The sequence below is a fragment of the Coenobita brevimanus genome, chromosome 7 (genome assembly GCF_032717465.1).
Source record: "Coenobita brevimanus isolate Jiangsu-jjx chromosome 7, ASM3271746v2, whole genome shotgun sequence".
Classification (NCBI taxonomy): domain Eukaryota; kingdom Metazoa; phylum Arthropoda; class Malacostraca; order Decapoda; family Coenobitidae; genus Coenobita; species Coenobita brevimanus.
This window is the reverse complement of record NC_136960.1, coordinates 819,817-891,905: the sequence shown is the minus strand read 5'-3', so window position 1 is coordinate 891,905 and position 72,089 is coordinate 819,817.

The following is a 72,089-nucleotide window of genomic DNA, read 5'->3' as shown; positions in this document are numbered from 1 at the left end:
ACACACACACACACACACACACACACACACACACACACACACACACACACACACACACACACACACACACACACACACACACACACACACACACTTTTTTTTTTATGTGACCGACTCTAGGCATAGGCTTCACAGCCTGTTCCCAAGGCCCAGTAGTCCTCCTGCATATCATACACCTCTACATGTCATCACTTCGGCGCTAACACCCACCGTCCATATGGAACACATACTAGGGCTGTCTCATACAGGACTGGTGTACTGGTATTGGCGGGGATATTTTTATGACATGTCGGCGGGTTCTGTGGTAGGTCAGTAAAGTCTGATTAAATGAAATTCAAATCCTTAAACTGTTCCCTGCCCCAGCGAGGATTTGAATCTGGGTCCGGTAGGACTGCAGGCCATGTATCCCAAAAAGCCAGAAAAAAAGAAAAAAGAAAAAAAAGATGATACTATGATATAGCATTTATTTTCAAGATACTTTAAGTGAATCTTGCGACTGTCGTACGTGAATCGCGGCATCGGCTGTTAATCAATAATGCTGTGAGAACCATTAATACTGGATGTAATTTTGGTATATTAATAATGTATGTAATCGGGGTCGGTGGTGAGAATGAGAGAGACACCGAAAACTAGATGAAGAGATGAAAAAGATGAGTTTTGCCCTGTCATGGTGGGAACAGTTCATATATTCTATTTCATATGAGAGTACGACACAGGAGTCAGAGAGTTTTAATACTATTTACCATTAACCAGCACTTGGTGGAAACAACTGCTGAATTAGCCAGGCGGTTTTACTGTATTTAGCTGGGAGTGAAGTATACGATCCTGAAAGCGTTAATACTAGGCTACCACAAATAACCCTCACTTGGTCGGAACAATTGTAGTTCTCTTTTCAGGCTACAACTAGATTGCTTTTTTATACGTGCGCTCGCAAGCCGAGAGCGGACATTGTATTTTAATCGAAGTGAGTGTGTGTGTGTGTGTGTGTGTGTGTGTGTGTGTGTGTGTGTGTGTGTGTGTGTGTGTGTGTGTGTGTGTGTGTGTGAACTAAAAAAAAAAGTATTTCATCAGACTTTCACAAGACCTGATGGACAAGTTGACGAGATTTTTTTGTTTTTTAATAAGGGATCAAAGGTCAAGGTCACAAGGTTTGCCTAAAGTCTCACCTAGCAAAGTCAATTTAAACACTTTTTATCCATGATACACCAAAGTTGGTGGAATGGTTGAGGGTAAGGCAAGAACAAGAGGATTAGATGTCCAGAACAACCAGTCAAAAATCAGGGTCACAGGACAACGTCAGAGTTTGATCGATGTGTGTGTGTGTGTGTGTGTGTGTGTGTGTGTGTGTGTGTGTGTGTGTGTGTGAGTAAAACTACTGAAATAAGGATCACTCAGGGATGCCAACACCAGTGCATGCCAGTGGGTCAAAGGGTCAAATATGTGACATTGCCCTGTGACCTTGACGTTCGACTGATTGCTCTCAAACTCTAGCCACTTCATTCTCACATAGCCCTTAGTCCTTCCACCAAGTTTGGTTCAGATCAGATGAAAACTGAACTGATTTTGTAGGGAAACCTTAACCTTTGACCTTTTTCTATGATCTTAACCTCCGAATTATTCATCAGTGCTTTAACCTGAACCTTTCCACAAAACTTTAGTCTAAATAAGAAAAAAACTAAGTTGATCTTGCCATATGACCTTGACCTTTGGACCACTGTTCTAAAAATGAATAGGTCAGTTCTTTTTTTACTTGAACTCATCCATCAAGTTTGATCGAAATCAGATAAAATCTGTTTTGGTTATCTTGCTCACACACAGAAACACGGGTCGAACTTTGACATTTCACTGTGACCTTGACCTTTGCCTGATTGTTCTCATAACTGAACCCCTTCTTAATCCGTCCACTTTGAATCAAATAACATCTCAGATGCTTAAGTCGGTCTACCCCTGTGACTCTAGCATTCAACCTCTCCCTGCGACCTTTGCCTTTGACTGATAGTTCTCAAAAACTATTCCATTGACTCTTGCTTTGTCCTCAGACCTTTCACAAAGAATGGTTTAAACAGAGTAAAAACTGTTTAAGTTCGCCTTGCCCTGTGACCTTGACCTTTGACCGATTGTTCTAATACCGATTGATTTACTCCTTGACTGGCCGCCAGCTCTTACATCAAGTTTAGTTAAAATCAGAACACGGGTCGATATATGATCTTGAATGTAACCTTGAAATTTGACTGAACGTTATCAGAACTGAGTCACATCACACGGTCTTTACCGTCAACGGTCAACCCTTTCGCAAAGTTGATTTCAATTTGGATAAAAACTGTAAGTTGATTGTGCTAGGTCAGACTTTAAGATCGACCTATGACCTTTAACCTATTACAGTATTCTTAAAAAAAAAAAAAAAAAAAAAAAGTATACTCATTGGTTGTCCGTCAACCCTTGAGTCAACTTAGGTTGTAATCAGATAAAAACTGTTTGAGGTATTGTTAGTACGCGCGCGCGCGCACGTCGAACAAAACATAGTACCGACTAGTGCCTCGCGAGAGAAGTTGTAACAATTCTTATCTGATCTAGACCAAACTTTGTGGAACTGTTGAGGATCAGGCAAGAAGTTAACCTTTTTTTTTTTTTTTTTTTTTTTTTTTTTTTTTTAAACAACAAGTCAAAGGTCAGGGTTACATAGCAAGGTTAACCAAAACAGTTTTTATCAGTTAGACCAAACTTGGAAAGGGTCTGTGTAAGGCAAGGAAAAGGAGTTATGATTTTGAAAACAATCAAGGTCACAGGAAAAGGTTAAGTATCAAGGGGACCGGACAGTTTTCATCCGATTTGGACCAGACTTGGTGGAAGTGTCATGTATTAGGCAAAAACGAAGTAATCTGATTTTTAGAGCAATCTAATGAATGCTTAGATCACAGGGAATGAAGTCAAATGTCCCTCAGACCAGTTGATGGGATGGGGTATCACCTTCATCATCATCATCATCATCATCATTTTCTTCTCCTTCTTCTTCTTCTTCGTCTTCTTCTTTTGCTAGAGTAAGTCTTACTTATTTCAGTGGTAAATGGCGTCAGAGGATAGGTCTTTACTAAATATGGACAGAAATGCTTGTAGGTCCTTTTATCGAGGCCTCACCCTCACAGGATGCGATGTCGGACAGTAGATATATAGATATACAGATAGGTTGGCTGCTGGATAGTTAGGTATACAGGTATAATTTCAGTGCATGAATTCTGATTATGGTTTTGGTACCGATTCATGAATATTAAACTGATATTAACCAAGATACTACAACAGTAATTAACACTTAATTTATTTAGGTATACAGGTATAATTTCAGTGCATGAATTCTGATTATGGTTTTGGTACCGATTCATGAATATTAAACTGATATTAACCAAGATACTACAACAGTAATTAACACTTAATTTATTTAGGTATACAGGTATAATTTCAGTGCATGAATTCTGATTCTTGTTTTGGTACCGATTCAGAAATATTAAACTGATTTTAACCAAGATACTACAACAGTAATTAACACTGAACTCACTTGAAGGTTTTCACATCATTTAAGTATATTTGGTACCGTGTACAATCCGTAAATATAATACTGTTATCTGTGATTGTACTAAAAGTAAGTAGTCTTGTATGTTCCAACATTTTGAAGAACTTAAAATAATGACAAGGGTAAAAGAACAGATGCAGTTTTGCCTCGTTAAGTGTATCATTTTAATTCATGATGCTTATATAACACAAGCTAATGTGGACATTGAACATTTTAAATAGAAAAAAAAGAAAAATAAAAAAACTAATTTTGAAAAAACTTAAGTGGAATACAAAAATTAATAATAGACGTAATTTTGACGCTTAAAGTATAATAATTTGCCCCGCGTTGGTACTAAAAACATGTTATATTGTACACATTGCAGCTCACCCAAAATATATCTCCCCCTAAACACGTACCATTAATCCCGTGCCGTGCTAAAATTACCAGGCAACATAAGTGTCGTGTGGGAGGTGTCGGGGTGCGGGTGGGGGTGAGGTGAAAAGGATGGGGTGAGGGGGGGATGTGTGTTTGGTGTGGGATTGGGGTGGCATGGAGTTGGGTAGTGGGAATGTGTGGGATGGAGTACTGTGGTGTGATGTAATAGTGTCTGTGGTGTGAGATGATGGTGTGTGTGGGGTGACATGGCAGTGTGTAGTGCAACGCTGTGCAGTGTGATATGGTGTGGAGTGGGATATGGTGGGACAGGGTTTGGTAAGGTGTTGGGTGGTGTAGTGTGGTGTAGAATATGATGATGCGTGGTGTGGTGGGGTATGGTACAAAACGGAGCAGAGTAGAAGAGATAGTGTAGATGAGTGAAGTGTGAGGTGAGGTAGAGTGAGGTCGCATTCTGTGGTGTAATGTATGGTGGCATGGTGTGGAGTTGAGTGACAGGGCGTAAGGTAGTGTGATGTGGGGTTTTGTGGGTTAATATGGCGTGGTGTTGTATGGTGTGGTGTGGTGTGGAGTAATACAATATTGTGCGGTGTAAGATGGTGTGGTGTTGTGTGGGATAATGTGACGTGGTGTAGGGTTATGTGGTGTGAGGTAAGGTTGGGGGAGGGATGGGTGGATTTTGTGTTGTCTCACTCACCACCATCATAACCTCCCAGTCAGGCGATTTTTTAACCATGAGGCCCTGAGTACATTATAATCAATTTCTCTCTCTCTCTCTCTCTCTCTCTCTCTCTCTCTCTCTCTCTCTCTCTCTCTTTCCGTCACTAGCGATACTAATTAACCTTTCGAGGGATAGGTAGAAACACATATTTTATTCGAGCTGCAACAGTAATATTCCACACCGATATTTCACTCCATCTGATTATGGTTTACCAGGATATGGTGTAGTGTGGTGTGATGTGGTGTGGTGTGGTTAGGTATGGTGTGATGTAGGGCGGTGTGATGTAGGGCGGTGTGGTGTAGGGCGGTGTAGTGTGATGTTTTGTGACGGTGTGAGGAAACTGTCGGCTACAGTCCAAATATTTCAAACAAACTTCATTCAGTTACTTCAGGGGTAGGTGTGGTGGAGATTGTGTGGTGGAGAAAAAGGTGTGGCGGAGAGAGTGTTGTAGTGGAGGAGCCTGTGTGGTGGAGGGGCATGTGTGGTGAAGACAGAATGGGAAAGTGATGTGGTGCAGTAATGGTGTAATGCAGAATGGCGTGGTAGAGGAAGAAGTATGGTGAAGGCCAGTTGGTGTGGTGGAGAGATGGTGTGTGAAGAGGTGGTTATGTGAAAATAGGCATTGTGTAAGGAGGCTGGGGTTTGTGGAGGTGGTGTGATGGTGTTGTGGTAAAGAGTCAGGGTAATTTATGGAAGGTAGTATGGTAAAGCGAAGGTTTGAGAGGTACTGTGGTGGAGGCAGGTTGATGTGGAGAAAGTAATGGTGAAGCAGTATTGTGATGGAGAGGTGGTGTCGTGTGGAAGTGGTGTTGTGGAGAAAGGAGATGGTGTGAGGAAGGTTGTGGAGGAGCAGATGTGATGTACTGGAAGGCAGGTGTGGTGCAGTGGAGGGACAGGTATGGTGTGGTGAAAGGATAGTTAGGGTGATGCTGTAGTGACGTGACGTTGCGTCGGAGAAGCAGGTGTGGTGATCATGTCATGTCGTGATGTGGTGGTGGAGGGACAGGTGTGGTGTAAGGCACGTGACGATATACGCAATATTAACTTTTACCAGTAACTTCGGCCACAGGTATATTACTTCCACCACAACTACCCAAGAAGCAGACGAAGTATTTTATGGAATCATCTTCACATCATCAGACCATCATTCTGCCTATGTTTCCGAGTTTACGTATATTTCGTGACGACTCTTCCTCGGCTATTGAGATTGCATAATACCCTTTAGTAATCCTGCTATATGCTCGTCATGCTAATTAACTCGATATTATAAAAGATTTCGTATACGTAAAGGAAAATAAACTAAGGTGTACGGCGGTTTGCATTTAAGTCGCTAAGTCGAAAGTGCTACAAAGGCTTCATTGCCAAAGAGAATACGGTTCGTTCACTAGGGATGAGATGGAGGGACTGAATGGAGAGTTATATGAAAGAGGGGGTGTGTGAGCTGGAAGGGAGGACAGTGAAATGGCGGGCGACAGGGCGACATGGAGGCGATTTGTTTGTGACCACCCCTTACGGGATTAAGGCGTCTGGCAGTAGATAGAGAGACAGATTGGGGACTACAGTGAGGAGGCTTATGTTTCTTATGAGCTCAGTCCCATCAGTGCAATGATGTATTTTCCTTATTCCTGCTGTCTCAAAATAATTATATTCAGTTTGGGAGAGCTCTTCCGTGGTCAAAGTGATAACAGAAGCATACCTTACTCCTCCATTTCGAAAAGTTTCACTAATCTGAATGAAACTGTCCGTAGAGAGCAATAAAATGGAATAAAATGAGCCAACATAGTGCAGGAGTTAGAGGCTTTCATGCACCACGTCGTTGCCCATGTATTTTTAAAGGAGATTTAAACTTAATGGTGATACTTCTGTGCTTTATCTAGTGCTATGACTATTGATGTAAACTTCATATCTTTTCTGTATTCATTTCTTTGGCATTCAACTCTCAACCCATTCCGACTATTTACAATTGCGCCGGCGCGAGCCCGGAGGATGTAATGTTTTACTGTGTGTGTGTGTGTGTGTGTGTGTGTGTGTGTGTGTGTGTGTGTGTGTGTGTGTTTATTTATTTACCAAAGCTCGGTGAAAGGGCTCAGAGTTAGCCTGTTGTACTTGGCAACACTAGATTAAAGATCAGCATCACAGGGGAAGGTAAACTTAAAAAGCTTTGTTCAGTTTCTATGCCAAACTTGGTGGAAGGGTTGAAAGTAAGCTCTTAAGAATGCAGGGGTTCGATTTTCAAAACAGTCAGTCAACGGTCACGATCAAATTTCGGTACAAGTTCATCTGCGAGTGAACAATATAAGAAAAAATGTGTTTATTCTGTATGATGTGGACTAAACTTGACGGGGGGGGTTTAGGGTTAATCAGGGGATAGATTTAATGTTTTTGAGAATAAAAAGTCAAAGATCAAAGTCATTTGGCAAGGTAAAATTAAACTATTTTCGTTCAATTTAGACCAGTCATTGTGGAAGGGTTTAAGGCAGAGCAAGGGTGAAGGGATCCGATTTTGATATGATTCATCCGGCCCCTTTACTCAAATACCCAACTCGGACGAACTTGGTGGCAGGGCTTAAGGCTAATCAAGAATGATACTATTCTATTCTAAGAATAACAGAGACCACAGGTCAAGCTCACAGGACGGGGTCAAATTACACACTTATGATCCATGTTATTAGCAAACTTGGTGGAAGAGTTGAGAGTCAGACAAGAATGAAGTACTTCGTGTTTAAAAACACTCAGTCAGAGGTAAAGTTCACGGGGAAGGATCAGAGGTTAGGCTTTAGACAGACTGTAGGGTGCGCGTGTTGCTCTCTTTGAATGCTCCTTCTGTTTAGATGTCATGTGATTCTGAAGATCAATGTTGTTAGTTTGTTTAATACAAAGTCCCATGCAGTCTGAATCACTTCCATCCGCTCACGTACTGTTCACTTTATTCTTCTTCTCTCTAGACGATCTTAATCACCGTATGACAGATTACTGATGTTGAAGAGGATAGATAAAAACATCTTTTTGTCTCTTTACTGTGAGTTTCGCTTAAAGCTGAATTAAATCGCCTGGGGGTAGTAAAAGCAAACCTGTAAAATTCGTCACCGGAATGGGGGGGTTAATAGGATCAGTGGTAAGACAGTCAGCTGCCTCACCCCCACTTCATTTCTTTCATAGCTTTCCTTACTTCATTTAATACATGCTGGGAATGACGGTGTCCATGATGTTGCTATTGTACTGTAATACTTTGCATAACATTCATCTGTGATTTTGCTTACATCATTTTCGCTGCTTGCTAATAATCTCCGTTTGAGGTTTTCAGAGACAATATTCGCCTCAGAGACAGATCACTACTCAGATAAGCAGTTCAGTACCCACACAGACATACCGCATTCAAAACAAAACGCAACACAGTTTCATAACCTTTACAATCAAGGCTACCATAACAGCCTTGACGTCCGATTGACCGAAGTAGTACGGTAACACAAAGCTCTCCTCCCCCACTCCTCTCCTTCCCCCCATCCCCTTTCCCTCCCTGTCCCTCATCCCCCCCCAGCACCCCCACCTTCACCATCCTGCGTCGTCGCGTTCCTCTTCCCCCGTGAATTGATTTCCCGTCGGAGTTAATTGCTTCTTCTCCCACCTCGTAAAACCCGGTGCGAGGGGCGGCCCTGGTTCTTGATGGCTCCTACTCGCAATTTAGTTACCTACATTGTACGCAAGAGTGGCGGCTGCTGATGTGACCTTTTGAGAGTGAATCTGAAATCGAAATTATGTGTCATGGTACAGCATCTGCATTGTCATTGTGCTGCCTAAAAGAATGCGAGATGAAGGAGTCAAGGAAAACCTTACATTGAGATAGCACAGTGTAAGGCTGTAGCAGTAGAAGAAAAGGAAGGAGAAGAATCATAGGTCATAAACATGAAGAGACAAACAGACAGACAGACAGACGGACGGACGGGACGGACAGACAAAAGCAGAGAACGCACATTTTCTATCAGTAAACCTTGGCCATGTCTGTGGATCCGCATTATTGACGCTAGATTTCAGCAATCCAGCGTGCTTTAATACGAGTGATTAGTCTGGCAAGATCCCATTAGGCATTGACACGGTTTTCAGACGGTATAAAAGAACCACTGACCATTAATGGAGCGAGACTGCTAGCCCTCCAAAACCGAATGAATATTGGTGGATTGTTTATCAAGATCTCCCTTAGGCTTCGGCACAGTGGGAAAATTATTGACCCCAACTATGCACTGATATATGCGTTGCTTCCAGGCTTGGTTGGGTACACGTATTATGAATTTGTTCTCCGAAACTGGTGTGCCGTTTTCCTAGAAGCCAGAGAGAGAGAGAGAGAGAGAGAGGGACGAACAGGAAAAACGGACAAAGAAAATGTAACTTATTAATGAGCTAAAAGAACGAAAAAAAAAATCCCCCTTAATCCGTTCGTTCGTTCGTTCAAAGATTTCCTGCAACTTTATTGCAGGCCGGGCCATACATTAGCCCGGTCAGTGGGGTATGGGCTGATTAAAAAATAGTAAGTGGGGAGAACAGGACCTAGGGATTGCCTAGCACACACGTCCTGTCTCCTGGCGGGCTTTGTGGTGTGTGTGTGCCCCTTAATCCATTTTAGGTAGCTTTTTTAACCTCAGTACTCTTGTGTAGATACCGGTAATGCTAGGGGATTACATCAGACTGCAAAAATCATATCCCTTAACCCTCTTAGTACAGTGACGTTTTTATTTATCTCCATTCAGTCGTTTAAACTTATTGCTACCACAAGACAGTTTTATTTAGCCTAGGGAAGAACACTCGTTATAAAGAGAATACAAGCCTTCGTTACAGGATATAGAAACAGGGAAATACTGGTGTTGATAATTAACCTCCTCACCATCATGACCTCATTGTTATTACACCACCAGCCTCTTTTATGCCGCTAAGAGAACACTCAGCTGGTGGAGGGGTTAGCGAATCCCATCAGTTCGAAGTTATGAGCTGAATTAAATCGTTTGGTAGTAGCGGGAATACAATGAAAATTACACCCTCTGGCTGAAAGACTTTGAAAATAACTAACAGAGGTAATAAACATATCTCTTCGTGTTGGAAAACAATCAGATATAATGCACAATAGAACACAGGGAGAAAAAAATGCCAATAAAGCTTTCACTCAAGGCAGGCTCATCACTACTATACTATACTCCGTTTTTTTTTATTGAGATGCACTTGACAGGTTGATGACGATTGGGTGAATGCAACATGTCCAAAAAATATTTACTAACCCATATTTCCCCCTCAGATATTTGTTGTCATTTAATAATGCTAGATTATGAAGCAATGTTGAATTCAGCCAATAATCACCAACCTGTCAAGTGCATCTTCGCCTCGATTAAAAAAAAAAAAAAAAAAAAAAAAACTGAGTATAGTAAGTTCTTTGGGCAAGTCCTTTTGTGTATTGAAACTTTATTATATGAAAGTAAGGCAGTTTTAGTTAATACAAAACAATCAACCATCATCATCATAGCTACCACCATCACCACCACCGCAGCTGCTGCCACCACCACCATCACAACTACCATCACCACCACCACCACCACCACCATAATTAAGAAGAATTTTCTGATAAATAAAATTGTTCATAGCAGTTTGAAGTAAGAATCATCGTACTGTAAAATGCAACTCTGTGTGTGTGTGTGTGTGTGTGTGTGTGTGTGTGTGTGTGTGTGTGTGTGTGTGTGTGTGTGTGTGTGTGTGTGTGTGTACAGATATGAAAGTCCACGGAAATGCCACGCCGCATTTCCCGCGTATTATAAGATATGGAATATTATTGAAAAATAACGAATTTTAAGGTATGCAAGAGTTGCACGAAAAAATTAATACCTCCACAATTAGCTGCGAATATATACAGTATTTAACATTCGAGGCAGTTTTCAAAGTGCTTAGCCTTAACACTAAAGAGAAGAATCCTACGATATCAGCCACCCAAGAGTGCAGAGTATAATATGAACAGAAACATGTTTAACTCTTCAGTTTGATTATTTATTATTTATTGTATTCGTATCACCTTCAGGAGCTTTCATTCATAAGCGGGAAGATTCTTCAAACTGTGTACCGGTAAGTTAAATATTATCATGTTTAATCTCTTTAATGCAGGAGGCCTTTCAAAAGTACAGATTTATATACATTTCATGCTTGCTTCCTCCAGAGGAGTATTTTCAGCTGAAGAGAGAATTTTCAAGGTGGGGGGCCTGCTAGCCTTCATTAGCCCCTTCCTTCTGGTGTATTATCCTGACGAATGAAATCATCTGACAGTGGCATGAATAAAATAGCAAGCACGTCCTCAGGCTGAAGACACTGAAACAGTACAGTCTCAAAACTTTAAGCAGTAATGTCATCTTTTAAGCATAAATGACGCAATCTTTAAAAAATCGCCTGAGCGTCAACTGGGATAACACATTACAGCTGTACCGACCTTGAGAGGGTTAAAGTTTTCCTCGTGTGGGAAAAGATTCAGGCAGCACGCAGCCTGGAACATAGAAAAAACAAAAAAGACAAAAAAACATCTTGATATTCCGTGTAAGTTTAACCCACGCAGGAAAACAAGCTCCGGCCTCACCACCTGCACTCTCTGTTTTTAACCACTTCTGTCCACCGGCGCCATTTTTAGCTTATTGTTCTATTTCTGTGTTGTTTTTCTCGTCAGTTAGGAAGGCTTTCTGTCACCTCTTCCTTATTAGTTTATTTTTATATATAACACGTCAGTATTGTTTTCTCTTATATTAATGCAAACTTTTTCGATGATAAATTATATAACTAACATAGAGGAGAATATGAATGCTCGATGTGAGGAATAAATCACTTAGGAAAATATGCTATGAACGGTCCTAACTCCACAAGAATAGTACCCTTGAAAAACTGTACTGAACTCCGAAAAACTCCTTCATACTGAAAATGTTATTGAAAGTTAATTTTCAGTTTTCCAGTTGGAAAGGCTCTCCTGAGCCGAATAACACACTACTCCACTTTGATCGGTAATATCAGTTACAAATATTCACAGTACTTCATATGTCCATCGTTTCTAATTGTTCTTATAATTATCAGTAAATATCCCCTGGTCGTCTGTATGTTATGTATTGCAATTTATAGTAAGGATGCTTTCATCTGAGGGAAATGGAACACCTCCACAACTTGAATACTGAGCTGTGGTTGTATGAAATTTCGACGTGCCTTAGTTATGAGGTAGGAATGAGTCTCCTTGATTCGTAGTCAAATTGGCCCTCTGATCTGATTACATTTAGCCATCACCTGGGCTGAAAGGGAGTAAGGGTCTCTGTCAAATTAAATACGTTGTAATCGTCTTGATGTTATCCAGAGTTATTTGCCAGTTGTGTTAATGTGCCCTAGTTCTCACATTCCCGAGTATTACCCTTGTTATTCCCTGGTATGATCCTCTTGTCCTCACATTCTCTGGTATTATCCCTGTTATTCCCTGGTATGATCCTCTTGCCCTCACATTCTCTGGTATTACCCTTATTATTTCCTGGTATGATCCTCCTGTCCTTACATTCTCTGGTATTACCCTTATTATTTCCTGGTATGATCCTCTTGTCCTTACATTCTCTGGTATTACCCCTGTTATTCCCTGGTATGATCTTCCTGTCGTGGATAAATACCTGGTCGCCTTATATCGTGCCAGACACAAGATGGACGACCAGGCACAAAGGGGAGGCAAATTCTTCACCAGGTTGATTAGTGGATGGCTGGAGGTGGTGGCGGGGGGACGAGTGATGGGATGGGATGTGACCGGGACGATGTTATTAGCAGAGAGAGAGAGAGAGAGAATAATGGAGATATTATCGATTCTTGTGACGACGTGTTTAGCGAGGGATTATTTTTATGACTGTACCCATGCTGTGACACTCAGCTAAATAATATCGTCTGGCGTTGGCTGATATAAGATACTAGAATTGTTTTGCTCATTGAAGGTAAAGGAAGAATTGATTTATGATCATACAAGTGACGAATTAATGATGACAGTGACGAGATTATTATTACTCTCACCCATTACAAGGCTACTAAAGAGGTTGGCATTTGGCTGCATTGGCATTGACTGATTGCTTGAGCGGATCATAGTAATTTAGTGTTTGTACGAGATTGGTAAGGATTTGGATAATTGGTAGCTACATAGTTGTTGTTAGATAAGGATCATTTACTTAAGATAGTTAGCAGAGACTTAAAGAAAAAAATAATAATAATGGTGTGGGGATGGATGAGTTATGGATAACAAAAGTACTACATACTTATAGACCTGTACTTACTTACTTACCTACTTACTTAGCCCTTGTGCACCCCAACGATGCATAAGCTTCAAGAATTCCCTCCACGTTTCTCGATTCATTGTCATGTCCTTTAGCCCCCTTCAGAGCTCCTCGACACAGCCTCCCTCTTCGTCAGCCTCCATGTCCCTCTTGGTCTTCCCCGTCCTCTCTGTCCAGTGGCTCCCCAATACAGCATAATTTGGACAACACGGTCCTATCTGCTTAGAATATGCCCCGTCCATCTCCATCATGTTAGCTTCACATATTGGTCCTCGGAGACTACTTATGCGTCTCTCACTTCAGAATTAGTTATAACTGTGCCGATGTTATTTAATCCCCAAGATCCTTCGTTGTACATCTTTTCAAATGTTCTAGTTTCTGAATCACTGGAAACAGTACTTTACCAAGACTGATGACTGAATATTAATCTGTTCTTAGTTCTCACGAGGGAGTTTTAAATACGCAGTTTCGTATGTATTTCCATTTAATATAAATGCCATGCTGACTTCAGCATGTCCATTGCTAGTTGAGCTTTCTATAGATATTCTCGAAATTCAAAGTACAATACACCCTTTTTTAATTGTTCCGAAGTACAGTATTTAAATGGATTTATTACTTCTGATAGTCTTCCCTTCGATACACCATTTATTATGCTACATTTCATCATCCCCGTCAGCGAAGATGGAAGAGGTTAAGTATTCACCTATGTTTGTCTGTCTGTCTGTCTGTTTGTCCAGACGATATCTCCAAAAGTTCTAAATGAATTTTAATGAAATTTTGTGGACGATTGGGTCATGGGCCAGGAAAGAATTGATTAAATTTGTGGGGGGATCCCGATCCTGATCCTATCTTCACGGATCCTGATCCATTTTAATGGCAAATGGCATTGCTCTCTCTCTCTCTCTCTCTCTCTCTCTCTCTCTCTCTCTCTCTCTCTCTCTCTCTCTCTCTGAGTGCCTTCTAATTACTTCTAGTTTCTATTTGTTGATATTTAAGTCTATTTTTCTTCCTTCTATGCCCATTCTGTCTAAAGCATCAGTTGTAAACAATGGGATTCAGCTGAGAGCATTTCGTGTAGAAGAGAAGCCGGTACAGAGAATTAGAAAGGAAGAGAATCTGAAAGTTCTATAGATAAAAAAAAGAGAGCTTCACTGTTGGGTAAATGTATATGTGACCTTAATTACATGAGGATAATGGGAAGCAGAGCAAACTACAGACGGTGGAATTTTGATCATGTAAGAGTGTTCTGGGACTACATTGATCGTGCGTGACATGTGGTTATTGGAGGTTAGTTGAGAGAGAGAGAGAGAGAGAGAGCGTGCACAGCTGTCACTCCTTTAGTCGCCCCACCACCCCTACTCCTGCTTCCCTCTCTCCAGCGCAATTTATTACGTAACTTTTATGCCTGTGTCTTCATTTCTTGACGTGGTGGCCTTCGAGGCGACGGGAAAGATGTAAGGGGAAGAGTAAGGGCTGATGGAGGGGGAAGGGGAAGGGCAAGGGGAGGTGGAGCAGTAGGAGAGGAGAGATGTAAGGGGCGGTGAGAAGAGCGGAGATCAAAAAAAGAAAGGAATTTGAAGGAAGGGGGAATGAGAGTAAGGACGATATGTAGGAGATGAGGAAGGTGGAAGGTGAAGGGCAGGGGCGTGGGACAGGGGAGAGTGACGGAATAGGGGGAAGTATGATGTAAGTTAAGAAAATGAGAGGAGAAATCTAGGAGTGTGTGTAAGGGATGGGGGAGAAGAGAGGAGAAACGGTAGGGGGGAAGTGAATAGTTAGGGTTTGGGAAGAGGGTGGGGAGAGACTGAGGGGAGTAAGAATGAAGCAGGAGGAGGAGGGGCTCAGAGAGGAGCTGAAGTGTTTGTGAGTGTGAGGGATGGAGAATTCAAACGGGAGGGGAGGAGTAGGAGAACGTGATGGTATAGGAAGTATGTAAGGAATGGGAGGGGTTGGAGGGCAATGGTGCAGAGGGTGGAGGGAGAGAGAGGGGAAGGCATAGGGGGAGTTGGGAATGGAGGGTGAAGCTGAAGGGGTACCTCATACTAAAAGAGCTGTTGGAGGCTGACCACTTTATTGAGGAGGGGTTTCTCAATACGAGGACAAAAATGAAGCTGAATATTTGTCATTGGCCTGAGACTATTACTATGCTCCTCTGATTACGAAGGGTTTTTCCTAAACTGCATGAAGTAGTTTGACCGTAGAGGGAATAAACTAAAAATCATCATCGTCTTGAAGGTGTTTGGGAGACTTTCTTCATTTCCTTTAACTAGAATAGGTCTCTTCTAAACTAAATAAAGTCTACCGTTAACAGGAATAAAGGCATCACTGTTTGTTAGAGGTATTTGTAATGTTGCTATGAAAAGATAAACGATGACTTTATGTGAGGTGGGTGGGAGGGGAGGGAGAGCGAGAACATGACTGATAGATAACAGATTGATAGATAGATAGATAGAAAGATACACTGGCTGATTGACTGAGAGATAGGTGGATATAGCCTACTTTTCCTTTTGAAGCGTGGCAACACAGCATAGTGCTAAAAAGAAAAATAATGCGTTGCTGACAAGTACTAAAGCGTGTTAGACATTAGAATAGCTAACTGCTAAAAACAGCAGTACCGGGTTTTGCAAAAAGTACTGAAGTGTTCTATAGACACAAGTAACGAGTTGCGCTAAAAATATAACAGTACCCAGTTATGATAAATAAATGCTGTATTGTGCTAAAGGCATGAGAGTAGAGAATTGTGCTTAAAAATGAAAACTAGCCAGTTGTGGTGAAAGTAGTGAGTTGGCTTAAAAAAAAAAAAAATGCTGATTTTCTTTTTAAGTCGCTTCATTACCTCCGCCAAGGAGGTTATGTTTTACCCCACGTCAGTTTGTTTGTTTGTGTGTCTGTCTGTCTGTTAGCAGGATTTCTCAAAAAGTTATGAACGGATTTTGATGAAATTTTGGGGAAAGGTGGGCCATGGGCTGAGGAAGAAATTATTAAATTTTGGGCTGGATCCGGAGTATCCAGCACAATGTCTCCAAACGTTCCCAATAAATTTCAGTGAAATTTTGTGGAAAGGTGGGCCGAGGACTAAATAAGAATTGATTAAATTTGGTGGCTGATCTGGATCCTTTGTAATGGGAATGGCGTTGGGGGAGGTATGCGTTCTCTGAGTGCTTTCTGGTTAGATCCGTACGTAACCGTGAGCTGATTAAACGTTCATCACGTTCAGATGCTGTCGGTTTCAGAACTGTATTTTTAACTTCCTATGAAAAAGGTAAATGTATTTTCATTCTGGTAGCAGCCTTGAATATTTATGAATGAATTAATGAATTCATATGAAATGGTTGAGAGCTGTTAGGGCATTTCATTTTTTTAATAGCGCGCTCATCTGCAAATGTTTTTTTTCACGTTTTCATTATTTTCTAACAAGGTTTGACAACCGCAGAAATAAATAAATGTATATATCCAAGTAGGCCATCATCATCATCATCATCATCATCATCATCATCATCATCATCATCATCATCATCATCATCAGCCAGAGTCATTTCACTCCGGGACAAAAGCCTCTTCCATCTTTCTCCACTCATAGTTGTTGGTTGTCAGCCTGTTGCATCCAATCCTAGCAAATCTTCGAATCTCACACTATCGTCTATACACGTGTACAGTATGCTAAGCTGATCGTAGGATTTTTTAACTAGATGGGTTACAGGTGCCTTCATTGACCCCTTACACACAAGAGACCTTTGCTAAGTTGACTCAAATCGTCTGAACACAGCAACGATAATATTTGAAAGCTATGACTGTACTGAAAGTGATAAATACCTTAATCTTCCGCATAATCTCGTGTATTAACCCATACATTCTCAAGTATTACCTCCATGTTATCCTTATAAATCATCATGTATTAGCTTTATGCTCAAGTACGACTGTTGTTCGTTTATTTCAAGTATTTTCTCAAGCGGTCCTTATATTCTCAAGTAGGCCTATGTATCCGAAGCGTCCTTATATTCTTAAGTATAATTCCAAGTCATCCTTGCATTCTTAAGCATTACTCCTTACATTCCCAATTATTAAACCATCACCTATTCCCGAGAGAGAGAGAGAGAGAGAGAGAGAGAGAGAGAGAGAGAGAGAATAGTTGTTGTTTAGTAACTCCGGCCTGTCTAGCCGAGCAGACCCATCAACCACAGGAACGCAACCGACCCTGAAAGGCCGTTCCATGAAGTGAACCAGTGTTTCCTTGCGGCAGACAGCGCCCCACCACAGCGAGGAGCGGAGAAGAGTGTGGAGGTCTGGTTCCTGATGGACGCCGCATTTGCACCTCTCCACCCAGTTCAGAGGGGTATAATAGTATACTCCACATCATCACGCCACCCGGTTACACGGTTACCACCCAGCGTTGTAAATGGTTTCCTGGGTTACAGGAAACCATTAGGCTTGTTCCTCACTGCCGTGCTACCTGCAGTGGAAAGAAGAATATAAGCAACAGGAAGGATTGAAGAATACAAAGAGAGGAAAGCTGACGCAGAAAAGAATAATAAAAGTAGGCAATAATGTATCAAGTGAATAGGTGAGGTCGCCACCACCTACCACCAGAGCCCATAGTAGAGACGAGGGATCACTCATCACCTGTAAACCTTCAGCTTCCACACCCATCAGCCATTCTTTCAACATCACTCTTCCATTATGAGACGAGGAGAGAAGAGAAGGGTAGGGAAGGGGAAGGGAAGGAAAAGAAAGGAAGGTATGAGAAGGAAAGAAAAATAAAGGATGACTAGAAGAGAAGTGGAGGAGAGAGAGAGAGAGACCCCACAGTTTCACCTGTAAACCTTCAGCCACCACGCCCCACCCCCATACATAAAACTTCACTCCTTAATTACCAGCCCAATATTCCCTGTGGGATTGCATCGAGGGGAGCTCTGGAGTAGGTGCCAGTTTTTTGTGTGGCTGAGGGGGAAAAATAATGGGCGAGGGGGCCATACGAGGAAGCTGTAGTTCGTCCACCCAAACTTGGCGGAGATTTTCGTCATTTTACAACTTACCTCCTTCAGTTCATTGCCAGAATATGACATTACTATGATTTTGCATCCTTTATATTCGTCAGCTTCAGTATGGCTGGGTTTCACCTTTTTGCAGCTTATTTCCATTGTCTCAGTGGCAGAAATACGACGATATTACTGTTCTGTAAGCTTTAGTTCGTCCACTTTGGCTTGGCAGAGAATTCCGTTTTTTCGCATCGTATTGCCTGGATCTCAGTGGCTGGAAATGGAAGTGCCTTGATTCTACAGCATTTAGTCCACCTTTACTTGAGATTTTCATCTTTTTGTGGCTCATTTCCCGAAACTCGGTTGAAAATAAAAAAAAGATACTGTTCTATATAATTTCCATAGCACTCCTTCCTGAGTAACGTCAGCTTAGAGGAGATCTTAATTACTTCGTAGCTTACTTTCCATACCTCAGTAGCAGAATGAGATTACTACGGCTCGATATCCAGTCCGTGCAACACCTTCGTGACTAGCAGTAGCAAATAAGACAACCCTCCACTCTCCCCATAAAACTTTCACAAATAGCACCATAAATCAAATGAATCTCTCTCGGTGCATCTCAGTATTCGAAAATAATGGGACTGCAGTTTAGGTCCAAGTTAAAGTGGTTAGAGTATACCCAGAATTGTGGCGCTGAAGATCTATAGAAAAGATATGTAGATAAATGACAGCTGGGAGGGGAAGCTTAGGAGTAGGTGTTGTGTTTTGCGTGTCGCTGAGGGAAAAATGGCAAGGGAGGGGAGCGAAACCATAGGAGGGAGAAAAAAAGTGCGTTGAAGATTAAGTGAATAATTTAAAGAAAAGTGACAGGTGGAAGGAGGTGACGCTGACTTATGGTAATGTCTGGTATTTCCTACTGTGAAAATGAACTGAACAGTCGAGTTGGTGACAAAAGTTCGCCTAATACTTCACCTCTTCTACTTGTCCCTTCCTGTGCTGGCTATTATTGCTATTATATGACAGATCTGGTGTGTTCCTCTGCCCCTGGATGATTCTCTTGTTATGATACGTTGGGAAGGTTGGTGACGGACATTCCCTAAGTGTGAAGCAGAGACAGTGTAGATGGCGAACTTTTGTCCCTGACTGTACTATATCCTTTTTTACCTTTTTTTTTGGCCCAGATTTTAGTCCTTTTGCAAATTATTTTATGTGGATCAGTGACAGAAAAAGACAATATTATCACTACATCCTTGGCATTGGCATCATATTCTATGGTTAATCTATTGTTACAACTCAGCATTCAAGACGGAGCGATGGCAAATCTAGGCCAAGTTTGAGTAAACAGAGTATAGTTACAAAATAGATTTTACTTTTACATGTCATGATATATTAGTAAATAACTAAACATCTGAGCCCTATTACCACAATGAACTGTGGTAACGGGAATTAAGCGAATAGTCCCTTGGTTAACTGGGGTAGCAAGATTATAACAGTAGTTTATATTAACTGAACCCAAAACTGCATCTATATATTTCATTGGTTTAGTGGTACTTAAAATTGTACATTAAAAACTCAACAAGTATATTAATTCTTTCAGTACGACTACTCTTTCATTTTAGTCCGGCTACTACCATACAGTTCTTAGTCAACCTGGGTAAGTGTCCAGTGTTAAAAGGTAAAGATGTCTGTCGTGCTGAAAGAGTTGATGGGGACTGTTTTGTGGCAGACGGACAGCCACGCCGAACATGAAAAAAAGAGTAAAGTCTTCTATCGTCGGGAAAAGTTAAGCAGGAGTTTTGTCGTTAAGGCAACCAGCATCTCGATAAACTATTGTGTGAATATAGGGAATGCACACCAAACATTACATAACGGTGAGGAAGGATGAAATCATTACAAATCTAATGTCACCGTGCTCCCAGACCAGACGTTGTACTTATTTTGTGTCCGAGTCGGGGCATATGGCTGATAATCTGCTCTCTAAAACCCAGCAGCTCCCCTATGTGACACACGCCTTTACGTCACCGCTTCGGCAGTAATACCTACCGACCATACTGAATATATGCTAGGGCTTTCTCACTCAAGACTTATGGTATTACAGGGAGTGGTTTTATGACACGTCGGTAGGCGTTGTGGACGATGATTAGTTGAGTTTGTTTTCACGAACTGCAAATCATCGGACTGTACCCTACCCAAACCTAGGACCGAATTCTTGTCCTTTCGAAAACAGATCACTCTTCTAGCTACCTGACTCGAACCTACCTCACCTTGCCAAGCTTTGCAGTGCACCCTAACAACTCCATTACCAGAGGTGGCCCATGGTCCCGAAAGCAACATTTTCTTTTTCGTCAATAACGAATATAAAGATAAAGGTATTTTTTCGCTATTTTTCCTTCCTGGCTTTACATAATTAGATTAAATTATTGTTCGTACCGACCCCACTTATTATTGGGTAAAGGGATTAGGGAAACCGTAATGAGTCACTGGATACTGCCTTTGTCTTCCGATCTATCGTGCCCTGAGTTGGGTTCGAACTGACTCGTGGCTGACATTTAGCCCCTTCAGTTCGGTGACGTAGTCACATAAAAGAACAGACCCCTTAGGCGAGGCTCAAGGTAACTCGCAGCAAATTAATTCTGGCAATACTGGTTTTGCGTTAATGATCTCTGATTGGTCGCCCTGACCCATGACGTCACCTAGGCACCACCCACCATGACATTAGCGTGTTTTTAGCAGTCCAGTGTGACGCATAGCCCACTTAATACATTTCATGAGATTGAGTATTCTGGGATGACATCTAATTGACATTACCTGAAGCGCTTTCGCATGCCTAATGATAAAATCATCAGACTAATGTGGATACATCTGTGTGGACGGAGGAACAAGGTTTCTTCCCATGGCAGTGTCTGTGGAAGGCATTTTAGCTCGGAATAGTATGTAAGAGATTAACAAAGCCATCTATTAAAGACTCTGTCACCAATCCCCAGGAAGAAGGGTGTTGAAGCCTGGAGCAGTCCCGGATCAAGATCTTCCGGCAGGACAAGGTGTACATTGTGAATGAACAGTGTTAGAGTGAGATATAATCGATCAAAATACGGGTAAATAAAAACGAGAGTGACGCAGCGATGCTAGCTGTTTTCGTTTACACCCACGTTCTCAAAGAAAATAATTTTACAACTGGATAAATTTCAGGTGATATGCATTTGACTTTCGTTCAAAAAATGTTGGAGATCATATAAAATATACCTACTTTACGATATTACAAAATGCCACCTAAATGCCCCCGATAGCGTATTTACTGCCAATCCCGCAGACTGGACGTGACGTTAGCACACCAAACTCAAAAAACCGTAAATAGCAGTGGAAGCTTAACTGGAGTCGTTGGAACCTAACTGGGGGACGAAGCCCCTCAAACCCCCCCGTGATTATAACCTACCTCAGCGTGCAAAGTAAAATGTGCATCAGGTGAAACTTGTACACCAAAACAGTATCGTGCGTTAAGAGCGTTCCTTAATCATGGCGTATTCGGCAATTACCACACGACCATGCAATGGCAAAGGTAGGTGCGATCATAAAATAAATCTTTATATACATCACAGAGGAGACATGCGTTAAAATATGATACAGGTTAGCAAAATAGCAATCGGTTATTAAATTAAAATGCATCATACTCCATATCTCCTGCAGGTACTTGGTTGTATTCGCCATGATCTCTTCTTCTTTCACGTGAACAAGAAGCTCTGCGGGTGAACGCTGCACAAGACGTGTTGGAGTGTGCAAATCGCGATCCAGACTCACTGAATACTGTTATCACTGGAGTTGAGACTTGGGTGTACGGGTACGACCCAGAAACCAAAGCAATCATCCCAGTGGAAGTATGCAGGGTCGCCTCGGCCGAAAAAAAGCACGACATCTCCGCAGTAAGGTGAAATGCATGTTGACAGATTATTTCGACTATCGTGGTTTTGTGCATCTTGAATATTCACCAGAAGGTCAGACTCTCAACAACCATTGCTACCTCGACTTATCCGTCGTCTTCGTGACACAGTTCGGCGGATGAGACCAGACCTCTAGGAAGCGGCATGTTGGAAGATGCACCAGGAAGACGCCCCTGTCCATTATTCTCACCTGATTCAGAATTTTGGGCCATGCACAACATCCCGCATATCGGCAGGCTCTTTACTCATCCAGACATGCCTCCGTACGAATTTTGGTTATTCCCCAAGCTCAAAACTCCGCTGAAGGGTTCCCAATTTGAGACGAGAGAGGAGACCATGACGAATGCGACGAAGCACCGACTTTGAAAAATATTTCAGGCAGTGGAAATAATGCTGGGCTGTGTGTGTCAAGTACTTTGAGCTAGATTAATGTCCTAGCTCGACAGGTTAACTATTTATTATTTAGAACCAAGGTCGGATACTTTCTGAACAGACCTCTTATATTACCTTATAATGGAATATCTATACTGCTGAATTACAATATGCATCCCCTCATTGTTTGACCTAAAGCACTCAAACCTGATACAAGATGTGCAATGACCCAGCTGCATCATCCATTCCAGTTTTCCTCTACCTCTTACTGGTGGAAACAGTGTCTTATCAAACCTGTGTTGGGGAATAGGGTTTTATGACTGATAGCTTTATTGCGAATTTGGAGTGGGCACATATCTCATGCATGTGGTTGATCGCCTCAAGGGATCAGAGACGGGAAGATAAAAAAAAAATAAATGGTGTAGAACATTCACCGCATGAATATTGTGGGAGTGGGAATATGTGGTCGTAGGTGAATGATTTTGAAGGTATATTACATATTTCAAATACAGTTGTGATTCCTTCGAAATAATGACGTGAAGCAGTGTTTCGTGCAGTTCAGCTTCCCCCAACCCCCCAAGTCTCCACTCCTCACCCCATCCCTGACGTCAGGGGCACTGTTACCAAACCTGAAATGCCGCGACTTACAAGGTCTCTCGCACGGGAAGGGGGGGGGGGTTCTTTAATGATTGACTCGTACATGGGAGTGACTAGCCTCCCGCCAAGGCCGCCTAACCCCAAAACCACAACCTCACCCCTCTGACGTCATGTACAGTATTACCAGCACTGATTCGCCGTGGGGTCTCGCCTGGCGGGTCTTTTTTTGAATGAGTGACGTTCTTTAATTTGATTATTACCGCCACTAGACTATTTTACTCTGGTTGGGGAAGACATCTTTCAATAAAAAGGGTAACTGAACCCTCCAAGCAGAAAAATCCATCAAGAGGTGAACAAAACCGTCTGGAAATACGTATTCGTTAAGTACAGTATAACTATGAAAAAAAAAAAACCCTCCCTACTTTTCAGGCCTACAGTTATGAAACACACAATATTCTGAAAAGTTTGTGAGGCTCCAGAGATGGCATCAGTAGGTTTTAAGTCACTGGTCACAGCCTTGTTGTTTATCGTAATGAAGTTAATATATTATTTTCTCTTACTGGTACCGAATGTTTGGACCAGAATTTTTCGCACAGGATTTTCCTTTATAGTTGATGGAATGAGTGTAGGTGATACGTGAAGCGCATAAAGAATATTACCAAAACTACTGTATATGTGCTTCAATAACGGGAAGAGTGTCTGGCCCATATCACTGACCATCCTATTGGTAGTTCCCTCACTTTTATACGTGTTCCTTCCTTGTCTCCTGGATCCTGCCTCACCCCCATCACTTGGTTCTAGAATAAATAAATAAATAAATAGAAAAGCCATGATGATGATGATGATGATGACTGTATGACTGGAATCTTTTTCCCCTAATCTCATGCCAAACATGTTATTGAAACTTTTTTTTTTTTTCGTATTTTATTCCTTTGCTCTGTCTCCACTCTTTATCAGTACCGAATATAGGGATTAGAGGTTTTGCCACTTTACCTCTCTCTTCTGTCTCAATCATCTGTGTAAATTGGCGAGGGAAGCAATAAGGGGAAGGTGATTGGAGCGACGGTGTGGTGTGGGAAGGAGGAAGAAGACAGAGGGAGATGAACGATGGTTTGATTTATTGTCATATCCAAAGTTGAATACAGTCATTTACAGGCAGCAAGATTTAAATAAGGAAGTTATCCTTGGAGCAAAGTGGTTAACGATGAAAATGACAACGAGCTTAATAAGACCGGCAGATAAAGGAAATGGAATAGGAAAGGCATTATCATCGTATCTATATTTTTGAAAGTTTGTCTCCCTGTCTGTGTGTTTGTCCAACGAGGAAAACAAAGGGGAACTATCTAGAGGGCTCCGAAGATATCGAACAGAGGTGACTTTTTGTACGAGAAAGCTACTGCTGTGGTTTGAAGTTGCACAACTGGCGCCCCTGATGACCAGAATTAGAAATGATCAAGTCAACATGGTGGAAACGTGGTAGTCAACTACCGCATTTTCTTTTTTACCTTCTACACCCATATCAGTATTAACTACAATGGATTTTTATTTATTTATTTGTGGCCTCTTTTAAGAGGGCTAGTTTATTGGACACCCTCCCTCATCCTGTGAGGGACGCAGCGTTATAAATTGCTACAGTTATTCAAAAGGAGAACACCACCTAGTGATGTACACCTGCCATGACGTACATAAGTTACAAGATAATGTTATATACATAATATTGGATCCTGGTAGTGGGATACATACTAGCATAGCTGATACACATTGTACAGTGTGGAAACTTAAGGTTATTGCAGTTGCCAAACTTATCTCAGTACCTTACATTATTGGTGAAGTAAGTGCATAAATACTGTAATCTTATAATAAGCCAAATTATAAATATAACACCCAGTTGGCTGAATAATAGTAGGCTAATAGTATATACCAGGACATGCACACGCATATACATACACATACACAAGCATACATGTATCTGTAGAAACTTATGCACACATACATGTAGACACACACATACTCATATATGTACAAATACACACATACTCATGCATGTACACGAGTCTTTCCACATAGTTACATTGGGGAGGCGAAACCTTTATGTTTTCTTAGTATTTCTTTAACAATACCATTCTCCAGAAAATAAGTAGCCTGGTCCACAATTGTACTCAAGTTAGGGTTCCTGAAGTTCACAAGATTCGGACACACTAGAATGTAATGATGTAGTGTATGCCCACCCGCAGTACCACATACCTTACACCTTCTTCTGTGTTCATTAACTGCTGCCCCGTGCTGCCAAGGGTGGTCGTATCCTAACCTCACTCTGGCATGAACAACTTCCTGCCACCTACTTGTGCCTGCCTTTCCATATGTGTAGGATGTTCTTAGGCCAACATTGTTATAGTAATATATTGACCTGCTTGTGTGATATTCATTCTGTCGTTTTGATATCATTATGCTTTTTTGTCTGTTTTTAATTCTTGATCTAAGCTGACGAAGGGAAAGTCCAAGATCGCAGTCTGTTTGAGTCTTTTAGAGGCCTCCTTTGCTAGTTGGTCAGCCCTTTCATTCCCCGGCACCCCAATATGTGAAGGTACCCAAACGAACTGTACAGAGATACCTCTTCTGATTATCTGACTGACATAATTCCTAATATCGTATACAAGATCTTGATAAGTTGAGCAGTTATTCTTAAGGGCTTGTAGGGCTGATAAACTGTCTGAAAAAATAACTGCATTGCTTCCCGTCCTTCTAATGTGCCTTAGCCCCAGCTTGATAGCCACAAGCTCAGCTTGTGTCGAGGAGGCCCAGTCATGGAGCTTAACTTTGGTGTCGCATTCTTGACAGAACTGTCCACCTCGTACCACCGTCATGGCTGCTCCAGCTTCTCCAGTTTCTCTGTCCAGAGATCCGTCACAGTAAATTAAGTCAGTCTCATCGTTTTGTGTCAAAGAATTGCTCAGTTCTGAGAAAAGAGATCTTAGTACGTATGTTGGCATGTCTGCTTTCCGATAGGGAAGGCTTAGTATTTTGCAGTCTATGTCTGTTTCTTCCCAGGGTGGAGTAAGCTCACCCAAGGAAACGTCAGTCTGGATGTAGTCCACGACATCATTGGCTATTATATCTCTGGCTGTTAGTGATGCCCAGTTATTACCTCTGATTTCTTCAAGGCCTAAATGATTAATTAATTCCATCTTTGGTTTTATCTCTCTCTCGTCTCTGAGTGCTTTGATTCCTATAATGGTATTAATTTCGAATACCCGATCCACTATAGAGGGCAAACCAAGTTCAAGTCTCATATTGGCAACCTTAGCAGTACGTGGGCACCCTAGAATGATACGCAGTGCTTCATTCTGTATGGTCTCGAGCTTGGTGAGCCTATGTTTACCCATGCAGGCGAGCACCGGGGCAGCATAGTCAATGAGGGACCTTATATATGCTATGTACATTGTTCGAAGAACTGCAACAGAAGCACCAAGTCCTCCCCAGGCCATTGCTTTCAGGGCTCGTAATCTAGACTTGCAAGTAGTTAGCAGTGTCTGGAGTTCTTTTTCTTTTACCACGGTTTCCACCTATATGTACTCCCAGGTATTTATGTGTCCTAACATACTCCAATGGCCTCCCTTGCATTATGATACTTTCTTGTGGTGAAATACCAGAATACATGGCTTTGGTTTTCTGAGTGGATATGACAAAGCCCAGACTATTACATACTCCTACTATGATGTTTAATGCATTTTGCATTTGCCTGTGCGTGCTTGCTTGAATGAGCACATCATCAGCATATACTATAGTTGTTACCCCTTTTGGCAGTTTTATCATGGCAATAACATTCATTACTATATTAAAGAGGGTTGGACTTAGTACACCTCCTTGGGGAGTACCTAATTCCAGGGTCCTACAGGCAGATTTCCCACCCTGAAAGTAAACATATGCCTCCCTGTTGGTTAGATAGTCTTTCGCCCATGCTAACAGTTTTCCCTTAACATCCATCTTGACTAGTTCATACAGGATAATATGCCTATTAGCTTTATCAAATGCACTTTTTAAGGTCCAGGAATACTGAGAATTTTGCTGTGGTATTTGCTAAGTATGACATAATACAGGTTGTGGTATTCCTGCCCTTCAGAAACCCATTGACATTAGGATGGAATTTATCACCAATTTTGTACAGCATTCTGTTAAGTACTATTCTTTCTAGCATTTTGCAGATGCAGGAAGTGAGTGATATAGGTCTATAAGTGTTCTGCTCACCAGGTTTTGGGATGGGCACAATAATGGCTTTTTTCCACTGTTGAGCTAGACGGCCAGTTCGGTAGCTCAGGTTAAAAAGCTTGAGCAGTAAGTTGCCTCTAACTTTAGTAAGTGCATTTAGAATATCATATGTTATGCCATCCTCCCCGGGGGCAGTTGACTTCCCTTTCTTTATAGAGTTAAGAATTTCCCATTCAGTAATATCCACACAGGTATCATCCTGAAGGGATATGGCAGACATTATAGCGGATTCTCGTACATTATGCTCTTTATTAAGGTTGTCCTTGATGTGGTTCGGTGAACTATTATAACTTGCAGCTGTGGACCATTCATCCATTAGTTCCTCAGCTTTAGTTTGGGGATTAGGATGAGCTGCAGTTTGTTTCTTTGCTCCCTTTGCGATGTTTATTTGTTTCCAGACCTTTTGTGTGGAAGTTTCCCTATGGATATTACCCACAAACCCTATCCAGTAGTTTTCCCTTGCTTTCATTTTTGCTTCTCGGCACTGTGTTGCCATGTACTGTAGCGCTCTATAATTCTCATCACTCGGGTCTTGTCTCCACCTTCGTGAGACATTTCTCATTATTGAATTATAGTACTGAACCTGGGGGTCGTCAGTATACCATTTTTTGGTATATTTGCATTTATTAGTTTTTTTCTTCCCAGAGGTCTTATTTGGGAATTGTGTTCTTTTGTTTAGTAATTCTTCTATTTTGTTGGTAAGATCAGCAGTGAACATATCTAAATCAGTTATGCAATAAGTTTCAAACCAATCACCCATATCATTAATAAATGACTCCATTTTATTAGGTGGAAGGTTGAGTCTTTTCCTAGAGCCAGTACATTGTCTCTGCTTAACGTCCAGTGTAACCTTAAGAGCATAATGGTCCGACACTAGAGTATCCACCACATCCACAGAACAACCCCTGTGTGGGTCCTGAAATAGGCAAACATAGTCTAATCGGCCTCCTTTACTGTGCGTTGGCATTTTATCTCCGACAACCCTAACGTGTTCACAGGTAGTTACATAATCAAACCATCTCTTTCCGTTTACATTACAGTTTCCTCCTACAGAGCCTAGAGCACTATGACGGGCATTGAGATCTCCTACTACCAGTGTTGGCTCTTCATACAGATAATCGGGAAATGAGTTTGTGTCTAGTTTACCTTTGGGAATGTACAGGTTTACAAGGTTTAGCACATAGTTTTCTAGATGGACTTTAATTCTAAGGCTTTCACATCCCTCCCCAAAGTTAGCTACCTCCAAAGTAGTTGGTATGTCTTTCTTTACATAAATTGCCAGACCTCTAACACCATTGATGCTCTCAAGAGTGTACCTTATGTAACCACCAAATCTTGGGTCGTAAGAGTTGTCGGTCCATGTCTCTTGTAAGCAGATAATGTCAATATTATTTTCAAGGGCATACTGTTGCAAATCTATGAATCGTTTTTTCAGACTGTTGATGTTCCAGTTTAACACTGTTATATTTTTCTTAACGTTCATTGAATTCATCACTGAAGTTTTTTTTTTTTTTTTTTTTTTTTTTTTTTTTTTTTAAAATGGATTGGGTAGGTAGGTGGACTGGTTAGGTGGGCATGGGAAGGAGGTGGGTGGGCAGGTTGGGTGGGTGGGTGGTTGACCAGTGTTGGTAGGTAGGGTGGGAGGGAAGTGCTGGGAGGCAGGGTTGGCGGGTGGGGAGTAGGAAAATAGATCCACGGTAGGAATATGTCCATGAGGACTATGTCCCTGGGGAAATGAGCCCAAGGAGGATCATAGATCCATTGGGTAAATGGGACCCCGGTTGTAGTGTCCGGCAGAGGGGAGGGCCCACAGGGTCCCAAGGAATGCAAATATGCACCCTCAAAATTTTGTATTTCCCGGGGCAATGACAGGTACCTCTGGCAGTTGAAATACAAGCTGAAAAATACAGCTTAACTTAATGCTGTAACTAGGACTGAATTAGAGTTCCTGGAGGTAGCATAAAAAAAAAAACAGGAAGGAACATTTAAAGAGAGTGGCACCTGGACCCAACGTTAATTCGTCGAAGGAGCGAGAATTTTTCCTTTCTCTGTGAAATTGACCTGCGACCAATTGTTAAGTATGTCATTTTAATTTCTGCTTCAACGCAACGTAGAAAATATTTGGTTTTTATTGTGGCAGAAATGTGCATACTTTACTGGTATGCTGTATGTCCAGCCTGTCTCACTTCCCCCAGAGGATAGCTAGATTAAATATTTGCCCCCACCTACCTAACGGAAGGTCTCTCATCACAGTTCCTGTTATCAAACAACTTCCTTTACTGGACAGTTACTTGCCACCTCACAGTATTATTACAATACTTCCTTACTGGAAACCTGGCTGCCACTTCGTCTTTGATGTGGATAAAATCTACAATTAACTACTGAGCTCTGAGGTAAACATTGGTGTGAAAGTTTATCACCAGAACAGTGAAAAGATATCTTTGAGACATACTCGGTGTACCTATGAAACTTCTAAGTTTGAACTGATCTTTAAAACCGCATCTCACATCTCATTATACACAGACAGCCCGTGCTTTGATAGGAAACCCAGCATTAGCTGTGACAGTATGCAGAAAACAAAGTACAGAGAAGGGACCCTTTGTGTTCAGTGTTTCGCCAAGCAGGTTTCTTCAGGAATAACACTCACTGGTAGCAACTAGCAACTTAAATAACCCAGGCCCGAGGCACCAGTAACAAATATAATCAACAACAACGACGTTTATAAAACAATATAATTAACCAAGTCTAACTTTCCCTTAGTTAACAAGAATGCCAATGGTTTTGCTAACATTAAAAAAAAATAATAATAAATCCTTTGTTTTGGTTAAAATCATCAAACTTCTCAATACAAGAAATTCTGGGCACCTTTTGCATATACCGCTTTCATATATAATGAATTTGGCTTCTTCCCAGTTTATTATATGGTAATTCCTGAAGAAGCATTCTTTGCAAAACGTTGCATAAAGTGGGTCACTTCTCTGTTCCTGGTGTTTCTACAGACTCATGCTTTGTTTGATTTCAGAATTTTCACTTCTCTGATTTCACTCACTACGTGATATTATGCCTGACTGTTTGCAGTGATTCATTGTTTTCAACTGAGTGCTGCACAGTTCCGAAAGACCACGCTGAGCAGTAATACTGGAGAGATATCAGAGATAACAAAAGTAAGTCTTCCAAACACCCATAACATAATTATAGCTCCGCACACGATTTTTTTCACGACAGACTGTTTCATCCTTGTTTAACCTTCAACCCTGCCACCAAGTTTGGTGGAAATTTAATCAAAACTGATGTTGGCGTTGCCTTTTAACTTTAACCTTCAACCTATTGTTTCCAAAAACGATTTTCTTTATCCTTGGCTGACTCTCAGCCCTTCCACCCAAGCTTGATGTTATTCTGCTCTGAACAGTTTGAATTATAGTGTTGAAGTTCTGTCCTTGTCCTGTGACAATAACCTTTGACTGAGTGGTCTCACACTGGAACCACTTCATCCCTTCCTTGCAACATTGACTGTGTGTGTGTGTGTGTGTGTGTGTGTGTGTGTGTGTGTGTGTGTGTGTGTGTGTGTGTGTGCCTTGAAACACAAGTTCAGGGGGATATAATTAGACAGGTGGCCTTGTGGAGCACTAGGATGCGAACTCATTTATGATCACATTCTTGACTAAGACGATGTATAATATGTTGTATAGGCCATGTGTATGCTGGCTACCACCCACCACACGATTCTGTTGAGCTAAAATCCATATCGTTTACAAGATGTCTCCTAATGCACGAGAAAAAAGTATGAAGGACGTTATCATAGTGAAGAGATGAACGCCTCTCTACCAGCACGTTTATTTCTTACCATTTCTTTGCTGCCTCTGAACTATTTCCTTTATTAAATTCTTCAGTCTGATACCTACTTTTCTGCTTTTTTTCTTTCCTATCACCAGCTGATTTTATTCAACTAGTAAGAATTTGTAAAGTAAAGCGGCAGGTGGAAGCAACAAATTCTTTTCAGGCTGTAAGTGTATTTTTTTATTAAATTTTCGCATCGTTTTGACGATTTCTCCCAAGTTAACAAAATCGTCTGAAGATACGAGAAATAATGTAAATAAAGGCAAAATAATAGATGACAGGCTTTAAAGGGCTATATCCCCTGTAATTCAAAAACGCTCCACTCTAGTAAATAAAACAGTCTGGTGGCAGCGAGAAAGTGAAAAATACAGCACCGGATTCAGAGAGTTAAAGAAGCACTCTCTCTCTCTCTCTCTCTCTCTCTCTCTCTCTCTCTCTCTCTCTCTCTCTCTCTCTCTCTCTCTCTCTCTCTCTCTCTCTCTCTCTCTCTCTCTCTCTCTCCACCCCTGTTTTCACCAATTATCTCTCTTAATTACCAAACCACCCATCAACTCTCGACACCTCGTTAAGATGCCAATACTTACCGCTTGTTTTCACCCTCCTTGCGTTAAGATCTTCGCTAAGGAAAAAAGGGAGCGCTAAATTTGCCTTTAATTGCCCACCCGATACGGTATTGATTTTCCAGTTTTATTATGTTTTCCTTTTACGAGAGGGAGAGAGATTTCAGCCGCTCATATTTGCTTTATTCTCTCTCTCTCTCTCTCTCTCTCTCTCTCTCTCGGGAAATAAAGTTAGCAGGTGAGAAAAACGCCATGATAGGTCTGTTTATAAAATGTGCACGGTGCATTAAATTCACAGATATTTTAATACTGATTTGACGTATCGCCGAATTTTCGCGAAACTCATTAATAATTTTTGCGCCTCGTTAAATTTTTCCGCATTATATTTTCAGTGGGACCTTTTATGGGATATTTTCGCTGTGCCCGACGTGTGAAAAATGACGAGTTGACGCGGACTTTTGCTCACCTTCGTTCCGGTTCAAACCCGTAAGTGCGCTGGTGTAATTTTTTTTTTCTTTTATCATATCGTTCTCGCGACGTAAACGATTTTGTTGTATTTACTAAGGATCTCTGGCGATGTAGAAGACTATAGTTAACCCTTTCGTTATAATAAAGCCTTTTGCATAATGAATATGGTGTTGAAAAGGGACTCTTTCACGATTAAACTTAGCATCCTTCTGCTCGATTATGCAAGCGCTCCCAACTCGTCCCTACAGCCGAAAGTAGGATGGTAGGCTGCAGGATGAGGGCCACTTTCAGCCTACAGCCCATCGGGTTCACGTTTCAGATTTGCCTGGGGTTCCAACTACCACTGCCACTGCTGGGCTAAATATAACCGTTTGGAAATAGCATGAATAAACTAAAAAGGAAGTGGAGGAGGAAGAAGAGGAATATGTTACCGTCCTGCGACGATTAAGCCAAGGGACTTCTCTTTCGTTGTGTTCATATTACCTCCTGACGATTTTATGCAACTTAGGGCAGACACTTTGAGCTGGAGGAGTAAAAACAACCTTCATTTCGTGAGGCCTCTTTTATGCTGAGTAAAATGGTCTGTTAATAGAAAGAATCAGTAACAATTAGGACGACACACGGAATCAGAGAGTTAATTCATCTTGACGTATATTCGGGGGTTGGGAGGAGTTTTGATATAATTTGTCTTGGTTTCTTCAGAACTTGTAATTCACAAACTTATTTAATGCTTAGGTAAATGTGTGAATATATTTAACTGTACCATAATTATATTATCATCATCTAATCCTGTGTTGTCCCATGAGGAACGTAGGAGCCCGGGGCTAGGCAAGTTGGTCCTAACATTTAAGACGCGAGAAACCAGCCTCACTCATCCCTGAGTGCCATTACGTGAGCAATAAACCCCATCCACCCTTTGGATATAAGTTTCATAGGCTCAGTCTGATTGGAGCGCCATAATTCCCCATTAAACCACCAGGCCTCATATTATGGTTATATGTTTACCACCCAGTTTAGTAAATGGTTTCGTGGTGTACAGGAAACTATTTGGCTTGTCACTCACTGTAGAGCCACCAGCACTCAAAAGAAAGACGGAAGGAAAGAAAGACAGAAGGGGAAGAAAAGAAAGAAGAGAGGAAAGGCCAGTCACTCAAGAGCAGCACTACATCGAGTGAGTGGATGGTGAGAGCTCCCACCTACCACTTCTACAATAATATTAACCATTTAAAATATCTTTCATATACACTCAGGGATGGGAATGAGGATGGAAAAAAATAATGTGACTTTTCTATTTCTTTGAATGCTAGTCCAGAACACATTTACATTTTTAGGTTAGTGTATAATGAGGGTGGTGAAACCTGCCAATTCATAAAGTATATTATTATTGCTGGTATAAACTATCACTGCCTCTTTTCTATCAAGTAAAGGTAGTGAACTGTACCTTGGACACAGTTTGTTTCCAATCTGTCCCACTTCACCAGGCAATACAATTAGGGACCTGCTTGTAACATCACTTATTGAGGATCGTATTCTTGAGCTGACTGGAAGATGGGCAGCCCTAATGCAGTCCATAAACTTCAATCCTTAGCCACCCCGCTTCTTCAACTGCAGCTAACTTGACCGCATCGTACTCCTTTACTCTTTCACTCTGTAAGGCCTAGAAGGTGGTCATTAACCTTCCCAGAAATGCAGCGATGCATTATTCTACGATGTTGATGATGATGATGATGATGATGATGATGATGATGATGACGATGCCGATGATGACTGGTATATCAATGTAGTGGGCATGGTTAGGTTAAGGTGATGATGAAGATATAGATGAAAGTGGTGATGATGATGTAGATGAAGGTGGTAGTGTGTGTGTGTGTGTGTGTGTGTGTGTGTGTGTGTGTGTGAAGGGGGGTGACATTAATTAAACTGAGGCCTAGTAATGTAGAATCCTATTTCACCAACCAGTCTTCTCTCTCCTACCATCATAACATTCTCTCTCTCTCTCTCTCTCTCTCTCTCTCTCTCTCTCTCTCTCTCTCTCTCTCTCTCTTTCTCTCTCTCGCTGTCAGTCTAGAATCATATCCGTCTGTTAGCCTGTCAGTCTGTCTGTCCATCTCCTCTTTCTTCCTGCTTTTTCCTCCCCTTCTTTCTTCATATTCTTTACTAATATTTTTTTTCATTCTTCCCCTCCTTCATTTTCACACGCTTTTTGCCACAAGACTTTTCCTTCCCACCACGTCAGCTCTGCCCCCTCTTCCCTCCCTCCCATTTCCTCCTGCCCTTTTTCCCCGTGCTCCCTTCCCTGTCACCCTCCCCTGCGTTGTGTTTCTTCCTCCACGATACGCCCCACCCCGCTCCTTCCTCCTCCCCTCTCTCCTCCCTCCCCCCTCCTACCTCCTCACTCCTCCACTCTATCCTCCCTCACTAAATCAAATTCCTCCCTCCCTGTAACCTTCCCCCTCCCCAGCACTTCGCTCCCCACCTTCTCCCCCAAGTTACCCTCCCCTCCCCTCCCCAGCCACTTCATATTCCCAGACACCTCCAGATCCTACCAATGATTCCCACACCCTTCTCCTCTTCCATTCCTCTCCCCCTTCCCCTCCATTCCTTCCCCTCCTCCCCAGACCACTACCCCTCCCCAGATCACCGCCCCTCCCCAAAGGGCGTCATCTGTTCTCCTAATACTCACTTCTCCCCCCCCCCCTCCTCCACCCTGAATCTCCCTCCGCTCCTCTAAACCTCTTTTTCCCCCCACTTAGTCACTCCATCCCCAGGAAACACACACATCCTCCCCCAATAATCCTGCTTGTCTCTAGGACCTCCTCCATTCCCCAGTTACGCACCAACATTTCCCAACACACCTGCGCGTCTCCCAAGTCACTTCCTTCCCAAACACCTTCCCCTCATCTCCAGTACCTTTCTCTCCCCAGATATTTATACCTCCTCCCCCAATCCTCTCCCCTCCCCCTCCCCCTCACCCTCACCTTCATCATTGTCACCCTCACCCTCCCCATCGTCCGTCAGCTGATTAAAGGCGTGTGTGTCAACATGTCCAGGCTGGTGCAGGAGCTACGGTTCATCCACCATAAGGTATCGGAGATCTGCAACTTTTTAAATGTAGCTGAGTGGCAGAACAATAATGACCTTACGTCAGTATCATAACACTTCTTCGTGGCTGGTACCGTATTCTAGTGTTACTGTCCTGTTAAAAATCAACTGCATCCAAGAGGGAGAGGTAACAGTCTTAGGCCAAGTTAAAGTGGACAGAAAATAGTGTACAGTCCTTTACATCTTCACTTGAAGGACTAATAAGTTATTTCATTCTTCCTTCCTCCAGACAGTTTTATATTCAACCCTGAAAAGACTTCCTGCAATGGAGAAGGTAATGAAGGCTATATACCTTCTACTGTACAGTTAGAGAAACCTTTCCAAAGTTGAATAGGATATACAGGTCGTAGCAGGAACAAAATCAGAACAAGATGGACCATTCAAAGGGTGCAACACCCGAGCCCTCGAACTGGTCTAAAACCCAAACATTTTACTTTGTCCTGTGACCTTGACCCTTGACCGAACACACTCAAAATACAACTACTGTACTTTATTCTTACCGGACCCTCAACCCTTCTGCCAAGTTTGATCCAAATCGAATTAGAGCTTCTGGGTTGACATGGACCTGTGACCCTGAAAGTTGATCTTTTAACTGTTCTCACAGTTGGATCCCTTTGTCCTTGCTGTATCCTGGACCTTCTAAAAACTTTGCTGTAAGTTGAATAAAAAATGTCTAAGCTTGACTTTGCCATGTAATCTGGACCGTTGATATATTGTTCTAAAAAAATGGTCAGCTTCTTGGCTGATCCTTAACACTTCCACCAAATTTCGTTCACACCGAAACGAATTATTTTCGGGTTATTTTGTTCACAAACAGGCACAGTGGTCGAATTTTTACCTTGCCTGTGAAATCGAGTCACTTCGTTCCTGCCTTGCCCTCGACACTGACCACGTGGATTGGTCTAAACTGAATTAAAAAAAAAATGTTAAAGGCGACACTGCTAGGTCAAAGTTTAACGTAGCTCTGTTACCTTGACCTTTGACCTGTTATTCTTAAAAATAGGTCAACCCCTAGGCAGACCCTCAACCCCCCCCCCCACCACCACTAAGTTGGTTAAAGTCGGATAAAAACTTTAATTTTCACACACACACACACACACACACACACACACACACACACACACACACACACACACACACACACACACACACACACACACACACACACACACACACACACACACACTACTACTACTACTACTACTACTACTACTACTACTACTACTTCTACTACTACTATTTACAGTATGAGGCGAGTATGGTTGGCTGCATATCACCTTTTGGCTGCGAAATACGAGTTTTTCGTATTTTACATTTAACATCCGACGATTCACTTCATCTCAGACAAAACCGCTGTCTGAAAGTTAATAGAAGCTACACACACACACACACACACACACACACACACACACACACATATATATATATATATATATATATATTCTCTTACGATTTGGCAGTTCTCTTATATTCTAACAGAGATACCAATTTCGGTAGGGTTATCTTATCACGAATATAGCTATAATAGCAAGAGAGAGAGAGAGAGAGAGAGAGAGAGAGACAGATGATTCATCAATAAAATCTATAAAACTTTGGTAAAGAAGTTTGCATGAATATTAAGTAAATTGACCCTTACCACTACGATGAGAGAGTGAGGGGAAGGGGGGGGGGATGAAGGGAAGAGCACATCACAATAAAGATTCGGTACTTAAGCAAAACACAGCCACAAAAACCACGCTTCATATTATCACAGAAACAACAATTCGCAAAATCTTAAGAAAAGTAATCTGACACTCCTGGATCGCGAGGAAGAACTGCAAGTCCTAAATAAAGCAAAACAAGAAAAATACCTGACACACACAAGACCAGTCATAAAATAATACCATCCTGCTTTTCTGGAACGACCCCCAAAAAATGAATAAAAACCCGCTGTGGTATTGCCTGCGAGACTACAAAATCGAACGCAGGGAGAGCAAGATGGAAGGCAGCGTCTCCCAAGCCAGATTAAGACAGGCTTCCAGGGATAACAAGGTTCGTCAAGGCAGAGCAAATACGTCTGTGGTGTGTGGCGAGAGGAGGAGAGAGGGAATGGGGGAAGGAGAGGGAAGGCAGGAAGGGGAAGCGGGGTGAATGGAGGGCAAAGGAAAAGGGACGGAGGAGAGATGGGACTGGAAAGACAGGGGGTACATGAGAAAGGGGAGTGGGAAAAGATGTATAGGTGGGATAACTGAGAAGGCAATGAAGGAGGGAGAGAGAGAGACAGAGAGAGAGGAAAGGAAGAGTAAAAGGAAGAAGAAGGAAGGGAATAAGAGACAGGAGGAGGGGAAGGGGTCGAGGATAGCAAACTTCGTCAAGGCAGAGCAAATAAGCATGTGGTGTCGGGATGGAGGCGTGATGGAAGGTGAGGAGGGGAAGGGAGAAAGAGGAAAACACACACACACACACACACACACACACACACACACACACACACACACACACACACACACACACACAGAATGGAATAATAGGAGGGAAAGGCTGATGAGCAGGAGAGGAGGGGATCAAAGCAGAGAAGGAAACAGCTGAGGGAAAGGGAGAACGGTCAGAAGGAGAGGGAAAGGGATAGAGAAAGGGAGGAGAGGGCGGAATGGAAAGGGAAAGGGAGAGAGGAAGGTGAGAGAGCAACAGGGTGAACGTTGTTGAGGGCAGAACAAATACGTGTGTTGGGAACAGGACCACTACGAGAGGAAGATAGGAGAGAGGAGAGGAGAGGGGACGGAGAGAGGAGACAGAGAGAATAGGGAGAAGAAGAGAGGGGAGAAAGGGAGGAAGGAAACAGTGAAGGAGAGGGTGTAAATAGGGGAAAGAGGGGAGGAGATGATTCGAGGGAAAGAAAGTGATGGGAAGATTGGATGTGTAAAAGAGAGGGGGAGAAGAGAGAGAGGAGGTAAATGATGAAATGGAAGGATGGTGAAAGGAACGAGATGATCAGAGTGGAGGACAAGAGTGTTAAGGAAAGAAAATATGAAAGGTTGAGACAGGAAGGGAAGAGAGAGGAAAACGATACAAGGAAATTGAAGAGAGATACTGAAGGGAGGGGAGGGAAGGTGGGAAAATTCAAATGATAAGGAAATGAGAGAAAAGAATGGGAGAGGAGAGGACAGACAGCTAGAAGAGAGATATAGATAGATAGATAGAGACAGACAGACAGACAGACAGAGACAGAGACAGACAGACAACAATAAGAATAAAAAACATGAAGAAACACTCAGTAAGTACAACACCCAACCCTGGCCTGTGCCCTGTGACCATGACCTTCGATTCCTCTGAAAATCTAATCCCTTCATCCTTCCTTTGTCCTGAACCCTCCCACAGGGTTTGGTGCAAATCATATTCAAAGTGTTAAGTTGGAAGAATAAGAATACAAGGACTCCACATCCTTTCTGAAAGTTTTTTTTTTTTTTCGTAGCCAGCTGCATAATATGGTATTAATTTCTTGTTACAGCTCAGCATTCAAGATGGAGACAAACTATTTTTGATATTAGTTGAGGTGAACAGAGCTTAGGCAAAGAATCGCTGTAATAACGTGTTTTTCCACAGTTTCATCCACCGGAGTTGGCATACAGACAGAACGGATTAATTACACGGAAAGCCTGAATCGAGGTGGCATTGTAAACATTTCGCAATAGCATGAGGAGGCCGGGCACTGTTTAATCAAGTAATTAAGCCGGATCTTTTAGCCAGATGGAGATGAGTTTCTTAATGGGGGATAACATAAAGCATTAACGGGATTAGCTGTGAGGTGCCGGAAAGAACCAACTTTTTTCATCATTCTGACCCATTTCCACCTAAATTTGTGGTAAGATTTTTTTTCTGTTCATAATTCTCCCTTTCAGGCGATTAATCCTTTCAGAATATTTCTTTCCAATGTGTGACGTTTGATTTTTTTATCTTGGTGCTATTTCAGATGGAGAGAAACTTTTAGAGCAGTAAGAGTTAAATATAGCCTTCATTAATCACCACACTACTACATATTATTCTTAAGTTGAAGAAAATAGGCTTAATACACCAAGAATTAACCAAAATGAGAGAGAGAGAGAGATCTTTAATTCACGTTTTCTGCAGATTAATTCATACACTGCTATGATGTTTCCTGTTTTATTTGTCTTAGTTACAGGCCATAAAGAATTTTGAAACTAGAGGGGGTAGGCTAAAGTCTTCAGTTCTATCTCCACTTTCAGAGGTCTTTACAAACGAGTGAAAAATCGTCTGGAGGTTATAAAAATCCTTCTACAGCTGAGTAAATTTGCCTTGAGGTTGTAGTAGCCTTTCCTAAATCGAATAGTATCGTTTTAAATAAGCTAGGTATAATCCTCTGAATCCGCTTGAATAATTCCCGGGTTGAATAAATTCGTTCGGAGAGAGCAAGGATCAGTCGCAAGTTGAGTAAAATCATCTGGAGACAAGATTAATACCTGTGTTGAATAAAACTGTCTGGAGATAAGATTGATTCCTGTGATGAGCAAAATCGTCTGGAGGTAAGACTGATTCCTATGCTGAGTAAAATCGTTTAGAGATAATGATGATGTTTAGAGATAATTCCTGTGTTGAGTAAAATCGTTTGGAGATAAGATTGATTCCCTGTTGAGTAAAATCGTTTGGAGATATTTCTTGTGTTGAGTAAATTGTCTGGAGGTAAGATTGATTCCTACGCTGAGTAAAATCGTCTTGGGATATAAAAAATAAAGTAAGGCCTCATATCTAAAGAAAGAAAAAATCGGTTGGCAGTTCCTTTCATCACTGGAGGTTAAAACATCTGTGTCGGAACTAAACGAAGAAATGTAGTTTTTCTCTCTTTTTTTTCCTTATAAATGATGGCTTTTGCAGTGTTTTGTTTTAAAACTGTTGATGTGATTTCGAAGCCGACTTCAAGACTATTACGGATCATCCAGCGCAGAATAATCGGGAAAAACCAGCTGCGTTCTGTTCCCTAGCCCTATTCTTCTTACTCCATCCTGTAGCCTCAGAATTGTTCATCATCATCATCATCATCATCATCATCATTATTATCATTGTCATCACGATCTATAGCAATACCGCCAATATTAGCAACAAATTCATAAAAAATAGCAACGGATTTGACATAACAGGATCAGTGCCATCGTCATTACTATCATCATCATCAGTCATCATGAACTATAGCAGTACCATCAGTATTAACAAGAACTCATCAAAAACAAGAAAAAAAAATAGCAGCATTAACGCCATCATCATCATCGTCATCATTATGTGTGTGTGTGTGTGTGTGTGTGTGTGTGTGTGTGTGTGTGTGTGTGTGTGTGTGTGTGTGTGTGTGTATGAGAGAGAGAGATAATACTGAACAGGCTCATAAGTAAATTAGTTTTTTTTTTCTTTTTTTTTAATAACTTCCATAACTATATTGCTATATGCCCATTCCTCCAGACAGTTGGTTTGTTCGGCATCCGCTCAGTTATGCAGCTACTGTCACTCTCTTGTCCGATTATATGCCATGAAATTAAATTACGTCAGTACACGTAACAAGGGCTGTGACGAGAATGACATGTAATACCAAAATTTCAACTCAGCATCGGCATAATATTTTCATGTAATTAGATCTTACGCTTACCAAACATTTTAATAAACATACCTTCGAACTGTGTAGTTTATGCTGTATCTGCATACGAAATGTGCAAATCGAAATTAGTTGATGATGATGATGATGATAGTGGTATCTGTGTAATGATTATAATGCTGATAGTTGTGGTGGGTGGTGACAATGATAACCATGATGGTAGTGATGATGATGATGATGATGATTTTTACATAAGATGAACAGAGGAGGGAGACACAAAGTAAATAAAAAATAATAATAATCCATACACCAGACTACAGGTGCCATCCATTAATAGAAAACTTGCAACAGTCGGATTTGAACTGCTGTAGGTTCAAGTTTGGGGGGAAACTATTCTGGGGAAGCGAGTCCTAAAGACAAGCATTTCGGGGAATAAAAGAATTTTAACAGGCATAAGCTCTGCAATATGACAGTGTGGCAGTCGAGTCATGAGCGCTACCAGATGCCCGTGTAGGGCGGGGGCAGACATGGAGGTGGCACATTGGATACAACTTCGTGTGGGCATTTGCCATAAAAGTATCAGTAAAACGTGTAAGGGAGGCAACATTTCGTTCTGCTTGAAGGGAAGGTAGTTCATTTGTAATAGTAGGATTATTGATAATTCTAACAGCCTTGTTCTGAATTTTGTCCATTTGTTTTAGTGCAACTTCTCCACATCTACTCCACAAGGGTGAGCAATATTCAAGCTGAGAGAGCACATGACTTGTTAATTATAACTAGCTGCCTGTCATTGGAGGAGTTACTGATCTTTACAATAATCCAAGTTTCTTCGAAGCGGTTTTAGCAAGTGAACTACTCGTAATATGAGAGGTTCAACTGAGGGTATTGTCAAGTGAAAAACCGAGAATTTCAATACTTTTAGAGGTAGGAAAATTGGTTGCATTGAAGGTAATATAGGAATCAGGCAGTACCTCTGGTTTTCCTAGCATTAAGTGAGACAGTGTTATATTGTTCATATTCGGTGATCTGAGAAAAGTCTTGATTTATGGAGATTGCTGTACTAGGTTGGGAGTTAGAGATATTAAACTTCGTGGATAGGTGTTTAAGTGCGAAGGATGTGTGAAGTGTCTAAGTTCAGTCATTTGCATATGAGTGAATGGGGTTATCGGTGGCAGACAAGAGATTATTAATATGATAAGGAATAGGGTTGGGGCCAGGACTGATCCATGTGGCACGCCGGCATTAATGAGTGGAAATGGGAATATCCATCATCTACTCTTATCTTTCTGCCGTCCAGATATGAGGAAGTCAGTGGAACAAAAGATGACAGGCCATGGCAAAGGGAGTTTGGATAGCAGGGAACTGTGCCACATTTTCTCAAAAGCTATAGAAATATCAGGGGCTGTTGCATGGGTTTCTCGATGCCCGTCAGTTGACTGATAGATGGAAAGAGTCATGAGATAGAGTAAATCAATAGTGGATATTTCGGTGGCGAAAAAAAAATATATATACCGTGTCACTAATTAAGTTATTTATGGTTCAGGATGTTTAACAATGTGCTTATTAATGACAATCCCAAATACTTTACCAAAAGATGTGATAGATATTGGTCTGTAATCAGAGAGATCAGAGGAGCTTCCTTCCTTCGGAACTGAGTGGATATTGGTTCTTTCCAAGAATTAGTAAATGGAAAAGTATGTATGCGTAGCCTGAATAATGTAGCTAGAACAGCAACAAGTCTGGGGGAACATATTCTAAAAACAATTGGAGGAATTCCATTTCAACCTGGAGGTTTCTTGGCTGGTAAATTGTCTAGGATGGATTTCATGTATCTGGTCTGTATCTTTAGCGGAGATATTTCGGGAGAGTCAAGTTCTTGTACAGGGATGTTCTGACTGACTTCCACTAAGGTAAAATATCTGGAAAATGTACTGGCAAAGAAGTTCGCTTTTCCACGCGGGTGATTTATAGTGCATCCACCCGAAGATTTTAGTAGGAGCATGGGTGATGACTTGTTAGAATTATTGTTGAAAGAACTGAGAGGTGACCAGAATATTCTGTTATCATTAGGATTAGTTAATAGTTTAGATGCTTGGTTGCGAAGAAAGTTTTCTTTGGCGAGATTTATTGCTGCTTTTGGGTGGTTTCTAGCAGTTTTGAATTGACAGAGGGATTCGTTTTCTTTCTTTTTTTTCTTTTTTTGAGGAACAGTTATGTGATAATGGCACATGGGGCATTACTCTCTCACATTTGCTGTCAAACCATATCGGGGTATCCGATCTTTTAGTAAATTGTTGACTGAGTTTGAGCAATTCCATTCCAGTCTGTATTAAGTCATTAATGTGGGACTGGGTGGAACTGATGTCAGTGGAGAAGTTAGACTGCCATGGATTATCAGCAAAATAAGTTCTAAATCCACCTCAGTCTGCCCTATCAAAGTGCCAACTGGTCACCGTGACTGGTTCAGAAGGGGTAGATTTGGAGCAACTGACAAATTCGGCTTTGATTAGATTGTGGTAGGAAAATCCAAGTGGTGACAGTGCCTCTATCCTGCACTGATCCGGGCTATTTGTCATGAAGAGGTCCAAGAGCTAGGCATTAGGATCAGGATTTTCTGGTATTCTGGTTGGTTGTTTTACCGATTGCGTGAGATTAAACGATTCTGCAAACAGCTCCCATTCTAGACCAGTATCGTCAGTCCTGGCAGAATGAGTTAACCGTTCTACATTATGGACGTTAAAACCACCCAAAACGATAATTTCAGTGGTAAGGGTGAGGTTAAGGTTGGTGATCTGTGTGGATATGGAGTCAAATACACTGGGTTCTGAAGAAGCATTGGGGGAGCGATAATTTGTAGATATATTTGGTTATATTTAGGTATCTTAGCTTGTATAATGAGTGACCAAAGTTAGATGAAGTGAGGCTCAAGATAGTGTCAACTGCATATTCAGATTTGATATAACAACAGGTGCCACCCTTGTTACGGAAGTTTATAAGGAGATGATATGGTAAATGCAGGAAATCAATAGCCATATTTCTTACGTAATTCGTAGGTAGCGTATTGATTACTATACAGTATATGGTGGTGGAAAGGAGAGGAGGATAACAGTGGTGATGGTGGGGGAGGGGAGAGGGAAGATGAACTGATTGTGTAGAGGTGGAGGAAGGGGAGGGAGTAACTATAACAGTGATGGTGGTGAAGGGGGAGAAAAATGGTGGTGGTGGAGGAGGAGGAGGAGGAGGAGGAGGGAGGAAGAGGAGAAGTGGTTTAGGGGGAAGAGAAGTTAATGATGGTGATGTACAGAGAAGGGGGTTATATACCGATGGTGATGGGAGGAAGGGGGGGAATACAGTAACTGGTTATGATGGCGCAGTATAGGGAAAAAAAGGGGGTTCTGTAGTGTAGGAGACAGAGAGAGTGAGAGAGAGAGGGGGGGGGTAACAGTGGTTGTGGTGGTGGTGTAATGTGCAGCAGGTGGGGCTCAATAGCGGGACGGAGGCACGAGGCGGGGCATAATTTAGGCGAGGGGAAGGTCACCTCTTGCCGCTCCAAGGATACCTTTAGAAACAAACTAACGATTAATTTCCTCTCATAACTATGATATTTTTCGCAGGAGGAAGAAGGAAAAGAGGCTACAAAGTCTTCCCATGATTTCTTGTTCTCCATTTTCTTAAAGTAACTGAGACATTTATAGGAAGCACAAGGTAAGAAAAAAAATTACTGTATCCGTCCAAGTCACTATACTCCTTTTGTTCTAGCTTGGCCTAAAACTGATGTGTCTAGAATGTTGAGTTGTAATAATGGATTAACACTTCAGTATGGTGCTAGTCACGAAGAAGTGCCATGGCAAGGGTGTAAAGCTGTAGTGCTGTCCGTTATTGCCACTGACCTTCATAAAATTAAAAGAAAAAAGAAATCTAGGCCAAGTTGAAGTAAAAAGAGTACACAGTTGTTCCTGCCACAAAAACAAACCACATAAGAAGAAGAAGAAGAAAACGGAGAACAACAACAACTACAAAAACAAGACCAAGTATCGACGTCATCGTAGCGAAGGAATTCAGCAGATTTCTACCTAGGTGACACAGACCCGAAAACTGATTAGAATGACCGATAGAGTAAATGTTTTCTGAAATAAAGGAGTAAACTTTGTTAATTATAGAGGGAGCTCACTATAGTCTTGCCAAACTTAACTTTCTCTCTCTCTCTCTCTCTCTCTCTCTCTCTCTCTCGGTGATGGGAAGGGCCTTTTTTCTCTCTTGGTGATGGGATGCGCTTTTTCCTTTATATATTTTTCGTAACTTTAGACTGTTTTATTCACCTCGAGATATACTTTTCAAACAAGAGGGATCAGATATAGCCTGCACTTCCCCCTTCACAGCAAGAGGCCTCCCCGAGACAGTAATAAACCAACAAAATGAGTCACCGCGATAAAGGAATTAAGTTACACATTTGTGTCGTGTGGCTGGGATCCCGAAGGCTTGAAGGATTTGGTTTTATTCATTCTGACGGGAAAGCTTTTGGTGAAATGGTTTAGAAAGTCACCAGTCATTATTTTAGTCAGGGAGTCAGTCATTTAGTCAGTTAGTCTCCTAGTCAGTGAATCAACCACTTCTTCACACACTGACTCAGTTAACCCTACACGTAAACCTTCGGCCAGTCAGCCACACAACCAGTCAGTCTCCCAATCATTAACCGAGGCAGTTTACCACCTAATCCTTCACCTGTTCAGTCAGGCATGCTCTCAGTTCATTACCAGTCAGCATCTTATTCACCCTCTCACCCACCCAATCAGTTAACCCACCACATCATCACTCACAGACTCATTTAATCAGTTCACTCCCCAATTACTCATCCAGCCACCCACTTAGTTTTTCAGTTGGTCATTCAGTCAGTCAGTGAGTTATCTATCACTTAATCACCAACCAATTCAGTTACTCTCCCGATCAGCTATGCACCTAATTAGTCAGTCAATTAATCAGTCAGTAAATCAGTCAGTCAGTCAGTTAATCAGTCAGCAAATCAGTCAGTCAGTCAGTCAGATAATCAGTCAGTAAGTCAGTCAGTTTATCAGTCAGTAAGTCAGTCAGTTAATCAGTTAGTCAGTCAGTCATTCAGTCAGTTAATCATTCAGTCAGTTAATCACGTATCCCTTACTCACCGACTCGAATAGTCACCCAATCATCCACCCACTGAGTCAGCCAGCCTGGTAGTCAGCCGGTGAGTCAGTGAGTGGGATAAACGTGAGTCAGTGAGTGGGATAAAAGCAGGTTAACTGGGCGGTCATCGGCAAAAACAATTAAACTGCAGAAACGTCATCCAATTAAAACTTAGGATCGAACAGTCCATGCAAAAATTGGTACCGACACGAGCCCGGGGAACCTGAAGTTAAGCTGCTTGGGGGAAAAGAGAGAGAGAGAGAGAGAGAGAGAGAGAGAGAGAGAGAGAGAGAGAGAGAGAGAGAGAGATTATACAAGGATTTCTCTATGTGGTGTATCCTTTACTAACAGAATTATTTATCTACAAGTAGATTTTCCACGACGGCAAAGCAAAAGAGAGACCGGAGACTACGGGTAAATCTTGTACGAGAGAGAGAGAGAGAGAGTTAACCCTTCCACGCTGTTGATGCATATGGTGTTCGCCTGTTTCCTACGCGACTCTTCTGCCCACAGATCACCAAAGCGCTAATGATGTAACAGCGATTGCTAGCGAGGTCCATGTATTACGAATCAGTGCTCGTGTGTTACAGGGACGGCTAGGTCAGCGTGAGTGTCCACCCTTCATCATTTTCTACTTCCCATAACCTTTTCCTGTACTTAATAATATCAGGTATTTTACGTTCGTTGATTACATGGTCGATCAGTAATTTCATGATCCAGTATGTGTGTCACCGTCCTTCACATCACCAGGTTGATTCGTTCCTGCAACACACAAGATTAGAAGAAGCAGTTTATGAACCACCCTGTACTGTGCAGACCTCGTCACCAAAGACTACACACAATATTTTGAGCCTTGACGAGTGGGCAGAGGCGCTCATTACAACTATTGTGTTGGGTAAATGGGTATTGAGGTATGTCCGCAATCTCATTAACGCTCACAGTTTTTGTGTGTGTGTATAGATGTGAATGCATGGTGTGTGTGTGTGTGTGTGTGTGTGTGTGTGTGTGTGTGTGTGTGTGTGTGTATGAGAGAGAGAGAGAAATGAATAAACCGTTTTGCAAGCTCTCTGTATATATGTAAATGTATGGCGAGTTGCATAATGTGTGTTCCTGTTTCTTAATCCTAATCGCCCCATTGATAATAGTGAGAATATGGTGGTGGTGATGATGATGATGATGATGATGATGATGATGATGATCAGGAGGAGGAGGAGAAAATAATCTGATGATAATGATGATGATAATGATGATATGATAAGTTACTGTGCTGCCCAGGAGACAAATCTTTTTCACATAATCACAACCGATCAGCGGAAATTACCTCCGTTTTATTTTCTCTCTCTGCCGATGATTTTGTTCAGCTTAGGTCTGAGTATGAGGGGGTTAAGGAAGGCCTTATCTAAACACCAACTCCAAAAATCACTCGCAAGTTGAATAAAATCGACTGGAGGTAGATAAAATTAAATCACACACACACAAAAAAAAATCATGGCATTGAAAGGGTTAACCTCTTTGCTACGATAGGGTCTTCTGTGGTGAAAAAATAAATAAATAAATAAATAAATAAATCGTGTAACGTCAGCTGGATAAAAACAGAGGGAGGAGGGTTATAAATCAGGCAAGGCGCTGACACCACACACCTGCACAGCTATACCTTTGGGCTGGAAAGAGAGGGAGAGAGTACACCTAATCCTAGATGGGTTAAGGAGCGGGTGACATGGGGTGGGGGAAGGACAAGGGGGACTGGGGACATGGGGGAGAGGTGGAGGGGATGGTGGGTTAGAGGAAAGTGGAATGGAAATCAATAGATATACGTCGATAAGAAGAATGAGGACACACTTCCCGCTCTCCATCCTTACCTTTCCTCTCTTTTTATCCCTCCCTTTTCCCTCGTTTCTTTCCTTTTCTGTTCATCTATCCCTTCCCCTCCTCTCGTTCCTTCTCGCCTTTCGTCTTTCATCTCTCAGTCTTCTCTTTTCTTCCCTCTTTTCCCTATCTTCCTCAATTCTTTTCCTCCCTCTCTTCCCTCCCTATACTTTTTCTTTCCGCTACTCTTCATCTGTTCTCCCATTTCCCTCTTTTCGTTCCCTTCCTCTCTCCATCGTTTCATTTCCTCACTTCATCATTAAATTTTCATCTCCTCTTTCTTTCCTTCCTTTCTTATCTTGCTTTCCCTTCTTCATTAATTTTCCTTTTTTCTCACTCTTTATTATCTTCCTTTTCTCTTTCCTTCCTTCCCTTTCCTTCAATAACAACAAGAACAAGAAAAAAGTAAGCACTCTGCGCTCACATACTGTACACCTGGTCTCTCATGGAGCAGGTAAAACTGTCGTGGCAGTAATTAACCCATTTAAATGATGACGTCTCTTTTGTTTTATTCTGGCTGTCTCCGGACGATTTTCTTCAGCTTAGGAGAGACTTTTCTAACTGCACGGAGACTGTAGCACCAGTCGAACATTACTGAAGCCCGAGGTACAGTAGATGGAAAGCTGGTGAAAGGAGAGCTGGAGCTCCCGTCTCACTAGCTCTTATTACTCAGCTCCTGACCATTTTCCTTTGTTTCCTTTTTCCATTGTTTCAATAACACAGAGAGCAGATCAGCATTTTTTCCAACGCATTTTTCCCGAAGTGCCTACACCAAAATATTTGCAGAGTTTAAACATTACACTTCCTATTTCAATACGACAAAAGGGGGGGGGGGTGCCCAATAATATACCCCTAAGTCCTCAGGAGAATAAGCATAAAAATTCCCTCCCTTTAAATTCAACCTTTTCTTGGTAATAAAATGATATGTTTCAGACCTTTGATTGATACAGCTGCTACAAATGTCTGTAATATGCGCGGCCTTCCCTTCAATTTTCTCTCTGTTGAGCAATCTCCTCCTCCAAGACCCAAATTCTGTTTCTGACCGAAGCTCAAATATCTAAAGCTACTGTTAGCAAACGTCTCTGTATCGTCTTCCTTCCTCCGTACTCATTACCAAGGCACAGATGGTTATTGCGTTTATATGAGCAACAACCTCACTTACCCACTAGTTCTTATCCTGTCAATCACCAACTTCATATATGTGTTGCTTGCTTATGATGTAATTGCCATCCAAAAATATTTAACCGAATTTTCAAGCGAAGCATCATCTCTTCATTTCTTCTTTCTCTGAAATTTCCATTTTAGTCGATTTCATTGCTTATCATCACATTTCGCTTTGTTCTTCTTTTATGGATCCAACTGGTGAAAATCTTGCGTCTTTTCCATACTAAATGACCTACAGCAACATGTACAGCACCATATCTGTATCCCTGATCGTCGAAGAGAAATCCCCAACACACCTGATCTCTTTCTTACAACTAATCATTCTGCTTACACTGTTCATTTTTTTTCTCCTTTTGTCTCCGATCACTCTTATTTTTGTAGCTTGTCCTATCATTCCAGTAAGGCCTGCAGACCCTGCCGAGAAGGGTCGTCTGAGGCAGTCATACTATCCTTAATTTTTCCCTGGAATGATCACTGCTTTCACTACCGAAAGCCATTAAGTGAATTCTGATCATTATGGCGGTTATTCTTTCGGATATGGAGGCATACGTTCCTTACTGTTACCCTCTGACTAATGCAAAAAAATTTTAATCACGCATATTTTAATGCTGTCCACAGGGAGGAGATTACTTTCATTAGGTACCAACCAAACTGTTCCCTGAATCACATGCAATGTATGTTTCTGCCCACAATCGTGCTAAATCTGTGCTTCGACTTGTTAGACATCATATTCTTTCCTCCTCGTGCTCCTTGCGGCATCTTGCTAAAACCTCCTGTGTAACTGTACTTCCTTTTTCCCTCCTCTTTCCTGGTCTGATGAGTGTCCTGTTGTTTCTTCCTCTGACATCTGAAGATTCAGATGTTATTCCACCATTTTTCCCTCCCTCTAATTTCCTAGTGTCAGTCAACACAGTTTCTTTAGAAGGATTCTGCCCTTTCTGGTCACGCTACTAAAAAAGTGTATAGTAATGGAATCCCTCCTGTTTTTTCTCCAGAACTGCACTCCCGTGTTGACATTCTGCCTATGCAAGCTCTTTCACTTTTGTCTATCAACTTCCACCTTCCCATTTAGCTAGGGAGTTTGTGCTTATTCAGTCCCTCCCAAAGAAGGGTTGGTGACCATTCCCAGCCTTTTACCAATCGGTCTGTTGTTTTAATCTCTTTGGATTTCCAAATTCTTTGAGCTTATCTTCAATAAGAAGATCTGGAGCACTTTCCTCTAATAACATTGTTTCTGTGGGTAGCAAAATTAGTAAAAATATGAAATCCCATCAGCTCGAGGACGTATTGGTTACCGATATTCTTGCTGTTATCGGACGATTTTATTCATCTTTGGAGAGCATCCCATTTGCGTAGGGATTAATGAAGACTACATTTCTACTCCAATATGGAAAAGTACCGTATCTCCGAAACTTATATCAGATCGTCTGGGAGTGACGAAAGTATAGGAAAAAGTACATCAGTTCAGGGAAATGGTTAATGGAGAGATTTTTTACGTAATCAAGGGAGACTGCGATGAAAATTGTTTCGCGATGTTTTATACATTTTCCTTTTTCCCCTGTTCATCCAACTGGCCTTTGGTTCGAATCCAGTAAACATATCGACATGACAGAGTAATATAACACCCATGTTCCCTCTCTCTCTCTCTCTCTCTCTCTCTCTCTCTCTCTCTCTCTCTCTCACTCTCTCTCTCTCTCTCTCTCTCTCTCTCTCTCTCTCTCTCTCTCTCTCTCTCTCTCTCTCTCTCTCTCTCTCTCTCCATCTTCCCTTCCTCTATCGCTCAAGAAGAGAGAGAAAGAGAGAGAGAGAGTTTAGGGGAGTGTGGAGCACCGCTTGGCTGATCGTGAGTGTGAAGAACCAGGGTATATGACGTCATTTGTTCGGTAGAAAAGTGGACGAGGTTTAGGGAAGTGTTTTCGGCGCCTCCCATTGGCTAAGAGCTTTGTGGGAGGAGATTTTTGAGGAAGCACATTGCATTGAGTGAGTGGATTTGTGGATGGGTGGGTGGTTTGGTGGGTAAGTGGATAGGTGAGTATCAGCAGGCTTAATAGCATGGCTGGTAATGCGCTTTCGTTTCCTTTTTGAATGCTCCAACATTGTTGCATGCGTCGGCCTTGGTCACTTAATAGAGGCTCTCCATGCTGCTCGATCTCTGGCAGCCTCCCTGTTCAGTCCCTTAGCCTTGAGGTCACATTTAATGACCTCGTCCCAGGTCTTTTTTGGTCTTCTGCTAGCAACCCCACCCCTACATATTAACACTTCTCACTTTCTGCACCCAATTATCATCCCCCATCCTCTCCACACGCCCAAACCACCTCAATCTACCTCTCCTCATCACAACACCAATACACTCCAGTCCCATCCTACCTCTCAACTCTTCCATCATAAACCTAGCCCCCCCAGGCCTTGCACTCAGGGACGCACTGCATATCCACCTGTCATTTCTGTACGTTTGAGCCTGTGAATATCTTCTTCCCTTACTGCCCAGGTCTCACTACCATACAGCATTAAGGTACACTCCTAACACATGTTGCATACAAAGATCCCTTAGCAAGTAGGGAGAGCCCTCTCAATGTCAAAAATTCAATACGGAATACGGATTTATGTTGCTAGTCTTGTCCTTATGTAATCTATCTCTTGTACAGTACTATCTCACGATCCATTTTTTTTTTTAACATTTCCTTATCACCATGCTCTCATACTCTCTCTCAAAATCTTATCACCTCACCCCGTTCTCGGTCTCCCTCTCTTTCCTCCTCCCTCCATCCCTCCTCTTACTCCCCTCCCTCCCAGTCCCTTCATACGGCCTTTTAAAACACGGTCCAAAATTCATGAACGAGACGACAAGAACTCAAATTAATTTTCGTGGGGCCTACAGAAAGTTCTATCTTGGCGGGGACAGAAAATATGTAACTATCCTGAGCTTAACTTTAGTGTCAGACTTAAATTAGTTGGTGGGGAACGGTGGAGAGGGGGTGGGTGGGGAGTGGGTGGAGAAAAGGGATGGGTGGATGGGGAGAGGAGTGAAGGAGGGGGTGAAATGGAGTGGGGTGACTGGGGTGAAGGAACGAGGGGAGAGGGACAAGGGAGAGAAGTGTATGTTGTGAGAGGAGAGGAGGAAAAGGAGGAGAAAAGGGGAGATCGGAGTGAAAAGTGTGTGTGTGTGTGAGAGAGAGAGAGAGAGAGAGAGAGAGAGGAGAAATTGGGTTGTGAGAGGAAGAAGCAAGAGAGTAGTTATGAGTCGGGGTGGAGAGAGAGATGGGAATAAGGACTAGAGAGGAGGTTGATGTGATAGGGTTATGAAGGAGGGGAGAGAGAGGAGGGGGAAATGGAGGATGGAAGTAGAAAGAAATGGAGAGATAGAGAAAAGAGGGAGAGATGGGATAAAAAGGGAGAGGCAGGAGAGGTATCACTGAATAGCTGGAAGGGATTAATAGGAGATGAGACGGAGATGATGAAAAACATGAAGAGAGAGAGAGAGAGAGAGAATGTGGGGGGAGAGAGGTGTTGGAGGGGAAGACATCTTGTGAGGGGGGGGCGAGGAGTAAGAGGGATGAGCAGTGGTGAAAGAGGTGAAGGGAAAGGAGGAATGAAGGAGATGGTGAAGGTGAGAGGGAGAGAGATGAGGGTGGGAGAGAGGGAGAAAGGGAATGGATGACTTCTGTAGAGGGGAATGAATATGGAAGATGAGGGTAAAAGTGGAGATTAAATCGGTCCTTACACTAAGATTAAAGTTAGCCGTGTTATTTCAGCTCATTTACTGGCACACACACACACACACACACACACACACACACACACACACACACACACACACACACACACACACACACACACACACACACACACACACACACACACACACACACACACACACACACACACACACACACACACACACACACACACAATCAAAACATCGCCTGTCCTCGACAGCTAGCGTGGTCATAATACCAAGTACACCAACATGAATAACGCAACAAACACTACAACATCTCCCATGGGACTAACAATAACATGAGAAAACCAACAAGAGCAACATTACTATGATAACCCCAGAGCTGAAAACAACAACAGTAGTTTATATTCGGTGTTTGTATTTGTTGCATTATGAATATTCAAGTGAGACACGCGGGCAACAATATTGCTATAGTTGCAGAATAAACAGAGTGCGTATATTAACATAAGAGATTTTTTTTTTTGTCACGGTATACGAGTGGGTGGATTATGTAAGTGAATATGTAGACAAGCGAGGTATGGAATTTGAGGAAACAACCAAATTGACAAAGGACAGGAATGGATGGAAGAAATATGTTTGGAGTTGTACGGTCGGTGACAAAACTTTGCCTAATATTTCGCTTGTTGTACTTCCCACATTCTCCTGCTGATTCATGTGTCTTAGCTGGGAGAGGTTTGGTACGCGTCTTTGTGTCCATAGGTAATTCTAGTTTATACAGTGCGTCAGGAAAGGAAGCAACAGGCTTTCCCTAAGCGTGAAGTAGACGCAGTGAAATTGTAGGCGAACTCATATTTTTGACTATGAATTATAACAAGGGTTTCATTCTTTTGTATTAACTATTTCAATCCGATGACGCCTTGTTTTTGTTTCCTGTGCTCTTGGTGTTTATTTTTGCATGTCTGTATGTAGCAAAATTCTAGATGCTGACAAACTTTTTTACCGAAAGTTTGCACACGCAGCCAATTGCGGTCCACTCACTGACATATCAAGCTTGATCCAGACTGATGTCCTCTGAAGGTGTGTTTCTGGACACTTTTGAACACTGTGACAGCTTCCATGGGATGATATGTAAGCAATAGGGTACACAAATTTTTGCTTGTGTGTGTGTGCGTGTGTGTGTGTGTGTGTGTGTGTGTGTGTGTGTGTGTGTGTGTGTGTGTGTGTGTGTATAAGTAAGTAAGTAAGTAAAAGTAAGTAAGGAAGTAAGGAAGTATCATGGAAATGTATGGTTGCGACCCTCTACAAACACTATTTTGTGAGTCGCGGGCCAAACAGTTCGAGAGCCGCTGCCTTAAACCAACTGGTGTGCGGGTGTTACAGTCTTCGAGTGCTCCCTCATGTTTAAATTCTTCACATAGCGCTGTGTACATGCCCCACCACTACGGATAACTTAGTCGATCAAGGTCAAGCAGAAATACCTACAATGAAGCTAGTACTATATATAGAAAAAACATGGAGAAATAGTTCATCTTCCATGGGATAACAAGTAAAAATAACATAAATTAGAGTTTCCATTCTCATGGTCGTATACTTAAGCGAAAATGAGGATGCCATGAGGAGTACTCGATGCTACATGATATACTTAAACAAATTATGGACTCAGTTTGTGGATGCCATATATTAGTGATATCTGATTTTTTTGAGGGGAGAGGGGGGACTGAGGGGGGAATGAAGCAGATTCTTCGCAACTATCCTTAAGTTCGAATAATATTAATGATATCCTAAATAATTCTTGCCTCAACCATCACACTTAGCAGTCTCAGTACATGCCACAGTTGTTACTAAACATACTAACAGACTGTGGAATTTACATATGGAGTGCGCCGATCACACAAATGTGAAATGGGAGTTTCTGTTCGAGAATGCGACTATTAGGATGACACAATAGACCGGTGGTATGTGTTCTTCGGTATGTAATTAATATTATTATTATTATTACTATTATTATTAATCCTGGACCAAGATTGCAACGTTCATAATTAGATTCTCTATTTCCTGTACAAAAGTAATTACAGACCTTTAATAGCAAAAACAAAAAAAAAAGGAAAGAAAAACGTAAACTACACGACATTGCTCCAAAAAGGGGAAAAAGGAAAAAAAAAACTGCATCCAGCTACACACGCTCCTAACGGGGGAAAAATCAAAAATAAAAATTCATTCACCCATGCATTTTGTAGGAGCATCCCATTCTTTTTCTTGCATTACCAGAAAATTCAGCCACCCACATCTTATTGCAGAACAAAGTAAAGGTAAGGCTATTATTACAGTCCGTCTTTCCCCGTGCATGAAAAAAGAAGAGGAAAAATTAGCGCATGTGATTTTGCAGAGAAACATTTATTAGACTACATCTTAGAGAGAGAATGGGGGATGAAGGAACTGGTTGGATAAAATAGAGAGGGAAAATTGTATGAGAGAGAGAGAGAGACGGACAGACAGACAGACAGGCAGACAGAAAAGGGGGGATGGATAGACGGGGATAGGAGCGATACTGATAAAGAAGCGTAGGCAAATTAGAAATGAAATAGAATAAGAATGCGTGTCCGTGCATGACAGAGAGAGAGAGAGAGAGAGAGAGAGAGAGAGAAACTTGCACACTGTATTGACTTCCGATGATAACCATATGCATGTGTGTGGGAACGAAAAAGAACCTGAATGTTAATTTGCATGAGAGAGAGAGAGAGAGAGAGAGAGAGAGAGAGAGAGAGAGAGAGAGAGAGAGAGAGAGAGAGACTGTATCACAGATTACACGGGGGAAAAAAATGGTCGACTCTTGAATGCAAAAGCTGAGAATTCCAAACATGTTTTGTTGGGATCTCTCTCTCTCTCTCTCTCTCTCTCTCTCTCTCTCTCTCTCTCTCTCTCCTGCATAACACACACACACACACACACACACACACACACACACACACACACACACACACACACACACACACACACACACACACACACACACACACACACACACACACATGCAGGAGGGTTGTACCAAAACTGAGCATGATCATTTAGTGCACTGACTTTTTACCGTCCACGTAGCGGATGTTTGTCTATCTGTGTCTGTCTGTGCGTCTGTTGAGTTTCAAGTTTTTTAAGTCTTGACCGAGATACGTTTTAGTTTTTTTATCAATACTGCGAAACAAGATGGCATCGTTTTCGGCAACTAGTCCGATTCCGTTGCACGAGATCCAGCCTGCCAGTGCGTGTATTTGTCTGTTTGTCTGTGTATTTGTACCTTAAATTCTCCTAGGCCAATGGTTCTCATCCTGGGAGGCGCCTAGGAGATATGAGCAGTTTCCAGGGGAGGTGCAAGGACCCGAGGGAAAAGTGATGACTGGCTCCAGTAAGTATGTACGGATCATGATAAACTTGTTATAATTTATATTTGTTACTTGTTTTATCGTTGCTTCACCCTCTGAAGCATGTTTTTGTACCGTTGCGATATAATTTCTTTTTTCCTCTTTCTGTCCTTTGGCCGTCGCTTTGCTCCCTATCGATTTTGTTCAGGCAGAGAGTAAGGTAAAGATTTCATGAAGTCAAATACCAAAGGGTCCACCAGACACCAGATTGTCAGAGCTGAATGAAAAAAAAAAAGTTTCACTGTTATCAGTCTAGCTCTTTACTTTTTGATTTACCGAACTTTTCAAAAAGCAACAACTTAAAGTGTCCGTCGCCTGTTACGTCAGCACATAATAGTTCCCTGTCTCTCACGCTTTCGCTTTTCTTTATTCAACTGAAATATTATCCTTACGTACAGCAAACATGATGATGTTTTTGTAATTTGAAAGTGTTTGCTGTTTGATTCGTTTTCGTAACGAGAAAGTTCGTCAAACAAAAGGGGATTATGAACAAGCATGTCGTGATTATGAATTATTTTAATTATTTTGGAATAAAATTTATGAACTTGTTGTGGTACTTACCACGGTGTGGTAGTGGTGGTATTTATGAACATTCATCGTGATGGTGCTTATGACCATGTGGTGTGGTGGTGTAATATAGCCATGTAGTGATTGCGTTTTTTACCATGTAGTGAGATAATATTTCTGATCTTACGGTGTAGTGATTTGTGTGACCATATGGTGTGGTAGTTTGTATATGATGTGGTGGTTTGTTTAGTCATGTGATGTGAGAGTTTATATAACTATTTAATATGTTGGTGTTTATGAGTACGTGTGGTGATGTTCATGACCATGAGTTGTGGCGGCATTTAAGACTGTGCGGTATGGTGGTGTTCATCGCCAATTGATGTGCGTACTGTTTATGACCATGTGCTAGGCTGGCTGTATTATAGTAAAGTTATGTAATAAGAGACTTTATCACAGGCCTTTGTGAAACGAGAGGCAGAATCGTTCTGATGCTGGTGCTTACCGGTGTGAAGAGGAAGCTCTCAACCCTGAGGCCTGTCTGTACTTCTGACGTCTGGGAGATATAGAACGTCTATCTATCTATCTATTGCCAGACACCATAATCCCGTAAAGGGTGGCCATTTGACACTGAGTTAGTTGTTTTACAGGGAGGGGCACCAACCCTTCACCAACCCACTTGTTGACACGTAAGGAGCAAGTATGGTTTGGTTATATGGTTACCACCCAGCGTTGTTAATGGTTTCTTGGCATACAGGAAACCATTTGGCTTGTCACTCAATGTAAAGCCACCTTTAAAGGAAAGAAAAGGAATAAGAAGTGACAGGAGAGATGGGAGAAATAGGAAGAGGGGAGGGCAGGCACAGAAAAAGAATGATAAAAGCAAAGGAAGTAGGCAGCACTACATCAAGTGAGTGGATGATGGTCGCCACCACCTACCACAACCGACTTTGGATAAATCGTGGTCTGCTGAAGTCTAGCCTTTCATAGTATACATTGAGGATATCAAGTGGACACAAGGAGAAGGCACTTACAAACAGAGGCGGTTCTTGGCATGCCACTACTGCCGGATCACTGTAGTTGTCACACGGTTCTGTACATTTTGAAAAGAATTATTGTATTTGTCATTCTTATTATATTTTCTAATTAATTGATTTAAGTGTAAATTTAATGTGCTTTTCGTTATTCCCTGGTTATAGGTAACGTGAGAGGGCTAGTGGAGTATGAAAGACTTTGTACTACTTTATATCGTACGTGAGAGGGCCAATGGAGTATGAAAGACTCTGTACTGCTTTATATCTTTGGTTAATTCGTTTGGGAAAAAGAAACTAACTTACAAGTACAAAAAAATTCTGACACTGTGGTGGTGCTTATGGCCACATGATTCATTAACATTTATGTCCATGTGGTATGGTGATTATGACCATGGAAATTGGTGACTTTTGTGACCGTGTGACGTGGTACTGTGTTTATAACCCTGTGACTTAGTGGTGTTTATGATCTTCCATATTCCAGCCGATATTTTCTTCCATAATTCCGTATTCTTATTCTATCCATGTTCTTCCACTTCTGTATTCCCTATAATTCTTTCCATATTTCCCTCCCTTTTTCCCGTTCGGCGTAGCAACACAAATCATGCACAATTTTCCTCTCATTGCCAGTTTCATTCCAAACAAACCCGTTCCTACCCTCCTCTCTTGTCACCCCCTCTTCCCTCCTTGGCCTCCATCCACCCCTCCGTCTCTTCTACCCTCCCCCTCCGTCCGTTCCACCCCCTCTCCTCTTCTGCTCGTTCGTCCCTCTCCCCCATTCATTATACCCCTCCCCCTTCATTCTACCCTCTTTTCCCTCCGTTCTACCCCATACCCCATCCGTTTTACCTTCTCTCCCATTTATTCTACCCCTGCCCCCCTCCGGTCTACCCCCTCCCACGCCCATTTACCAACTCTTCTGTCTGTCCTATCCCCATCCGTTCACCCCCTTCCACTTCCCCTCATATCCTCCCCCACTCCGACTCTCTCTCTCTCTCTCTCTCTCTCTCTCTCTCTCTCTCTCTCTCTCTCACACACACACACACACACACACACACACACACACACACACACACACACACACACACACACACACACACACACACACACACACACACACACACCACCCCCTGGTTCTTTTTTATCCGATTTGCACGAGGAAGCGCTTTTAGCCGTATTAAAAAAGTGCCTGTGTTTTTATGATAAGCCGTGTTTGGTTGACTGTGCTCTTTGCTCTCTGGGTGAGGGTTCGGCTCCAGGAATTACTCGTTCGCCACAGGGTTATATTTCGGCTTCTTTGCTAATGGCGGGGGGGGGGGAGGCGTAGTGAAGTAAGAGGGGAGGTGATGAGGAAAGGAGGTTTTTCTTTCTCTCTCTCTCTCTCTCTCTCTCTCTCTCTCTCTCTCTCTCTCTCTCTCTCTCCTTTTTTACTTAAGGGGGGCACATAAGGAAGAGACTTTGGACGTAGAGTGAGGATTGAGAGAGAAGGGGTGTGATGTGCTTTGATGAGAGAGAGAGAGAGAAGGAATTACGGGTTGGCTCGCACGGGGCAATTTTTACTTTGTCGTATTTAATTATTTTCTTTTTAATCTACGTAGTGCCTGGAAAACTGTACTCTTTTTCCTGTGTCACGTGATGAACTTATGAACTAGCACAATAGTGGGTTAGCATATTTTGGGACATCCCTTATTTGTCACCCCCTCCCCATAGTTTTTTTTTTTTTTATGCAAGAAAGAAGGAACCCAAGGCCAGGAGCCCTCAATTTATTGTTCCCTCCAAGGAAAAGCATATAGATAAAAGAGAGTCAAATTCAAGATCCGTTCATTTCGAGATGATAGTTGTTATTGTTTTTGTTGTTGTTGTTAGTAGTAGTAGTAGTAGTAGCATCATCATCATCATCAGTAGTAGTAATAGTAGTATCATCACCATCATCATTATCAGTAGTAGTAGTAGTAGTAGCAGTAGCAGTAGTAGCATCACCATCACCATCGTCAGTAGTAGCAGTAGTGGTAGTAGTAGTAGTAGTAGTAGTATCATCATCATCGTCATCAGTAGTAGTAGTGGCAGTGGTAGTAGGGGTAGTAGTTGTAGTTGTAGTAGTAATAGTAGTAGTAGTAGTTGCTGTTGTTGTTGATGATGTAGTAGTAGTAGTAGTGGCAGTGGTAGTGGTTGTAGTAGTAGTTGTAGTAGTAGTTATCAAGTGTCTGGAAATAAAAATGCACTCTTCTTTCCCGCTGGTGACTATTAAACTTATGAACCTAGACGTAAGTGGTAACAAACTGCATTTAACCGGGAAGGCCATTTGCTAATGTTAAGGTATTCACAGCACTTGGCCCTGGAAGCAACTAAATGTAATTGTATTTTTATGACAAGAATAATAGTGTTTGTAGTCTATGTAAATGTGTTTAAAAAAGAAGGTTTGTAATTAGAATAAGTGCATAAAGAGATATGAGTGGTATGAAATGTTTTTGTCGGGGTAAAATAATGTGTTTTACTTATTAGTGTATGATGTAATTCTGTCTCCTACTTGTTCATTATCATTTATTTCTTGTTCATTTGTGCTATTTCTTGCATTGCTCACATGTCCACTTCCTCTTTATCTGTCCATTTCCAATCAATTTCTTGCTGTATGTGGTACACTCTGCAACTGCATCCATTTCTTATGCCTTTGTTTCATAGTTTACAGCATGTTTTGGGAAGGAATGGAAAACAAAATAGGGAAACCACATAAACGTAAGCACCATCATCATCATCATCATCATCATCATCATCATCATCATCATCATCAACATTCCCCAGTTCCCTATTATCATACGTAAGGTAGGAGGAACCAGAAGCTGAAAAAAGCAGGTACACAAGTAGAGAAACTATCAAGTACTTTTATTCGTTTATTTACTGATCTGTTTATTTATTTATTTTTCGGGTAAGACTTGAATATCAACTGAATCACAATCACACATTTTTATCAGGTCAAGAATGTACAGCTGAGTATAAAAGTTCACCTAAAATTTTACCTATTGTAGCTTCCCTCTGGTCACTAATATTCCCAGGCTGAGAGAGGACTGTGTGTATCTTTGCTCATAGACGATACTTTTTGATATGACGCGTCAGGGAGGAAAGTGACGAACATTCCCAAAGTGTAAAGTACTGTATATGCAGTAGAGGAGCATACCAATATATATCCTTGATCATATACAGGATGCTACACCAAGTGGCAGTGTAAGTCTGACCTCAGTTTGGTTTGGTTATGGTTTTACCTTGCCTCTACAGCCCCGCCACGTCATAAGACCAGCGCTTGGGACAATAGAGAGGGTGTTATACGCGACGTCTCTCTCTCTCTCTCTCTCTCTCTCTCTCTCTCTCTCTCTCTCTCTCTCTCTCTCTGTCTCTCTCTCTCTCTTTATATATATATATATATATATATATATATATATATATATCATCGAATTAAAAGGGCATGGGAGACTGTTCCTAACCCCTCCACTAGGCTTGGTCTCTTACAAAGACAAAATCGTCAAGGGGCGGCAAGACTATGACACAAGACGTCCTGGCACTGAAGGGGTGAACTGTATAGCTGGTCATGTGTTGAGGGATTCACGAGGATGGGGATGGGTCGTTCCCTGAGCCCTCTCTATATGGATTCCGGGATCTTTGTTCTCTCTTGGCCTTGGTGGAGTCAGGTGCATAGTTAAGGAGAGAGAGAGAGAGAGAGACCTTACCCCTGAAGATTAATTTCCAATTACTCTAGCTATCTTTGAGATAGTCATTAAGTTTAAGAACTAGAACACTGTGATAAATTTCAATCTCTATGACTCACTACTACCAAAAAAAAATAAAAATCGCTTGCGACAGTGGGAACTATACTAGAGCCGTCCCGATCATGACAGTGTTAATGGTACCGGTATGAACAGTATCAGACCAATATGAATGTAGCACAGCTTAGCATAAGTGTTTGGTGTTACTGGAATAGAATACTAAAGTTGTGTTCACAATTAGAGGATTAAGGCGCAGTATAACATTTCCAACACTGGGATTGTTGGATCTTGCATTTTTGTGAATTTAATAATTTCCTGGGTTTTATCCTGCTTCTTACTTTTCTTTTCCTGCTGTTGGCTTCTTCCTATCCCATTTATTTGAGGGAACTGGTTGATGATGACTGATGATAACGGTGATGATGATGATGGTTTTGGTGGTGGTGGTGGTGGTGATTGAATTTCCTAATAATAATAATGCTATTCTATTGCTTGAATCTTACTTTTTATTCGAAGAGCTGTTGTATTCTTATCAGGTCTAAATTAATCATCTATAGTAAAGTAGTTGTCATGCTTCTCTGTCTGCGCGAAAACTTGTGTCATCCTGCTGGCGGAACTTAGGCAGTGACGCCACAGGATGCGATGCAGCCTCACGTTGGTGGATCCTAGGGTGGAAGGAGCTGACATCACAAGAACCAGCGCATCCCACTGGTAAGTTAGAGTGGTGGACAGAGCTTAGGCGAGTGACGTACTGACGTCACAAGTCTCGATGCCTCTCATTGGCTAAGAGATTTGTGGGAGAGCTGCTGAGACACGACTGGGTGTAAGCATGGGCCTCTGAGGGCAAGGTTTGCGCGGAGAACGAGGCATATTAACTCATTAGTGTCCGGGGTTCCTGTGTGGGTGATTTAGCTGGAAGGGTACCTAGGGTACCACCCTCCGCCTACTGGCTCATACCCTCGAGGCTGCTTGGGGTTCCCCCCTTTATTTGCTTCTGAAATGCCTAGTTCAATCTTCCTCTGAGGACACTGGGCTCTAGCAGGTCAAGTTTCAACTTTCAGACATACAACCAAAGTTAACATATTAGTGGGTAGTCTTTAACTCCTTTGGATGGATGGCCTTCCATTATAGAGAGATGATTTGCGTGGAGGGCATGGCCCTCCAGGAGAGGCTTAACCCCTCCCCGCTAGAAGATCTATTCCGCTGGAGGGCTGATTCCCAGGACTTGATTCCCAGGAGAAGTAGATCCCCCACCATTGGGGTACTCCAACTGCAGAATAATTAGGGGGTTAGGAAGGCGTGCGCTCAAGTGAGTGCGTACATTGGAAAGGACAACTATATTCATGGCAAGGTAGCATCACTTAATAATTCGAATCCAGTGCCGGAAACTGCATTATGTCGCTTTTTTTCATGAATCACTTTTCATTATGCACTGTAGACTCAGCATAGCCCTTTCATTTCATCCACACTTTCCCACATACTTTTATCTTCCCACCTCCTCATAAGGCCTGATCTACTCACTTTTGCATAGTCAGTCACTTACCTTACGCTTATTTTGCGTCACATGTATATATTTCTCTCTCTCTCTCTCTCTCTCTCTCTTTGTCTTCTGTCTCTATCTCGCTTTTCCTCCTATCTGTGTCTCATTCCTTCCTCATCCACTCACTCACAAACATACACATCCTTCCCTACCCACTCGCCTATCGCCACCAATAAAGCAATTATATTTCATCACTCAAACTCTTTTCCCCTCCATCGCTCACCTCACCCTCTCAATATTGCTCGAGCTCCCCCAATTCACTCACACAAATTCACCCAGCTAAAACGATCACCCATATTTCAGCAGCTTAAATTATTCAAACATATACACAGGCATGGACGAAAACACACACACACACACACACACACACACACACACACACACACACACACACACACACACACACACACATATTATTAGTGTTGGTGGTAGGTATGTAGTGTGTGAGTGGCGATGGAGTCTGTAACTTTTTATTTAATGCTTTACTTAATGCATCAAGAAAGAATCGTGGGCTTTAGAATCTATAGAACTTGTCCTCTTTCCCTGGAGGGTGATGATAACCAGAATTTACTCCTTGAATCAGGTAGCATAATTTTCTATGTTAGTTTGCTATCAAAGGACTTTTTTTTTCTTTTTCTTTTTTTTAGGTTGGGGAGAGTTTTCGAACTTAAGGAGTTAAATACGGCCACAGTTAACGCCCTGAATACAAGAGAGCCTTCGTAAGTTGAATGTAATCGCCTGAAAATAGTAAGACCATAACGCGAAAATACATGGCCGGATTGAAAATGTTAACTCGTCCAAATGGTATTCAAGTATGAACCAGAAAAGGATGTGTGTTGTGGAAGCAGTCCAGAAGCAAACTGATGTGTGTATGCCTTCTGTATATGCCACCAGTAGGCTACCAACCGATGGTGTGTAAACATATACAAGCATGTAAACGGCCATACTATCAGCACCTGCGGTAAAAGTCCACCATGATTCGAGTTTCGAACGGACTGGATGATAATGTATTGTTGTGCCGGTGGGATTAGGTTAGCGGTTTCTACCTGGTAAGTGAGGAACATTCTAAAACTTAGGTGTTATGCAATAGGATTAGGTTCGCTTTTTATAACTGGAGATCTGAAGAGCATTCTTGAAATGTCGACATGTCTGACTGACTTTCATTCTTACTTTAGGAATTAGTTCTTGTCATTGTTGTTATTGTGCATTGTTAATTTACGTGCATTATTAAGTGGGAAAATGTGAGTTCTTTCCTAGGCTCTAGAATATGCATTCTTGCATGAGAAAATGTGTTCTCCCCTAGGCTCTAGAATATTCTGGCCAGTGCTGGAGGTGGAGTTGGGGAGTACTCAAAGGGTCTGCCCGGCCTGCTGGCAGTGAGCCAGTTAGTAACGAACAGGGTGACTTCTGTGCATGGCAGCGAGTCAGTGAACCAGGAGCAGTTAGTGAGTGACAACCAGTCAGACTGAGGGAGTCAGAGAGTCAGTAACAGACAGTCGGTCATTCAGTGAGTCAGTTATTCAGTTGCAGATGGACAGTGACAGAGAGCCAGTAACGTTCAGTCAATTAGTGAGCGAGAGTCATGGTCAGTGAAGGACGGAGTAGTAAGTCAGAGTCAGTGAGTGACAACCAGCCAGTCAGTATACTGTATATACAATGAGTGAGTAGTGGTGAGTGAGGATGGAGGTATCGTGTGAGAGAAACCTGTGTTCTGCAGGTGTACCTCAGCTGTGCTTGGAAGAAATAAAACCCTGAAGCATCAGTAGCCTTTGATTTACATAGTGGCTTGTCCACGAGTCGTTTTCGAAGTATTTACGAACCCTAACAGTATAATAGTATGCATAATGTCGAGTGTTCATGCTTTTTCTTTATGCAGGCCTGTATGTATGTATGGTTCATGCACCGCACCCCACCAGTTACCTTACATTTTTTTATGTTGCAGACACTGTGGCTGCCTCATGAAATTAGTGATAAATTATGAAATCAACTGACATAAAACTGCAGACAACACAAATCGTTAAAGGAATTGTTGGAAAGTGAAAATGATGCAGGGTTAACAGGAATATCCCTGAGTGAGCCGTCACTGCAATGAACGACAATTCACCAGCTAGCGGCAAAGGTTGCACTATACTACATATGGACCACCCTACCGGTATGATTCCCACACCTCACACACTCAGTCCGACCCACAGCACCCCACACCACGGTATCAGCAGTGCCTGGGTGCATCGCTCAGTGGTAATGGAGTCTGGGGATAAAGTTTGTATAGATTGTTCACTCCTCTGCTGTATATATTTCACACATTCACGCACACACACACACACACACACACACACACTCACCCACCGGGCCTGTGAGAGAATGGTCTGGTGGTGCAAGAATACAGAATTTAGCGGTGGGTATATCGGCGGGTGGGAATGGAGTCTGGGGATAAAGTTTGTATAGAGTGAGCGCTTCTCCTCTCCTGTATATATTTCCCAGTCCAATGCCCGCACGGCTGAGTTGGAGCTTCGTATTGAATCTCTGTATCTTCCTGCCTGCTGGGTGGTGGGGACTGGGGAGAGGGAGGGGTGGAGACATGCGAGAGGGGAGGGGCAGGGGGATGAGGGGGGGAGTTGGATGGGGAAGAGGAGGTGTGGCTGAAGACGAGGGGGAAGGGGAGAAGGGAAGAGGGGAGGCCTGGAAAGAGGTGGAAATAAAGAGAGGAAGCAGAGAAAAAAAGAGAATGAGGTTGGATGGGAAAGGGGAGAAGTGGGAAAAAGCTGGAGGCAGAGGAAAGGAAATGGAACAGGGGATGGAAGAGAAGAAGGGAGAAGAGAAGGAAGGTAGAGTTTAACTTTTTTGAATCTCAATATTCCTGGTTGCTTGGAAGGGGGAGAGGGGAAAGGATTAGCTAGGAAAAGAAGAAGGAAGAAAAGGGAAGTAGTTGGGTAAATGCAGGGTAGGTTGGATCTTGGAAGGAGAAAAGAGGGGAAAAAGAACCGGGAATGAAAAAGGGAGAGGAAAGGAAAAGGAGAGGTAAGTTATGAGGGGAAGGAGAGGGAAAAGAGAAGGATGTAAGAGGACTTGAAAGAAAAGAGGAGAGGAGAGAAAGAGAGGAGGGAGAGAAGGAAAAGAGAGGGGAGAGAAGAGAAAGAAAGGTGAGAGATGAAGGGAAGAGACAGGAGAATGAGAGGAGGGTGGAACAGAAAAAGGGGGAAGAAGGAAAAAATAAAAGTTATTGCAAAACAAACACAGCAACGAGTACAAGCAGACTCCTCAGCAGGAGGCCCCCGGGGACTGACTCCCCATGGGGTGTGAAGGTCTACCACTGTGCAAAATTTCATTTTCATAAGTTAAAAGTATGGCCGTGCATTCCACTCCCTAGAGCAACCCCCCCTACCCCCTCTATTTCTCTTGGGAGGCGACCCATGAAAGTCTAACTGGCCATCCAGTCATAATGGCCAGGTCGGATCGAGAGCCTCGAGAAAAGACTGCAACATCGCACCCTCGTCATCCACCCAAACAAAATAAGGTATTATGCAAAGTTAACGCTAGGTTAACCTCAAGTTGGTTGGGTATAAGTTGGTTTAATGTCAAAACATGGCTTTTCTGATGAATTTTTTGTTTGATTACCCGAAAAGTTTCATCTATTCCAGATCGAAGGTGCGACGTGTCGAATCATTACTCGCTGGACTAGCTCTGACGTTGCCAATATGACTGAATGACTAATTGTACTTGTATCTGAAGAGAGAGAGAGAGAGAGAGAGAGAGAGAGAGAGAAAGCCTCCTTGGCGGTCTTTGACATCAGAAAACTCGTTCCCATAACATCCTCTTCCTTCTCCTGTTCCTCCTCCTCCTCTCCTCCATCCCGGAGAAATACCGTGTCTCGCCCATCCTGTGGAGAAGGCCAAGGGCACAGGGCAAGGTCATTTCAAACATTTTTTTATCATTTGATTTAAATTAGACTTGTTCAAAAAGGGGGGGGGGATAAGGGTCAAGCAAGAATGAAGGGATTCAATTTGGAGAAGTAATCGGTCAAAAATCATCGCAGGGAATGGGCAAATTTCCACACGCCTGTCTGTATCTGAACGAAATAATAAACACAGTTTTGATCTTCTCAGGCTTGGTGGATGAGTTGAGGGTCACCCAATAGATTGGCAGATTTTTTAGAACAAAATGTCAAAGGTCCATGTCACATGCCAAGGTCAACTTAGAGAGTTTTTAGCAGATGTAGACTAAACTTTGTGGACAAAATTATATTAAAAAGATTGAATTTTGAGAATCAGTCAGAGGTCAAGGACACAGGGAAGTGTCCAATGTCAAGGTCACTGAATTTAGTCAACACAGTTTTTATATTATTTTAGTCAGAGTTGATGGAATGGATAAAAGTTAAGCAAGAATGGAAAAAAAATGATTTAAAGAATAATCTGTCAAAGGTCATGGACACAGGGCAAAATAAAATATTCTGCCCTTTGACCAGTTGGTGGACATGGGTGTACGCTCTGAGTGCTATAATATTTTTAGAGCAACCCTGCCAAATTGTTATGCCACGTTTCTCTATTATCGTATAATATAGTATGCAGAATAGTTTTATTCTTCCTTGATACATGTCAGCACTTTCATTACAGTTATATTAGTATGAGTTATGTTTATGTATCATTCCTACTACACAAACCACAGGCGTTATACATCGTACGGTTCGGAAACATGGCAATAGTGTAGGCAGAGGAAGTCTCCACCCAAACCCTATGTTTAGATTTGTCAGACTATAGTTCTGTTTACTACTGTAACCACCCGAAAAAAAGAAAAAAAAAGATCCTAGTTGGAAAACATATGGTGATGAAGTGGTGTTATGGATATCGTTTCTTGACGAGGGACCTCTCGTAAAATAAATTTCTTTGCAGCTAAAATCGTGTGGTGATAGGTGGCATAATATGTACAAAAGCTGATCTGTTTAAGTTATTGGTGTTGCAGTCAGTATGAACATTACTACACTACGAGAAGCTAAAGAATGCTCTAAAAAAAACAAAACAAAAAGTACTAGATAAATGCTGGAGCTTCAGCGCCTTCATTTAGGGCTTTGCAAAATTCATTAAAGCCTACGGACGTGATGGAGGCGCTTCAGGCTCCGATGTGAAACTTAAATAAGTCACTAAAATCAACGGGAGTGATGCATCTGGAAAAAAAAAAATAGTGATGGACAGACGGACAAGGCCGCTCTGAAATGCCTCATCTAAAAAAAAGAAAAAAAAGAAAAAAAAAGTGATAGCAAGAATGAAAGTTGATCTATTGGCTTGCTTTTCAGGTGGCAACAGCAGAAAAGCCTTCCCTGCTGGCAACGGTACTGAGAGGAGAACTTTGAAAGCGCTGTCAGGGAGCATCGGATATTCAACACCACCATTGCGCCTCAGGGTTACCAGGTCAGAATTCTGAATTTGTGCTTCCACAGTGTTAACTTCTCGTGGATCAGCAACGCAACTCTCTCTCTCTCTCTCTCTCTCTCTCTCTCTCTCTCATTTCATACAGCAATAAAGCATCCGACACAAGAGAAATCGCCATTCTGACTGTCAGATTTAAGTAGTCAACGAGAATAATAACTTCAATAATTTACTAATGGCTTATCCTTTCTCTGACTAGATAAACAAAAAGATAAAAACCTACCGATAGACGATTTTACTCATTTATCTATCTACCTATCTATCTACCTGTCAATATATCTACAGGGTATTTCTTTCTGTTACTGAAAACTATACTGATTATATGGATGACCTCGACTGAAGAACCTAGAGGCATTTCATTCCCTACTCAGTAACAAACCCCTATTACTCACCTTAACCCTGTCTCATGCTCTCTGTCTCTGCCTCCTCCTCCTCCCAGCTAAATCACCTCCCTCCACCTCAACAGAGAGAGAGAGAGGTCTGCATGGGTTACAGCCTGCCTTAATTGCTTTCACCATTAAGACGTCTTTTTCGTTTTATTTATGCTGTCTACACAAGATTTTTTCGGCCTAGGATTAGCTTTTCAAACATGATGGGTTAAATAAAACCTCATTAATCCTTTTACTCCTAGATGGCTCTCCTAATGTGAATAGAATCATCTGGCAGCAATAATAGTACATAATATTATTAATAATAATAATAATAATAAATGCCAACGAATTAGAACTTTCCATCATTTTTCCTGCTCTATGGTAAGTTTCTCATGAACATAGTAAAATCGTCTGTCGTCAGTTGAAATAAAGTGGAAAGTAGGGGATTTGTAGCCAGGTAAACAGATTAGCCTCTTTATAATTTTTTTTAATACTTAGTGCTACATAAACAGTAAATTCGTAAGTCATTAGCACCAGGAATTACTACCCGTCTCCGCCCCGGAAGGTCTCGGGGAACGGGCATTGTTTTCACTTGGTTTGTCTGTGTGTGTGTGTGTCTGTCTGTCTGTTATTATACACGAAAGCTACACGTGCGATTTTTACCAAAATTATAGGGATGATGGGTTATGACCATCTTATCACCTGATTAAATTTTGGGCCAAATTGGGCCAAGTCCCAGGCTGTAGGCCCAAAAAAACGTAAAAAAGAAAAAAAATCGTCATTACTCCTTTCAAATTCGCCATATCGACATGAAACTAAAACCTAAAGGTGCATCTTTCAAATCTGCATCCTATAACATGCCTCATTACATCAGGGGAGGTCACCCCCCCCCCCAGTTAGCGGTAGGTGGGTCAGTGTCAGGTGGGTCGGACCTAAAATTTCAAATGGGCATAAAATCTTCAGTTTTCACTCGATTTACTCCAAATTTGATACGTGACATCTTTGACTAGATATCCAGCACTAAAATGACTGCCAGGGACGGGTTTGCTGTGCCTTGGTGTCACTTCTTGTTTAGAGTATATATAATTTCGTAATACTCGTCGCCCCGTAAATTTCATTCTAGATGGTTGTCGTTCGATTGTGGCCGATTTTGGTCCGATCTGAATGCTCTGTGTTTGTGTTATGGTGATTACTATTCTTACGTTGCCTTAGTTCTTTTTCACTTCACCGCGCCACACCACATCAGTTCACTTCACCTCACCTCACTTCACTTCACCTCACCTCACCTCACATCACCTCACCTCATCTTACTTCACCTCACGTTACCGTACCACCTCCGTTCACTTCACCTCATCTTCCTTAGCCTAACCTCACCTCTTCCCTTCCCCCAGCTGCCTGCACTAAAATAATCTAGTGACCTATATTTGACTAGCCGCCTTCCTCACCTCCCTTCTCTCTCCCTCCCCTCTCTCTCCCTTCTCTTTCTCTCCCTCCCCTCCCCTCAGTTTCTCTTTTCAACTCCCTCTTCCCTCAGAGTCTCCAACCTCTCACTCTTCCTCAGTCCCCTTCACCTCCCCTCACCTCCCACTTCTCATCTCCCCTCAGCTGTCATTCCCGCATCACACACTCTCTCACTTCCCCTCACCTCCCAATTCTCAAATAATCCAGTATATCCGGTTTTCCTACTCCTTCATCTCTCCTCCCCTTCCATACTCCTCTCACCTTCCCCTTAAAATTCTCTCGCAACTTTAATTTCCCTTCCACACAAGCACAACTCTCACCCACCCTCACCTCTCTTCTCTTCATCCGTCCAGTCCTCCCCTCCTCTTACCTACATACACACACACACACACACACACACACACACACACACACACACACACACACACACACACACACACACACACGCCTCTGCTTTCCTCACCCCCCCCTGTTCTTTTCACGCCTCCTCTCACCACCTCTCAGTTTTACCTCGGTTCCATTTGTCTCCCTTCCCCTTCTCTCCTATCTCTCTAAGCTCCTCTAAGCTCCCCTCATTTCACTTCCTTGTCTCGCCGCTCCCCTCTGCTCCCGTACTGCAATAATCTAGTGGCCTCAATTCGGATGGCCTCGTGGGAAATACAAGCATGTTGGTAAGGCACAAATTTATCTCAACTGGGAAATCTGTTCTGGTGGCAGTGACGGATGGCCCCCCTGCCTCCGCCTGCCTCTGCTCTGGAATTCGCCAACCTTAGTCTCTTTGGCCTGTGGCAGGATGCTTGGGAAATGGCGGTGACTTGGGAAATGTTTGGGAAATGGCGGAGGCTTGGGAAACTGTTTAGGTAATGGTCAAAGCTTGGGAAACTGTTTGAAGAATGGTGGAGGATTTGGTAATTGCTTGGGGAATGGTAAAGGGTTGGGTGGGGAACTGTTGGTGAAAATGGATATGCTTGGGAAACTTTTGGAAAATGGTGGAAGCTTAGGAATTATGTGTGAGAAACGATGGAGGTTTGGGAAACTGCTTGGGAAATGGCGGAGACTTGATAACTGGGCAAAGCTTCGGAGACTGGGAGGATTTTGGAAACTGGGAAGGCTTGAGAAACAATGTGTATAAAAAGAAAACATGGGTAAATGAGTATGGGACCGCTTGGGAAACTGAAACCTCGGAAAGTGCTTGTAAAACAGCTCAGAAAACTGCCTGGGAAATTTCTGAGAACTGTGGGATTGAAGAAAAACATCTCGGGAAACGGAGAGGTTTAAGAAACGAATTTGGAATCGAGGTGGAGTGACAGATAACCGCTCCCCCCTCCTCCTCTCTCCTGCCTCCATTCTGACTCACTGACCTGCCTTTGCCTCTGGAATTCGCCAGCTTTAGTCTGTTTGGGCGCAGAGGCTGAGGCAAACTGAAGATGCTTGCGAAAAGGTTCGGGGAATGACGTATTTTGAGGAACTGTAATGAAACTGCTTGGGGAGCTGGCGAAACTTGTGAAACTGATCACAAGATTGCTCCCAAAACTGTTCTGGAAAAGGGAATACGTGGAAAAATCTCGGAAAAACTGCCTGGGAAACGTTCGGAAAATGGGGATGCTTGGATTCGAAAGCCTTTGGAAACGGGAAGGACTGAGAGTGATGGATGGCACTCTTGTCTCTCTGATGCCCTTGCTCACCCATGGAACTTGCCATCCTTGGTCCTTTGGGGCGCGAAGACTGAGGCAGGAGGTTGAGTGGGGATGCTGGTGAAATGGGGGAAGCATGAGATAACAACTTAGGATGTAGGTAGACTTGAAGAAACTGCTTGGGACAAGAGAGGAAGGTTTGGGAACTGATTCGACCAACAAGCAATGTTCGGAAAACGATGAAAATCGTGAGAGACTTGGGAAATGGGAAATGATGAGGTGAAAACGAAAGAGGATTGGGAGGATACTTAAGAACGAGGGTAGGCTGGAGACAACTGCCTGAGAAACGGGGATTTTCGGGAAAGCTAAACTCGGAAATCGTGAAATGCTTAGACAATTGTTGGGGAAATTAATGGAACAGGGAATTTCCTTGGAGAACGAGAGA